At 42.2% G+C, this 72,089-nt stretch overlaps 2 protein-coding genes across 2 annotated transcripts; one reads left to right on the forward strand and one right to left on the reverse strand.

Moving 5' to 3' along the window:
* The first annotated feature begins 20,994 nt into the window (after nt 1-20,994).
* On the forward strand, nt 20,995-25,277 carry LOC145167041 (protein LONGIFOLIA 1-like). Its single transcript, XM_079086127.1, has 5 exons — nt 20,995-21,405; nt 22,189-22,229; nt 22,320-23,570; nt 23,690-23,819; nt 24,502-25,277. The coding sequence occupies exons 1-5, from the start codon at nt 21,276-21,278 to the stop codon at nt 25,206-25,208; spliced, it is 2,259 nt and encodes a 752-aa protein (XP_078942253.1). The 5' UTR covers nt 20,995-21,275; the 3' UTR covers nt 25,209-25,277.
* A 27,297-nt stretch (nt 25,278-52,574) lies between these two features.
* On the reverse strand, nt 52,575-53,324 carry LOC145164451 (uncharacterized). Its single transcript, XM_079083168.1, has one exon. It carries the CDS (start codon nt 53,322-53,324, stop codon nt 52,575-52,577), a length of 750 nt encoding a protein of 249 aa, XP_078939294.1.
* Nucleotides 53,325-72,089: the final 18,765 nt, after the last annotated feature.

Below are 72,089 nucleotides of genomic sequence, written 5' to 3' on the forward strand. Positions count from 1 at the left end.
GCGAACCGAGACTTGTGGGCCTCATCCATCAATACCTGCCGTACTCCGCCCCGGTACGGTACCCAGACTCTCCCGTGCAGGGTCAACAGTCCTCGGCTATCATAATCAAAAGAAGCCACCCGACCCACGATCCTCTCACACTTCTACCTCTCCTCCTTCAGGCCCTCAACCTGTGCCTCTCTAATCTGCTCCAGCAATGGAGTCATCACTGTCATCCTCAAACAGATGTCTCATATGAGGGTTGCCGCCACCTTGTGGCTCAGAGCATCGGCCACTACGTTGGCCTTGCCCGCGTGGTAAAGGATCTCACAATCGTAATCCTTAACTACATCTAACCATCGACGCTGCTTCATGTTCAGATTTGGCTGATCCATGAGGTACCTCAGACTTTTGTGATCCGTATAAATAGTACATAGGACCCCATAGAGGTAATGCCGCCAAATTTTGAGGGCGAACACAACAGCCCCCAACTCTAAATCATGCGTCGGATAGTTAGCCTCGTGAGGCTTCAACTGTCTCGAGGCATAAGCTATCACATGGCCTCGTTGCATCAACACTGCTCCCATACCTGTGATCGAAGCGTCACAGTAGACTACAAAGTCATCTACTCCCTCTAGCAGGGTGAGGATCGGTGCCTCGCAGAATCGCTGCCTGAGCGTCTCGAAGGCTGCTTGCTGCTCAGGACCCCAACGATACACAACCGACTTCTTGGTCAGTCGAGTGAGCGGTACTGCTATCTTGGAGAAATCCTGGATGAATCTCCTGTAGTACCCTGCCAAGCACAGGAAGCTCCGAATCTCAGATGGAGACTTCGGGACCTCCCACTGCATCACGGCCTCTATCTTGGCCGGATCAACTAATATACGCTTCTGGTTGACGAGATGTCCCAGAAACTGTACCTCGCGCAACCAGAACTCACACTTGGAGAACTTTGCGAAAAGTCTCTCCCTCCTAAGTGTCTCTACCACCTCCCTCAAGTGCTCCTCGTGCTGCTCCTGAGTCTTAGAGTAAACCAATATGTCGTCAATAAACACTATCACAGACCGATCCAACATCGGCCTGCATACGCGGTTCATGAGATCCATGAACGCGGCTGTAGAATTGGTAAGCCCAAACGGCATCACCACAAACTCATAGTGACCATAGCGGGTCCTAAATGCGGTCTTCTGCACATCATCATCTCTGACCCGCATCTGGTGGTATCCGGACCGTAGGTCAATCTTGGAGAACGAAGATGCTCCCTGAAGCGGGTCGAACAAATCATCTATCCTCGAGAGTGGGTAACGGTTCCTCACCGTCACCTTATTCAGCTCCCGGTAGTCTATGCACAAACGGTGCGACCCGTCCTTCTTCTTCACAAACAGGATCGGGGCTCCCCATGGTGAACTGCTCGGCCTGATAAAACCCTTGTCTAACAACTCTTGCAACTACATAGACAACTCCTGCATCTCGGGAGGAGCCAACCGATATGGTGCCTTGGCTATCGGAGCCGCACCGGGGACCAGGTCAATCCGAAACTCAACCTGTCTCTCCGGAGGTATCCCAGGCAAATCCTCTGGGAATACGTCTGGGTACTCTCGTACTACTGGCACATCGTCGACTGTCGTCTTACCCTTATCCCGGGTATCCATGACATAAGCAACATATCCCGCACAACCATGCTGAATATAGCGTCTCACCCTCGCTGCTGAACAAAGAACTGGTCCGCGGTGTGGCCTCTCGCGCTGAATCACTAACTCTCCCCCACTAGGAGTGCGAACCCTCACTGACTGTAGCTCACAATCAATCACTGCTCCATTGGAACTCAGCCAATCCATACCCACTATAACCTTATTCCCTAGCAGGGGAATAGGAACCAAATCTACTGGGAACTGCTCATCAAATAACCGCAGCGTACATCCTCTATGAACTCTCGCGGACCTGACGGTCCTATCATCTGCTATCTCAACGTCGAGTGGACAATCCAGCTCCCCCGGAGCTCTGCTAAATCGCTTGCTAAGCGCAAGCGACACAAACGATCGGCTAGCCCCCGAATCAAATAATACCATGGCTGATATGTCGTTTACTAGGAACGACCCTATAAACAACACATAAACATGAGTAATAATCAAGAGTAATAGAGAGAAAATGGAGAAAATACGTACCAGCAACCACATCAGGAGTCGTTCGTGCCTCCTCTGCTGTCAACTGGAAAGCTCTACTCTTCGCCACTGGCGCCTCAGCACGACCCTGCCGGCCGTCTGTAATCCTCAGTGTGGTAGGAGCGGGTACCACCACCTGTCCTATAGGTGCTAAACTCGGACACTGGGACTTCTTGTGTCCCCTCTGATTGCAATGGAAGCAAATCAGATCAGATGCTGTGGTGGTACTGGTAGTAGTTGTACAATCCTTACTCATATGCCCAGCCCGACCGCACTTGAAGCAGCCGGAACTCCCCGCCTTGCACACCCCATCGTGCGACCTACCACACTTGCCACACCGACCGTGGCTTTGCTGTCCCCTAGACCTGTGATCGGACACCTTGGGCTTTTTGTCTGAACCTGCTGCGCCAGACGTCACCTCTGGCTTCCTCTTCCTCTCCATCTCTAGATCAATCTCCCTCTCACGAGCCCTCGCAATCATGTCCTCCAACGTCTTGCAGCTGGAGCGGCTCACAAACTGGCGGATATCACTCCGCAACATCTCATGATATCGGGCCTTCTTCATCTCCTCGTCCGCCACATACTGTGAAACGAGGAGGGCCCTCTCCCTGAACTTGGCGGTAATCTCCGCCACAGTCTCTGTCGTCTGCTGGAGGTCCTGAAACTCCCTAGCAAGCTATTGCACCTCAATAACAGGTGCGAACGCGGCTCTGAACCTGGTCGTGAAATCACTCCAGGTCATAGCATCCAACACAGAGTCATCTCCAATAGCTCTCCCGACCTCCTCCCACCAATCTCGAGCCCTGTCCTTCAGAAGACAGGATGCTAATCTGACCTTGTCCCCCTCGGGACATCTGCTGGTGCGGAACGCGTTGGCGACATCCGCCAACCACCTGGTACTCGCAATGGGTTCCCGAGTCCCATGATAATCGGGAGCGCCACATGCTCTGAACTCCCTGAAGGTGAGTGTGTACGACCCCATCATGGCCGCCACCTCAGTGCGAAAGGCGCTCAACTTCTCGTCCAGAAGCTCTAGAATACCCTCCTTGACTGTACCGAAGTTCACAGGAGTCTGCTCGAGTATAACGCGAGTAACCTCTGAGGAGAGGAACTCCCAACTCTGCTCATCTAGCTGCCCGGCTCCAGAGTCCGAGCCTGATCCCTCCCCGGCTCCTGAACTGCCGACTGCTGGTCTGGGTTGTAAAACCACCATTCTGAAAATACATCATAATGACAATCGTCAGAAACACTGATATAACTAGAGGGATCACTTCTACCACAAGTTTCCTGGTTTTATCTCAGCCTTCCTCGATTCGTGTACGGATCCTCTGCTTTCAGTAGTACGGGCCCATACTACCTTCCACATCTATTCGTACTTTCCTCAAGAACTGCCTCGACTCCACCAAGTCCCTTCTACTACTACTGCTCTTTGTCATTCTCATCCTAGGCTTGCCCTAGGGAAATCACCAACCCACTCTCCGCTCTCAGCTGCATAAGAAGTCCCTGCTACCTTCCCCTGACTAGCTCGTGAATACCGATACATATCGCTAAGACTAGATAATTCTTCGAATGAGAGATCCTACCCTATAACGGTTGGACTCAAACAAGTGCTGCGCAATAGAGCTAGACCTAACCTTCTAAAATTATTTAATCCTCGCAATATGTAACATAACATATTCATTTAGTAGTTAGTAAAAGATAACTAAGACTCCTAAAAGCACAAAGCAAGCAGCATTCGAGCATTGAGTACACATAATCAAGCATATACTACTCCGACTATTATACTGACAATTCTCTACTAGAATGCAGTTCTCATAGAGCTGAAACACATATAACAGGCACATAAGGCATCCTTTCTAGACCCTTAGTCCTAATCTAGCATGCTGTTCTAATAAAGCTGATGATCATAACATAGCATAAACTTGTATGGGTAATTTGGGAGTACTTACTTGAGCTCCGCTGATTGCATGCACCACACCCTTTTCCCTTTTCAAAGTTCTTTTCTTTCTAAAAATTCTTTTTGCTTTTTCTAAAACTCTTTTCTTTTGCAAAAATTGAGTTTCCTTCTGAAATTTTTTATACCAATTCCTTAGTTTGAGTTCAGACAGACCAGAAAGCGTACCCGAATCCCTCAAACCAAGGCTCTGATACCAACTTGAAACATCCCGAAAATACAAGCCAAAAATTTCGTTTGGAAAACATTACTAAAACCATAAGATCCAAATATTATATAAGAAACCATAAGTTGTGTGTCTCAAAATGTCATAAAATACGTCTCATAACAAAACTGATGTCAAGATCATATCAAAATATCAGAGTCTAACTCCCAGGCTAAAAGTGTGGCGTGTGCCATGCCATCATCCCGAGCCCTTCCCCTTGCTAGCTGAAGTACCTGAAACCAAAACTGAAACTGTAAGCACGAAGCTTAGTGAGCTCCCCCAAACTACCACATACCATACAATAACACAAATAACACATACTGGGCCTTGCCCACTGCGTCGGGCCTCACCCGATCGGACCAAAGTCCGGCATAATCTGGGCCCCACCCACTGCATCGGGCCCCGCCCGGCATCGGACCGAAGTCCAGAATAACTTGGGCCCCGCCCACTGCATCGAGCCCCGCCCGGCATCAGACCGAAGTCCGGAATGAACTGAACATAACATAGCATGAACATACAGCATAATTACATAAACTGCATCGGGCTTTCCCGGAATCGAACCGAAGTCCGGATCATATAACACATATCATGAACATGCATGAATCACGAAGACATCAAGCATACATACTACTGCATCGGGCCCCGCCCGGCATCAGACCGAAGTTCGGAACTGCAATCATCTAAACGGGTCGGCATTGTGGCCGTAGACCCGTTCCTACTTGAAGGAAACTCACCTCGAAGAACTGACTGCTGAAAATCCGAGTGAAGGATCCCTGACTGCTGTCCTGGCTGCTCTCCGGCTATCATGACTAATAAAACACTTAATCAAAACGAGGATCCTTCTATGGGTGAAATGACTATTTCACCCCTGCTATGGTGTGGGTCATAACCAAGGCCCAAACCCTTTACTTCTTTCAAAGTCCAGCGATGGCCCACTAAAGGCCCACTAGTGGCCCAATTTTCTAAATTGGGCCTAACTCCTCCTATGGCCCTACTTAATCCCAAAAACGCCCTTGGCCCATACTCTGACCCCTGCTGGCCCACTAAGGCCCAAAGTCCAAAATACAGCCCACACCGAGGCCCAAATACTCAAGGTCCAAACTGACTGCGTTACGCGGGGCGTACTCCAAAGTACGCTTAGCGTAAGTGCTTGATGGCGAGTACGTTGGGCCTACTCCCATTTACGCTCAGCGTACTACCCTGTTAAGTTCTTTCTCTATTAAGTGCTTAATATTCCGAGTCAGAAGCTACAAACTTAGATCCAAGTCTTATTCCATGCCTTAAACCATAAAGTTGCTTACTTGATGGCTTACATGAATCACATAAGCTCAAATTCTAAAAACAATAATCTATTTACATGGAAATGGCTAGATCTCATGCATGGATTTATGAAAGCCTCAAAGATTGAAACTTTATTGCTAAGAAATTGTTTTGAGCCTCAAGGATGGCAACCCCAAGCTCAAAAACGGATTCACAAGATCAAGGTCCAACCTTTGGACCTAAAGAGGTCCAAAACTCCCATAACCCTAGATCTAGAATATGAGGAAGAAAGTTAAGTGCTTTATACCTTCTTTTGTGATAAAAGGGTGAGCTTAGTCCAGATCCTTGAGCTCAATCTTCTTCTCCAACCTTTCCTTTCGTTCTTCACAACTTTCTTTCACTAAAAGCACTCACAAAAAGCAATTTCACACAATGAAGAGGGTAAGAACGTATTAGGGTTTTCTTGTGGGTGAGGAGGCTGATAAGAAACCAGGGGGAAGGCTATAATGGGGTTTATATAGATCTTAAACCCTGAAATTTGGGTTTAATTTCTGATCGCGTACGCTGGGCGTACCTTATGGTACGCTGCGCGTACGCCTCTCATGTCTCGCGCATCCAATAACACTACGCCCCGCGTACGCCGGGTAACGCCCCGCGTACGGCTTATGGGCAGCCTACATCTCGGCCCAAGAGTCTTAAGGTCCAATCCAAAGTGTCAAGTCCAACCATAGTCCAATATCTTTTAAGTTGCATAATTAATTAATTAATACCTCGAGAGACGGATGTTACAGTTACTCACTCATGGCTTCCTACTTTTTGGTTCTCTGGACCTCACAAGGTCCAGATCTAAAGAGTAATTCAAGAAAGGGTTTGGATGCACCCAAAACCCCATCAAAAGGTGATGCAAGCCCTAATTTAACAGCCAAAGGAAAAATCTAACCAAACACAAGGAAGGCAAGAGCTTATACCAGATCTGAAGCTTGAAATGAGGATGAAACTGATCCCCCAACTCTCCTCTGAGATTCTTGCAACACCCTTGATCCTATCCTCTAAGAAATGACCTCAAATTAGCCTCTTTCCTCTCTAGCTCACAAAAGATTCTAGGGTTTCTCTCAAGGGACGAAGACACTGATGGGAAAGGGCCAAGGAGGCTATAAGTGCCTTTAAATAGGCCAAGCCTGGGAAAATTAGGCTTTCTGCCTCCAGCGCTGACTCGTCGAGTCCACTCATTTTCCACGTCACCAAGTCACGATCCTACTCGACGAGTTGAGGCGCCAACTCGTCGAGCCACTCCTCATTTCTCAAAATAAATACTCAATTTATCGTACCTGGAAATTCCGGATGTTACAATTCTCCCTCACTAGGATTAGACTTCGCCCCCGAAGTCATGCTTCTCAAATAGCTCTGGATTTTGCTCTCGCATCTCGGACTCCGGCTCCCAAGTCATCTCGGACCCTTTCCGATGTTGCCACTGAACCTGAACCAGGGGCACTTCTTTATTTCTCAAAACCTTCACCTTTCGATCCATAATCGCGATTGGTCTCTCGATATAATTCAGGCTCGCATCCACCTGAATGTCCTCCAGTGGTACCACTGACGTCTCATCAGCCACACACTTCCTCAACTGGGATACATGGAAGGTGTTATGGATCTAACTCAACTCCGCAGGTAGCTCTAAGCGGTATGCTACCTTACCCACTCTAGCGGTCACCCTGAAAGGACCGATGTATCGGGGCCCCAGCTTGCCCCTCTTCCTAAACCGTATTACCCCTTTCCATGGGGATGCCTTCAGGAGAACGAGATCTCCAACCTGAAACTCAAGTTTGGATCGTCGCCTATCCGCATAACTCTTCTGGCGACTCTGAGCCGTCAGTAACCTCTGTCTGACCTGCTGAATCTGCTCAGTCATCTTAAGCACTATCTCAGTGCCACCCATCACTCGTTGCCCTACCTCTCCCCAACAGATGGGGGTCCGACACCTCCTCCCATAAAGAAGCTCAAACGGAGGCATGCCGATACTGGAATGGTGGCTGTTGTTGTAAGAAAATTCCGCCAAGGGTAGGTACGTGTCCCAACGTCCACCGAAGTCCATAACACATGCTCGAAGCATGTCCTCGAGCGTCTGAATCGTCCGCTCACTCTGTCCGTCTGTCTGGGGGTGGTAGGCTGTGTTGAAATGCAATCGCGTTCCCAATTCCTCATGAAACTTCTTCCAGAACCTGGAAGTAAAACGCACATCCCGATCGGACACTATATATGTCGGCACCCCATGCCGAGCTACCACCTCTCTCACATATATCTGTACCAACCTCTCAGCAGAAGAACTCTCACTAATAGCAAGAAAGTGAGCGCTCTTCATCAACCGGTCCACAATCACCCAAATCGCGTCGACACCCCGCGTGGTCCTCGACAATTTGGTGATAAAATCCATAGAAATTTGTTCCCATTTCCACTGGGGAACCTCCAGTGGCTGTAACTTGCCATGAGGACGCTGGTGCTCGGCCTTAACCCGACAACAGGTCAAACACCTCTCGACTACCCACGCAATATCTCTCTTCATGCAGGGCCACCAATAATCCCTCTTCAGGTCCAAATACATCTTAGTGGCCTCGGGGTGGATAGAGAATCTCGATCTATGCGCCTCCTCCATCAGTGTACGCCGCGCTCCGCCCGTATAGGGCACCCAAATCCTTCCTTGGAAGGTCAAAAGTCCTCTGATGTCCGCCACAAACTCAGACACCTGCCCAATCACCCGCTCCCTCTTGCGGTTCTCTGGTCTCACGGCCTCCACCTGGGCCTCTCGAATGATGTCTAAGACTGGAGTCATCACTGTCATCCTCATACACACGTCTCGGATCGGGGTACTATCTGCTCTACGGCTCAGGGCGTCGGCTACCACATTAGCATTGCCCGGATGATACAGGATCTCGCAGTCGTAGTCCTTCACCACATCCAACCATCTCCTCTGTCGCATGTTAAGGTTGGGCTGATCCATCAGATACTTCAAACTCTTGTGGTCCGTGTATATGGTACACCGAACCCCGTACAAATAGTGACGCCAAATCTTGAGGGCAAACACCACTGCCCCCAGCTCCAGATCGTGGGTGGGATATCTCGTCTCATGAGGCTTCAATTGCCTCGAAGCGTAAGCTATCACGTGCCCTCTCTGCATCAGTACCGCACCCATGCCCGTAATAGATGCATCGCAGTAAACCACAAAATCCTCCATTCCCTCCGGGAGGGTCAACACGGGAGCCTCGCACAATCTCTGGAGAAGGGTCTTAAATGAGGTCTGCTGCTCGGGACCCCAAGTAAACGCAATGCCCTTCCGGGTCAAACTGGTGAGAGGTACGGCAATCTTGGAGAAATCTCGGATAAATCTCCGATAGTATCCGGCCAGTCCCAGAAAACTCCTGATCTCGGTGGGGAATCTCGGCACTTCCCAATTCATAACTGCCTCAATCTTGGCCGGATCGACCAAAATACCATTCTGGTTAACGAGGTGTCCCAGGAACTGGACCTCTCGTAACCAGAAATCACACTTGGAGAACTTGGCATAGAGCCTCTCCAATCTCAATACACCCAGAATCTCTCTCAGGTGCTCCTCATGCTGCTCTCTGGACCTCGAATACACCAAAATATCGTCGATAACACAATCACCGAGCGATCCAACATAGGCCTACACACCCGGTTCATGAGATCCATGAACGCTGCCGGTGCGTTGGTGAGCCCGAAAGGCATCACCACAAACTCATAGTGCCCATAACGTGTCCTGAAGGCCGTCTTCTGGACATCCTCCTCGCGGACCCTCATCTGATGATACCCGGACCTCAGATCGATCTTGGAAAACCAAGACGCCCCCTGCAACTGATCAAATAAGTCGTCGATCCTCGAAAGTGGGTAATGGTTCTTGACCGTCAACTTGTTCAACTCCCGGTAATCAATGCACATCCGGTGTGAACCATCATTTTTCTTGACAAAAAGGATCGGGGCTCCCTACGGTGAGCTACTCGGCCTGATAAACCCCTTCCCCAGCAGCTCCTGCAGCTGTGAGGATAACTCCTACATCTCTGGAGGCGCAAGGCGATAAGGTGCCTTGGCAATAGGCGCCGCTCCTGGCACCAAATCGATCCGAAACTCTACCTGCCTCACGGGAGGCACTCCCGGCAACTCCTCGGGAAAAACGTCTGGAAACTCGCACACTATCGGAACCTCGGAGATAGAACTCGATCTCTCTACAGTAGCCCGTGTGTCCATCACATACGCCAAAAATCCCATACATCCCTGCTGTAGACTCTGTCTCGCTCTGGCGGCCGAACAAAATGCCGACCCAGATCGGGTACCCTCGCCATATACTGTAAGCACTCCCTCACTAGGGTCTCGATTGGTCACCAACTGACGCTCACAGTCGATCATAGCTCCAAATTGACTCAACCAGTCTATGCCCACGATGACACAGACATCTCTCATCGCGATCGGTACCAGATCTATCGGGAACTCCACTCCGAATATCTCAAGCACACATCCACGAATCACTTCTGTCGCAAATACTGCATGCTCATTGGCTATGGAGACTCTCAGAGGTCGACTCAACGCCTCTCGCCGGATGCTGATGTGACGACTAAATGCTAAAGATACAAAGGATCGACTCGCACCCGAGTCAAATAACACTAAGGCAGGCACAAAACTCACAAGAAAAGTACCTATACACAATCACAATATAAGTAAAATAAATATCTCAAAAGGGGTATAATAAGAACACGTACCAGCCACCACATCATGTGCTGCGCGGACCTCCTCCGCTGTCAGCTGAAAGGCTCTCCCACGAACCCTCGGTGTCTCGGCCTTCACTGGCCGGCTCTCAGCAGCACGCGTAGAAGTAGGTGCAGATCCCTGGGCTGATCCCTGCATGAGCTGGGGGCACTCGGCCTTCCGGTGGCCGATCTGGTTGCAATGGAAGCAAACCGAGAATCCCTTAGGGCAATCCTTGGCCATGTGCCCCTCCTTGCCACATTTGTAGCAAATCCCCAAACGGCAAGAACCCTCGTGACTCTTGCCGCACTTGCTACAAGTGCGGCCCTTCTGGCCCCCAACTCTGGTATCAGCGGGCTTGGCCCGCTTCGTCGCCTGCTGCGACTGCACTGGTCTCCGGTCCTTACCCCGGGACTCGTCCTCATCCTCCCTGGTCTGCAACTCAAGCTCAATCTCCCTCCTCCTGGCATTGGCCTGAAGCTCGGCCAATGTCTTATACGACGAGTTTGCCACGAACTCTCGTATATCCCTCCTTAGTATGCTCGATATCGACTCACACGTGCCTGTTCAGTGGACACGTGCTCAGGACAAAACATTGCCCTCTCGTGGAACATCCTTGAAATCTCAGTCACTGATTCTGTCTTCTGCTTGAGAGACAGAAACTCCTGTGCCAAACGTTCCCTCTCCACCGGGGGAACATACTCGTCTCGGAACATCTGTATGAACATCTCCCATGTTACTGCAGCATGATCTGCGGGGGCAAAACCAGCTGTCACAAACTTCCACCAGTCCTTCGCTCCCAAGCGAAGCTGGTTCAGAGCAAACCGAACTCTCAACTGGCCGGGACACGAACACGTGTAAAAACACCCCTCAATATCAGAGATCCACCTCATCATAGCAATCGGATCCTGCATCCCATCAAACTCTGGTGGCTTCGTGTTGATGAACTCTCGGAACAGCAATGAGTCACCTCCGTGAGGCTTAGCAGCGGCGACAACTGCAGTGGCCGCGACAGCCGCAACTTCAGTGATAGCAGCGTATCGCTCATCAAACGTCTGTATCAAGGTGGTCTTGATAGACCCAAACATCTCAGGAATCTCTGCTCAGATAGCTGCATCCACCTCCTTGTGGATCATCCTCCGTATCTCCTCATCACTACTCCCACTACTCCCAGGGTTGTGGCGCGTACTCACCATGATGTCTCTGAAACACAACACAAAAATCATCAGAGACTCGCTCGAGCATACTCACACTCGATCACCCGCCCCTACTTGTTCCTTGGCATCCTAAGGATTCTTACTTGGACCGCTCACTGATCCGGTGCTTTCAGTAGTACGGGCCCAATACTACCTTCCACACCGCATCAGTGTTCACCCCAAGTCATCCTCCTCGGATTCCAATAACAGTACTCTATGCCTCACAAGCTACTCTCACAGAATCCTCTCATTGGCTCGCTCCTGCTAGGTACTCATACTCAAACGAAACACTAAAAGCAGAAATCCCTAGGCTAAGGCATCACAAATCAGGCCACCCTAGTCCTAATATATGAATCTCCTAGCCTATTCTCTAACATGCATTGCATCACATAAAATATCTCATGACACAAAATGAGGGTATTTTGGGAAATCACCGCTCGGGCTCTGGCTTATTGTACACACTGCTCCGGTTCGTATTTTCTTGAACTCTTCCTCATTTTTAGAAAATTTTTATCTCCTTTGAAAATCTTTCTCAAGTCCTCAGTTTGAGTCCAAACACACACGAGGGCGCATCTGAATCCCTCAAACCAAGGCTTTGATACCAACTTGAAACACCGTAAATTTCCAAACGGATTTTTCATTTTTAACATAATTAAAAACTCATTTCATAATTCACCAAATCACATATGTCTCAAATGTCAACAAGTAAAACACAATCCCAGAATCATAATAAAACAATCTCCCGCCAGTGTGTACAATCATGTCGGTGCCTTGCCGCGATCCTGAGAACTACCTGAAACACATAACACATAACACGGTAAGCATAAAGCTTAGTGAGTTCCCTAAAATACCACACACACACATCAGCCACTCGAGGCTATGCTCAAAAGACCCTCTAGTCAATGTGTCTCAGTGGGACCCTCCGGCCCCACGACTCTGATGGACCCTCTGGTCCCTCAACTCAGCATCTCGATATAATACATAGTAAGCATATCACAAACAAATAGTAGGAACTCTCAATACACAGCACATGCACATAAGACCCACTGGTCACACATAATTTACCACTCAAGGTAGGTATAGTGAGAACACTCACCTGGTAAGATAGCTAGTAAAAATCTGGTGCCCGAACTTCTCGATCTAGCCTCCGACTATTACAAGGATAAAATTTCTAATTAATACACTCCTTACATTCTCATTCCTAGAAAATGGATAGAAGACCATTCCACCCTTTCCTGACCTCTCTTAATCAGTTTGACCAAACCCTAAGGTCAACTGAAGTCAACTCCAGTCAACAGTCCAATATTGACCAGACTCGCCGAGTGCACTCGTGTGACTCGACGAGTTCAAGCGTATCCTCTGAATCCCTCTAAGGCCTCACATGACTCGTCGAGTTAACCTCCGAACTCGACGGGTTATCACTGGGTCACGAATCGCGGGGCAAATCCGATCTGACTCGTCGAGTCATCTCATAGACTCGGCGAGTCGTCTCCATTGCATCACTCATATGGCCTTCTAAAGTCAGATCTGGAACTCTATCCGATAGATCTGGCCTTCTAGCATCCAAAAGTCATGTAAAGGTCTGAACTTGGGGATCATGCATGGTGTATATTGCTCTATATACCATTATGACTCCATTAAAGCTTCATAGCTTCAAAGCTCCAAGGTTACTCACTCATGGCTTCCTACTTTCTGGTTCTCTGGACCTCACAAGGTCCAGATCTATAGAGTAACCCGAGAAAGGGTTTGGATGCACCTAAAACCCCATCAAAAGGTGATGCAAGCCCTAATTTAACAACCAAAGGAAAAATCTAACCAAACACAAGGAAGGCAAGAGCTTATACCAGATCTGAAGCTTGAAATGAAGATGAAACTGATCCCCCAACTCTCCTCTGAGATTCTTGCAACACCCTTGATCCTCTTCTCAAAGAAATGACCTCAAATTAGCTTCTTTCCTCTCTAGCCCACAAAAGATTCTAGGTTTTCTCTCAAGGGACGAAGACACTGATGGGAAGGGGCCAAGGAGGCCATAAGTGCCTTTAAATAGGCCAACCCCGGTAAAATTAGGGTTTCTGCCTCCAGCGCTGACTCGTCGAGTCGGCTCTCCGACTCGTCGAGTCCACTCATTTTCCATGTCATCAAGTCGCGATCCTACTCGACGAGTTGAGGCGCCAACTCGTCGAGCCACTCCTCATTTCTCAAAATAAATACTCAATTTATCGTACTTGGAAATTACGGATGTTACATTAGATCTGCAATTTGGAGCTTTAGGGTAGCTTAAAAACGTTTGTATGAGAAATGGACTGAAGGGACTCGATTGGTTTCATGGTCAACTCGACGAGTTGGATGAAGATTGGCCGTTGTGGGTTTCTGCATGGACTCAGCGAGTCAGTAAGACGACTCGACGAGTCAGTTAGGGTTTTCCCGACTTTTGGGCACACATGGAGTCGACAAGTTATCTACAAACTCGGTGAGTCAACTAGGGTATTCACGAGTTCTCAAGTTCTGGGAGGACTCGACGAGTCAGTGAGCTGCACTCGACGAGTTAGGTCAACATGGACTGTTGACCTTGACCGTTGACTTTGACTTTGACCAAGGGTTGACCAGTTTGACTTCTAGGGGTATTTTAGTAAATTGGGAATTTATGGAAGTGGTCTTATGGTGAATATAGGTGGTGGAGTTTGTGGCTGTGATTCGAGAGTTTGATCTTATCACTATAGTTCGACAATTGTGAGGTGAGTTTTCCTCACTATACTCAAGGGTCTAAGGCACCAAGGCTGGCCCTTTTTGGATTGTTATCCTGATATGTTATGCTAGTATGATCTATTAGATCAGTATCCTGGTAGTTAGGATGGTATTATGTTGTTATGATTTGTTAGATCGGTATCCTGGTAGATAGGATGATGCTATACTAGTATGATCTGTTAGATCGGTATCCTGGTAGATAGGATGTTATTATGATGTTATGATATGTTAGATCGGTTTTCCTGTCTATAGACTGTTATGTGATTATCTAATATATGTGCACATGTTTGATTGGTGGTTGAGGCTTATCTGCTTTGTGCGAGAGCCAACAGACCTGGGCATTCTAACCCGATGGTTGTGGGCCGTGAGTATTCCATCCCGAGAATGATTGGACTCGTAGTATGTGGGCATTCCAACCCGATGGTTGTGGGCCGAGGGTATTCCATCTCGAGGATGAGTGGACCCATAGTATGTTGGCATTCCAACCCGATGGTTGAGGGTCTGGGGTATTCCAACCCGATGGTTGATTGGACCCATAGTATGCTGTTTGTGATTATGTGTATATTGTTGTGTGTATGGATATTTTGGGGGAACTCACTAAGCTTCGGGCTTACAGTTACAGTTTTGGTTTCAGGTACTTCAGATGATCGCGGGAAGGCGAATGTGTGATCGTACAACTCCTCATATTTTATGTTTTTGATTTCTAGGATACTCTGATATGAAACTACTTTGAAAACACTTGTAATAATTAATGGTTTTTAATTGGTTGAAAAAATTTTAAATTAGCTTGAATTTTATGGATGTTACAGAGTGACTGAAGTATTGGTGGTCGGAGATGATGTGGCGGTGGATGAATTATGTATATTTATAAAGACAATGAGTGGGGGTGGATGGGAATCGTTATTCAATTTAATATTATTAAATATTATAAAAGAATAAAATAAAATAAAGAAAAGATTTAAGAAAGGGAACAAATAGTTTTTCTATATGGAAACATGGATACATTCTATCAATTTTTTCAATTGATTACCAAAACTGCGAATGCGACTAAACCATATGAACAAAAACTATAATTTTGTTTTATTTTATTACTTTATCTTTTAGATTCTTTATTTATTTTGCTTGGATTTACAAAAAGAATATTAATAATTTTCTTAGACAAAAATTCACAATTGGTATTTGTAGGTTCCAAAAGGTATCACGTTAACGTATGTAAAAGACCAAAATTTGAATGCTATTATATGTGTAATATTTTTCATCCCTTAATCAATAATAGATTATGATGTTGTCATAGATCACGACATCCCCTTTGCCACATGTTGTAATAAATTTGATCCATGGAAACAATGACGTCGCGGTTATGGATATGTTTTTGTGTGGTGTCTATTCTCCAACTAAAAGAAAAATAGGAGTGAGAGAGGAACATGAACAAAGAAGGGGTGTAGGGTTCATGTGAGAGAGAAGCAACGACAGTATGTGGTATCAGTTTTAGTACATAAAGAGAATCACGACGATGACATTCGTCGGTGTGATGGAGAGATGGCGATGATTAGGTTTCCTACGATGACTGTGATTTAGGATTCCGACGATTGAGGAGGAATACCAATGATGGTTTTAGGCTTCCGCTGGTGGAGGAGGGTGGCACATCTATTTGTTTATGAGCTTAATTAAGAGAGAAAGAGGGAAATGATGGAGGGATGAAGCATAGTGACAAAGTGATGGGTGGGAGTTAGTAATAGTTTTTTTTTTTTTTTTTTTTTTTTTTTTTTTTTTTTTTAGGTCATTTTTAGTCACTTAACTTTTCAGGATGTTTTATTTTGATCATTATACTTTGTTTAAACTATTATATGTCCTTAAACTTGTTTATTTTGTTGATTTTGGTCATTCTAACCGGGGATAGTAGGTATACGAAATCGAACGACATTGTTAAGGTTATAATTAGTCATTGAACTTTTCTGGATGTTTAATTTTAGTCATTATACGTTCAAGTTACCATTGGTCACTAATTTTTTTTTTTTTTTTTATATTTTAGTCACTTTACTTTTTTTTTATTATCATTTATAATTTTTTTTTAAATTGCTATTTTTTTTCTCCACAACCCAACTTGTTACATCAATTATTTAGAGTAAATTATATGAATAATCCTTGTGATTTACGGTAGGATGAACATTTAGTCATTAACTTTTTTAACTCGAACGCTCCCGATGACTTTAAAAGAAGACTATTGTGATTTACGGTCGGATGCACATTTAGTCACAAGGATTATTGATATAATTTACTCTAAAATAATTGATGTAACAAGTTTAGTTGTGGAGAAATGGAAAAAAAAATTGTAGTTTTTTTTAATTTTTTTATAAATGATAATAAAAAATAGAGTGACTAAAATGAAAAAAATAAAAAAAATCAAGTGACCAATGGTAGCTTAAACAAAGTATAATGACTAAAATAAAATACCAAAAAAAGTTCAATGACTAATTATAACATTGACAATGTTATATATCGGCTATCACCGGTTAGAGTGGCCAAAATGATTAAAAATAAACAAGTTCAATGGCCAATGATAGTTTAAACAAAATATAATGACCAAAATAAAACATTCAGAAAAATTGAATGACTAAAAATGACCTAAACTCTTTTTTTTAAATAAAATTGGTTAAAACAAATATAAAAGAAAATAATAAAGATATAAAAGTCGATTTACATGTATCATCAATGACCAACAACATGAGAAATTAAAACCTTAAGGACTATTGTGTAGCGTTTCTGATAGTTATCATTAATATGAAATCTTTTTACAAACCATATAGACCGATCATAAAAAAAATTATTATTATTATATTTTTTTTATCATAGACTCCTACAATATAACCTTAATAATCAAGACCGGTATTTTGCTGTAAAAAAAAGACATAACCCGTATGGGTTTCCAAATTATAACTCACTTGACCCCCAAAAGATCACAAAACAAACTCAACAATCCATAACGGAAAGCCTAATCTTTCCGTATTAATTTCAGTGTGAATTGGGATCTGAGCAAACAAGGCATGTGCAATTTAGATGACTTTTGATAACTACATCAACTGGCAATTTTGAAATTTGATAATCGACATATTGGGATTGACTTTTCGAAATGAAATTTCCAAGGAAGATATGCACAAAGTCTAAAAAGATAAAAGAATTAATGGAAATCATGAAAGACCCAATAGGGATGTTTCTTGGGTGAAGGGTTATTTCTTACCATGTTCATGAATCTTAAAAAAAGGCAATTAACCATATAATAAAAAAAAAAATCGGTGTCTTTGTTACCAAGTTTAGATCTAGACAGCTTTTATGCTAAATCATGTGATGAAAAGGGTATGTGAAGGAATCTTGACCTACAAACCACATTTATTTAATTAATACTTGTAACATGGTTTCTAAACCATTTTTTATATGTTCAAACAATCTCTAAACCCCTATTTATAACACTAAAATAATATGGAGACAATTGCCTCTCAATTAGATATAAGTTGCTATCCCTTTTAATTGAAGTAAATCCAAGAAAACCATCAAAGTCAATATCTTTTTCCATCTTAAAAAAATTATCACAAGATAAGACTATAATCCCTCACATGTTTTGCATTAATAACACAATATAAGTACAATAAATTGATGGGCTAGACCTCCTAACTCAGATTATATATATACCAATTTCTATGATAAATACCAATTTCAAACATCAATTATAAACTTTTAAACACATGTAATATTAAATTATGGGCATGATCTATCTCTTAAATATTATAGTAGATAAGAATATATCAAGAATGTGTTGATGCACATGGTGATTTAGTGGGGGATAAGCTTATAGAGAAAAGAGGTCCTCATGTGCCCTATAGTGGTATACAAAGGGGTTCTACCTTCTTGGAACATAGTATACGAATTTGCAATGATAGATGATTGAAAGTGATGGATACTAATAATTGGCACTGCTATATGAAACTAAGGTAGGCAGCCCTCATGTGACTTATCCCCTTAAACCACGTGATCATGCACCGATGGCCCTACCATCAAATTCAACTATCACCCTATACCCCACCCCTATAAAAGTTTGGAGGTCATATTTTATATAATGCTAGATAAATTACAATGAATAAAATGAGATATGAGTCATTGTAACATGAAATTCAAGGTTTCTTAAAAAGTTTAGGGTTAAAGATAAGATATAGTAATGTATTTATCATGACATATTTTATTTATTTATGTCTATTAAAGTGTTTTGTTTCCAATTTTTTTTCTTATCACAACATTATATTTCGAAAAAAGTTGGAATAATCTGAATAAACATCCACATTTTTAAAGTAAATAATGAGGTTAAACCTTAAAGTCATCATCTAATTATATAATTATATAGATTTTTAAAAATATAATATCGAAAAAAAGTTAAAACTAAAATATTGTAATAGAAAGAAATGGCGGGATAACAAACAAAGTAACTAAAGTAAGATTCTATAATAAACTATAAAAAAGGTTAAATAAAAAAATAACAACAAACTTTTATTTGTTTGTTTGTTTATTCTATAGCACCAATGACATAGCAAAAATAAGCCACAAAATCTTGATTTCACATCTATGTCATCAAAGTCAAAACTAAGGACATCGGTGAAACTTGAAAGCTTAAAATTATCAAATTTAATACCTTTACATTAAAAAAAAAATTAAAAGCATATTGCTATAATAGAAAAAATAAAAAGATTATATAATAAACAAATAAATAAAAGTAGATTGTAAATTTTTATATTTAACCATATGAAACTAGGCTTTCAAAGTAAGGTCTCATGATTGGGGCCATGTTAAATACATGTCCTAAAACATCACTTTAATGTGAATACTGCTAGCATTAGATACAGGGAATGTAAATAATGCTTCAGACATGCACTGTGTAAGTATGGTCGTCTTAAATACGTATAGATAACTATTAATCAAAGTTTATCCAAAATAATTAAACAAAATAAAATGGAATAAAAAAATAATAATTGGGGGTAATGACAAGTTGAGAGCCTAAGAACATGGCAATAAAAGAAAAAGTTATATGTAAAGAATAAGCAAGAGGTGTGGGGAACCGGCCATTAATGATTTGTACCTTGTGCATTGAAACTTGTACTTCTTTTCACAATAGAATGTAGTCTAAAGATAAAACATAGAGTGTACATTCAATCAGTAATAAATAATAATAGATAGATATTATCATAGTTGTACTATTAGAATATTTTCATTTACCTATTCGTTTCGGTGGTTTGAGTTTGTACTCGGCCTACGAGGTTTTCTCCTACGCATTTGTAGCCTCGAGGGCCCAATCTTGGGCATTACAAGACCACATCTTACATGACAGTATCATATGTGGTATGGACTCGGATTACCTATGTGCTATGACTCGTCTTCGCGATACGATTCCGGGATTTGACTGTAGCGGTTTCACTAATAAGGACACCCCCCTAAATCTCAAAAAGCTTTGGCGTGTGCCCTTTTTAGCAAAATCGTCCAAGATATGGAAGTCGACTTCGACATGACTGTCAGACAGAAAGCAGTCTTTGAGTGTCTGCGGGCGCCTCATGCTCAGGATTTTCTGCTAATTATCCCTATTGATGGTCTTGGCCAGCATATGTCTCCTGTGGAGTACCGAACTATCCTTCGTTACCGCCTCATGATTCCCATATTCCCAATTGACGAGATATGCCCAGTTTGTCGCAAGGCATGTTTGGATACCTTTGGGGAACACGCGGTTCATTGTAGAGAGCTCCCTGGTTTCAAGTATAGACATGATGTGGTTCGGGATGTTCTCTTTGATGCTTGTCGGCGTGCTGATATTTCTGTGAAGAAAGAAGCGCCAGTGAACTTTTTGACGGACCCGCAGGATGGCAGGTCCACACTTAGACCGGCTGACATTTTGGTCTTTGGATGGATAGGAGGGAAGCATGCGTGCGTGGATCTTACTGGGGTCTCTCCTCTCATTGGTTTGAGGAGCGGGGGTTTCACAGCTGGGCATGCCGCTTTGAAAGTCGCTGCGTGCAAAGTGGTAAAGCACGAGAATGCATGTATAGAAAATCAATATGTGTTTTTTCCTTTTGCATTCGATACATTTGGTTTTCTCGCACCAGAGGCGGTGGAGCTCCTTAATAGAGTCCAACGGGTCATGCATTCTAATATTATATCTCCTAGATCCACAAATGTTGTTTTCAAAAGAATTGGTTTTGCCATCCAGAAAGGGCTAGCGGCGCAGCTTGTTGCCCGTTTGCCTTCAATCGATATGTATTGAACTATATATATATATATATATATATATATATATATATATATATATATATATATATATATATGTTCGTATTTTAGTGTGGCCCAGTAACAACTAACAACTTACAAGGGGTAGTTTGGTAAAATTAGGAAGAAAAACCAACAAGATCTCCTTAAAATCGAAAATTTCGTTATGATCTATGAGAGATACATATTTTCTTTTTAACATTATCAATAGGTAAATACATGAACTTTTTTATATAACTTGTATCACCTGACAATCTTCACATGAAGAAACCAGACTCTAGACCCCACCTACATTATTTTGTCCACATGGAAGTGGAAGGCCAGTGCACATATGACCCACCCCCTACCCCTCACCTCCACCCCCACCCTACCCTACCCTACCCACTCTCATAGTTATGATGTATATATATAATGCCAATCCTTGATTCTTGAGTCCTAAAATATGCCACCAATCCAAAATCCCACATCGAATTATTGCATCGAATCCCAATTCTACATCTTTTGAGCCCAAAAACAGTAGCATTCAATCCTTCCATTCATACGAGAGAGAGAGAGAGAGAGAGATCAAATATATAATAAATAAGTTCGTTCTGCAAATCCTCTGTACATCTTCAGAAAAGCAGGAGAAAATGGTAAATGGCAGGTTGTAAATTTCGGTGTATTTAATCAAAGAAAACAAGACATTTTTGTTGAGGTTTTTTGTATTTCCAAAAGTGGTGGTGAAAATGTCTGCGAAAGGTATGTATACGTTAAGAGAAGATAAACAAGAGTTAACGAAGCAATTAGGATGCATGAATGGGATTTTTCAGCTTTTTGATCGACGTTATCTACTTGGCCAAAAGAAGCTACCTCAAGGTAAACATATTACACCAACATATGTGTGTTTTTGTATGTTTTTATTGTAGTTGGTATATCAACAAATATCATTCCACAAGATAGTAGTTTGCATATGAACAATATCATTTCACGATTTGGCTAAATTAAAGGAAAACCACTATATCGTTAACAATTTTGTAGTTTAACCATTTGTTTTAATGTTTTATAAATATAACCTTAAAACTCTGTTGTCCACCATATAATGGTTTTTTTTTTGTAATTTAGCCAAATCGTGAAATGATATATTTGTTTATATACTAATTACTATTTTGATACAAGAATAAAAATATCATTCCACAATTTAACTAAATTATGGAAATCCATGATATCATGGACACTTTTGTAGTTTAACCATTTATTTTAATATTTTTTTCAAATATAGCTAAAAAAGTTTCTGATATCTTTTTTTTTTCAATTTTAATTATTTTGATATGACATAACAGTATAACACGTCATAATGGTTAATTTCGAAAAGTATAACACGGTCATAATGGTTAATTTTAAAAAATTACTTGTAAAACCTCATATAAGAAAATTATCGGTGAAAGCTTTTATAACATATCAAATGGTTAATTTATAAAAAAATTATCGGTAATTTCTATAGTTTAATTAGAGAAAACAAAATATTAGTGTTTAAACCACAAAACAGCTCAAAATATCATGGTTTTTTTTTTTTTTTTTTTTTTTTTAACTTTTTGACATATAATCACATAATGGACATTAAGATTTTGGTATCTAAAATCTTTATAAATTATTCTTTAGGTGGAAAAAAGGAGATCAACAATGCATCAGAGAAACCAAAGGTAAGACCAAGATTTTGATTCATAGATTCATAGTTTATACAAAAAGGAAAATATTTTAAACATAAAACTAAGTTTTGATAACTTTTACAGGAGAAAATGGCAAATGAGAAACATAGAGCATCTACTGAATCATCAAGAAACTCGGTTTCTTCTTCTAGTTCATCATTAGATTGTAGTAAAAGACTTCAAACAGAACCCTCTTCAATTTGTCCAAGCATCATTTCCGAACCCTTGCCTCCAACTGTCACAAAAGATGATATCAAGAATGTAGTCAAGGATTCAATGACTCGAAAGCCTCGAGTAGTGTCAGTAAAAACTGTCGCGAAAGATGAACGAAAAGGTCCCATAATGACACATATTGATTCCCCAAGGCCTGTTTTATACGAAAGAAAAGATCAAAATCTTGATAAGCTTAAAGAAATTTCAAGGGGTGTTAAGGAGATTTCAAGGTTTTCATGTGATGGAAGGGAATCGATTTACAAGCTAAAATCCGTTGCTAATATTAAAGAGATTCCGAGGTTATCTTTAGATAGCAAACAAAGTTCTATCAAGAATTACAAGAATACCCACGAGGTATTAGTAACAAACAAGCGACCATCTTCAAGTGTTGTCGCAAGGTTGATGGGTTTAGAAGCTTTGAATGACGTCATCAATGGAGGTGAGAGTTTAAAGACAAAACCATGTTTAGATGACACTAACACATCGGTTTCTCATTCAAGATTATCAAGCAACAAAATGGCAATGACGTCACCTCGAATTCAACTAGAACCAGCTCCATGGGGTACTCAGAAACAAGTCGCTCATAAGAAAGCTTCTAGGGTTGACCATGGCTGCCATTCGGTTTATGGTCAAATCCAAAAAAGAATGAATGAAGTTGAGTTTAAAAGTTCGGGAAAAGATCTGAGAGCTCTAAAGCAGATTCTTGAAGCGATACAGAGGACAAATATGAAGTTGGAGAAGACGGAAGACAAGAAAATAGTTCCACAAGATTCAATGGTGATTACAAGTCTTCAAAAAGTCAAGAAAGTCAACCGTATAGATAATAGGCGATGTGTGAAAAACTTAACTCCAATTGAAACAAAAGCTAAAAAACCGGTGTCACCTTCAAGAAGCTCGGGAAATGTAAGGCCGAGATTGCAGAGATCAAAGAATGGAATCGAAAAGCAACCGGTTCGTGGGAATAGAAAGCAATCGAAAGGGCAATTGAGTAATTTTAGCAGTCATGTAAGCAGTTTAAGTCAACAAAGTGACACCGTTTCATTCCCTTCGGAAAGTGATACAAGTGTAGCTTCACAGAATGAGTCAGAGGTTACAAGCAACGATTCAAGTCAAGGGAACAAGGTTAGTTTAGTGCACTTAAAATCTATTGAATAAAATGAAAATATATTGAAGTTTACATAAATGATGTTATTGAGTTTATTATATAACTTGCTAATATGTTTTATATTTTTTGTTTTTAGAATAAATTTGGGGAAAGATTGATCGAGTATAAGACAATGGCTGAACAACCGAGTCCTGTTTCGGTTCTTGATGCATTTTACACAGAAGAAACAATGTCTCCAATGAAAAAGAAATCGTATAGATTTAAAGGTACATCTATTGTTTGTTGTAGCATCATATTTTTTTTCCCATTACAACATTGTACTTTGAAAAATCTACCCAATCATAGAAATACCATATATATACAAAACAATTTTAACTGCTATAATTCGGTAGATTTTTAAAAGTGTAATATCTGAACAATAAAAAAAAAACAAAAAGTGCGATTCTCTAATTAGATAGATTTTTTAAAATACAATGCCTTAAAATAAGAATGAACTGAACATAGTATATTGAAATAGAAAGAAATGAAAATAAGATGCTATAATACACAAATAAATAAAATTACATTACTATTTCTTCAATTTAGACCTATTTTTTTTGGAAACAAAAGAATACATTCCTTTTCGACATAGCCTACCCTGAAATTACATTACTATTTCTTGAATTTAGACTTATTAGTAAAGAGTGAATATGTTGAGTTACAAATACAAGAAAAAACATTATACTTTCATTAATTTGTTTATTATAGGATCATACTTTCATTTTTTTTTTCCTATTTACAACATTGTACTTTGAAAAATCTAATTGGGTAGTTTTTACATAGTATTATGCTTTAGTAAGAAGAAAAAAAGTGTAATGAAAATAAAATAAAAATAAGATGCTATATATAATGCATAAATAAATGAAAGAGCATTGTTATTTCTTACTGATAAACATTTTCTCTTCTTAGATGATGAGGATTTGCACTTTGATGAACAAGAATGGAGTCAAGTGGGGATAGATAACTTGGTAGAACTAAATCAGTCCCCTTCAGGGGTAAAAATGGAAAACATAAATCATCTTGTTCGTCAAATTGAACTATTAAACTCCACAAGTGATGAAGTCACCATGAATCCACATGAAAATGGAGATAAAAAATACATCAAGGAAATTTTATTAGCCTCTGGTTTTTTCAAAAATCTTGATTGTGCTACAACAATCGTTCACCTTTATCCAACAGGCAACTTGATCAACCCTGAGTTGTTCAACATTTTGGAAAAAACCAGAAATACCCATGAGTCCAAATCATCAAAATTCGAGAAAATGAGGAGAAATATGATATTTGATAGCGTTAATGACGTTCTTGTGCAAATATTAAGGAAAAAGAAAGGAAGGATTCCAAATGGAGAGAAGATACTGATGGAATTGTGGTCAGAAATAAATAATCTCCAAAGTAACAAAAGGAGTGAACAATATGATGAAGTATTAAACATCATAGCTATGGATGTGAATAACAAGTCAGAAGATTGGGATGATAACTGTAACGAGGTTCCAAATTTGGCTTTAGATATAGAACGTCTTATTTTTAAAGATTTGATTAGTGAGATTGTGAACTTTGAGGTAGCTGGTCTACAAGATGGGCCTGGGAAGCATTGTAGGAAATTATTTATTATGTAGACATTGACTCTTGTAATCGGGAAAATGGTGGTATAATTATAATGATATAGGTTGTTAAATATTTGTATATTTGTTGTTGTTTATGTTGTTTGGGTATCATTTTTGAGGAATGGTCATGGTTATATGAAAAGGGTGGGAGGTTAAATTATGTTTCACCTTGGAAAGATTCAAAAGATTGATAAATGATGTGTGTTTTCTGTTAGTGTTCACATATTTGTATTATTTCTGCTTTGTATTCGGTCCATGTATTAGGTCAAGCCCATGATTTTGTATGTGATTTTAGTATATATTCACATTAACGAGAAAAGATAATTATCTTCCCCGACACTGTTTCCATCTCTAATAAAACGTTTTTCCATGACAATAAAGATGATAAAGTCATTCAACTTGACAAAGAAACTCAAAATATCATTATTGGCGATAGTACGGTCACAAATGCGTTGTACCTAAATTAAGACAATTTTTGACATTCTTGATAATATTGATGGTGCGGTCTCATAAAAGAATTTCGTAACATACACTATCAATAACTTATCTATAACATTCGATTACATACTATGACATCCCCATTTTTCACGGTTAGAAAAGATCTTTTTATTTATGCTTATTTTAAAGCAGAGTATTCTTTATATTGCAAAATTTGTACCATAAAAAGTATTTCCGAAGAAATGTTTTTATTTTTTATGAAAAACTTGGGATGTCATTACTGATACGAAAAATATAAGCATTAACGTGATCATTACATGCCTTACAACATCTTTTATAACATAACCTATATTTCCGCGAATATTTCATCAGATCCAAACATCATTATCTTTGTACTACTTCTTGCGATACAAAGAAACTGAGTGGGTCAGGTTGGGAAACCTGGTGAGTACACAGAGTTTTCAACCCACAATAATATGGTTAATATGTTTAATTATCAAACAATTCACATGGTTACTCATCCTTGTTTTCTTATATATTCATTCCTAAATACCTATCCTAAGGATCATCATAATCATCGTTGTTGACAGTACTGTTTTAGGGATTTCTCCGCAATACATGTCAGTAGGTTTTCTTTGATATTCATCTCTAAGGATCTATCATAAGGATCATCATAATCATTGTTGTTGATAGTACTGTTTCAGGGATTTCTCCCCAATACATATCACGAGGAAGTAGAGTACATGAAATGGACATATAGTCCATCACCTACAGGTTATGAACCTGCCTGTGTTCCACGCGACTGCCTTGAATAGTCTATGGTCGTCACCTATACTCTGTTAGATGACTAAATCGTTAGTACACTAGTACTATTTCTACATCGTTAATACACTAGTACTATTTCTACATCCTTAGCACACTAATACTATTTAAATTTGTGGATTATTATCATTGTCTTCAGCTCTCATCATCCATCGCCCTCATCATTTTATTCACCCCTTAACACCCATCACTGCCCAAAATATTATAGGTATGTAAATATATATATGGTAAATTATATAAAAATCATCTTATATTATTTCATCTAACACATAACATTTTGATCACAAATAATAAGCACATATAACATTTATTTATCTAAATACTTCATATCTATGTGTAAGATGAAAGTAATTATGCACTCAGTTGTTAAAAGTGGATGACTGGTGAATTCGGCAACGCTTCGCCTAAAACATTGGCTTTTCCTTTCATGTGACCTAGGTACAAATGTCACTAAGTCTTAGTTTTATATTCCTTGTGACTACTGATAATATAGATTCCTCACTAATCCCAATTTTTATATCAATATCTGTCAAGTAAGGAGAAATCAAGTAAGATCATATCAGAGGTAGGGTCCATTTGGTATACAAAGCATACTGTTTGGAAATCCCACTTTAAACACCTCACTAAATCTAGCCTAGACACCACCCCCATAAGTAGATCAATTAGTATAATGATTTGGAATCACTAATAAATCTTATTTATATGTTCATAACAACGACTATGAATATAAATATAAGTTACACTTGAAATAAAATAAGTGTATCTCAACTTACTGAGATTTTAGCGAAAACCAGGAAACTACGCAGGCAGAACTTCGACACATATACTTCTTTTCGTCGGGTTCCTAGATATGTTGGAGCCCCGTTAAAATACTCAGAAACCCCGAAAAATCAGACTCAAGGAAAGAAAAATGTTTGAGAGAGAATGTTTGAATAGTTGTGAGGAAAAGAATGAAAATCGAAGGCTATATATAGATCCAGCAGGCATGCGCCTCACATAGACAGGAGGCGCGCCGCACCCAAGGGGTGTGCTGGCTCTTCTTCCCTTTTGTCATGTGTCACGGTAAGATTTTCAGACCTCATTCTTCTAGAAGATGACCACGTGTCCTCATCTTCGTGGTACCACATGGCCCACTCTCATGGTGCCACGTCAGCTGGTCTCTTGGAGAGGGCGGGTACCCGACTATGACATCCCCATTTTCACGGCCAGAAAAGACCGATTTGTTTATGCTTGATTTGAAAATCAGAGTATCCTTTTATGGAAATATGTTGAGGAATTTGTTCCCAAAAATATAATAAAGAATTTATCAAAGCATTTCCGAAGAAATGTATTTTCATTATATTAAAAACCTCGGGATGTCATTGTCAATACAGATCAAAAACATAAACAGAAACAACATAGGCCTTACAACATCTATTTATTCTAGTGGCCTATAATCCATTGATCTCTCATCAGATCATCACTTATGTGCTCTCTTGCCACTACCAGTATACAAGAAACTAAGTGGGTCATGCTTGGGAGCCTGGTGAGCACATAGTGTTTTCAACCCACAATAATTAAGTTTATTAATTTCATCAAATCAATTAACCCGATTACTCATTCCCGTTATCCTCACTTTCTGTCCCTAAAGCATCTAAATTAAGGGACCTAGCCTAAGGATCTTCATACGGATGACAACACTGCTTAGGGGATTCCTCAGCAATATATGTCAAATAAGGCAACCATGAGGGGGATGGAGCACACCTGGTGAACACTTAGTTCAAAAACACCTACAGGTTGCGATCTGTCACACCCCCAAACCAAGGATGGCGGAAACGTCCGGGGGTGGAGGACTTCATGTATAGTATCATAACAGCAATTGTAATAGTAATTCAAGCAAACACAACCAACATATATATAATTAAAAAAAATTACATCATTGTATGAATTACATGTTTACGAATCAATTACAATATGTTGATAAAATATGAAATAGTAGACGCCTTAGCGTCCCATCCTCAAAAGCACTTGATTACCTGTTTAATGATTTCCTGAGAATACAAGTTGTTTGAAAAAGTGTCAACACAAAGGTTGGTGAGTTCATAAGCTTTTCGTTTGTAAAAGTAGTATTTGTGTTAGAAAAATCCAATATTTTCCTTAATGTGTAAATGTAGTCTTAAAACCCAAAGACCGAAATGTACAAGTAATTTATCATATTTATAGTAAAACAATGCAAGTTTAAATCGACATAAACTCGTTAAATTTTAATGAAGTCCCCGTAAATTCCAATGTTTGTTAATACTTTATGTGAGTTTATTATAACCATACTATGACCAAGGTTGCCTAAAACGACGTTCTTCAGGCGTCGGAAATGTTATGACATTTGTCACCCCAGACCTATCGGTCTAACTGTTGCATGCAGTTTAGGTGTGGGTTTGTCAAACCCAATATAGATCTATACACAAGTATCACGCTCTCCCTTAAGGAGACTCTGGTTACAATACAGGACTTAATGGTAATTTGAAGTAAATGTCTCACAAAGTCATTAACGGAATTACGTGTTATGAAAACTTGGTACCGTATGGTCGTACCTTGCTTAATGAAAATATCCTTTGTATAAATGTACCCTTTTTAAATGTATGTGTTATGTAATGTATCATAAACTATACCTATTATAGTTTATCAACCAAGGGTAGTACGTGGTAATGTATGCAAACTATATTCAAAATAGTTTATTTTATGTTTGAATGTATCGATTGTACTTTGATTATAATCACTTGTTATTCTTTATATTTTATATGACCAAATCCAGTTGTAAACTGATGTGTGTCTAAATATTAAGATAAAATGTCATATATTGCAGTAACATATAGTCACATAAAGATATACACCTTGCTCAACATGTTACAAGGTGAAATGAAATTAACAGCAACTTTTCGTTAAAAACAGTTTCTGTTACCGTTCTTAGAAAATTTATAGAAAAATCATCACAGATCTAAATCCAAATCCGCAAATTTTGAGAGTTTGTAATATGAGTCTAGTTTGTTCGTAAATTTTATCATGATTTTTAGTGATCTCTAACAGAGGTGAAAATGTTCATAATCACAGACTGGTCCGGGTTTGCCTCTGAAATGACAGGCAGTTTTGTAAAAATCACCATTAATTGTAGAAAAATCATTTGGAGATGTGCAAGTAGTCATTTTAAAGCTAAGAGTTTGAACTACTTGCACCTGAAACAGCTTTGAAAACTAAAATATTTAAGTTGACCAAAACAGTCCGTGATTAACGTCCATCTTTTCTGATGCAATCTGTTAGAAAAAGTTTAATTGTGTTCTTGATGATTTTACTTGTATTCCCTCCTTAAAACTTAAGAAAAACATGTAAATGTATGGGTATGAACTCACCTTATGTGGTTTCAGTAGATGAAAGTGAGAGAAAGGAAGTGTTCAACTCAAGAACACTAAGAAGATGTCTTGATGATTCGAAAATCTAACACCGAATAAGATGGAACTTGTGTAAGATATCAATAATTTGAGTAGAATGGAGTTTAATAATTATGTGAATGATGAAGATACTTACTAATTGAAGAAAGAAATCCCTGGAGAAAGCCTTGAAGTTCTTGAAGTTAAGAGAAAAGATGAGAGAATTTTGGAGAGTGTTCTTGGTTGCTAAGTGTAGAATGAAAGAGTTTTTATGGAGAATGAGGAGAGAGGATCAATCAACCAGCTCTTAGAACGTGGGAAGAGCTGGAGATTGGCTGTAAAGGTCCACTAAGGAGACAAGGGGTAGTGGGAAAGAGTGGCTGATCATAGAGTGAGGTGGTAGTGGGTTGCTTTTGCCATAAATTAAGGAAAAGCAAATATTCCCTCAATAATTAGATCAATCACCAATTCTTTTAATATATTTTATAAAAACCCTGGAGATTTATATATTTTGGGGCCTTAGTTTATAAAATAAAGTTTTGGGTGAAAATCCCACGTTAAAATAATGAAAAACGGAGTTAAAACGAAGTCGTAGTCGAAAAACCGGTAAAAAGGGCCTGTCTGCGAGGCTTCGCTTCGGACCTTCGGACTTCGGACACGGCTTCGGACTTCGGACACGACTTCGGACACGGCTTCGGACCTTCGGACTTCGGACACGGCTTCGGACTTCGGACACGACTTCGGACACGGCTTCGGACGGACGGGACTTCGGACACTGGTCCTTCGGACCTCGGACCTCGGACTTCGGACCCGGTTAAGGGTCGAGATGACCCAAATGATTTTGGACCCGGTTAAGGGTCGAGATGACCCAAATGATTACAAAAAGTTAAAGTAACTTTTGAGAGAGATTTGGGAGAGATTTGGGAGAGATTTCAATTAGAAAGAGATAGAGTGAAAACGATTTAGAGAGGTTTCGTTTGTGATTAATTTGAGTGTCCGGCTTCACAACGCAAGGTTCGTAAACCCCATTAAACCGTGTTTTAGTGTCGTACACAATCCCGATGATTGTGCAATAGTGTTTTATCGCTTTGGTTCGTTGTTTAGCACTGTTAAGGCTAAGGAAAATCAAACACATGAACTTTCCAAATGATGATTTCTCATTAAAATAGCGAATTGTATAGTGATTACATAACGTAAACCCTAGCATACAAGGGTTATTGGAGTTGACCGGTTTGACTTGTTGACTTTGAATTTACCGAAATTTGACGGTTGTCACATCATCCCCCCGTTAGAAGGAATTTCGTCCCGAAATTTTCATTTTGACTGGGATTTCAAGAGTTTGGAAAGAGATGTGGATACTTTTGTTTCATCTGATCCTCGCGTTCCCAGGTGAATTCGGGTCCTCGTTTAGCGTTCCAACGTACCTTCACGATGGGAATACGACTTTGTTTCGTTCGTTTGATTTCCCGATCCATGATTTCGACTGGTTCCTCCACGAAGTGGAGATTTTCGTTAACTTTGATTTCGTCGAGTGGTATTACGAGTGTCTCATCAGACAAACACTTCTTTAGGTTAGACACGTGAAACGTGGGATGTACTTTGTCAAGTTCTTGAGGTAATCGAAGCTTGTATGCTACTGGCCCAATCCTAGCAAGGATTTCAAATGGCCCGATGTACCTTGGATTTAGTTTCCCGCGTTTGCCGAATCGTATCATTCCTTTCCAAGGGGAAACTTTTAGTAGTACTCGATCACCCACCTGGAATTCCAAGGGTTTGCGTCGTTTGTCTGCGTAACTCTTTTGCCGATCGCGAGACGCTTTCAGTCTCTCTCGAATTTGAACGATCTTTTCTGTGGTTTCCCTTATGATTTCAGGGCCAGTGAGGGTGCTATTAGAGACTTGCCCTCTAGCTAGCTGTGTATCCCCCACCTCAGCCCAACACAGGGGTGATCTGCATTTGCGACCGTAAAGAGCTTCGAATGGAGCGACTTTGATGCTAGTATGATAGCTGTTATTGTAGGAGAATTCAATAAGCGGTAGATGGGTATCCCATGCTTTACCGAAGTCTACCACACAAGCTCTTAACATGTCTTCCAACGTTTGAATGGTTCGCTCGCTCTGTCCGTCGGTTTGTGGGTGGTAGGCCGTACTCATGTCAAGCCTAGTTCCCAATGATTTTTGTAGAGACTGCCAAAACCGTGAGGTAAATCTACTATCTCTATCGGAGATAATGGATATCGGCACACCATGGAGTCGTACAATCTCTCTGATGTACGTTCTAGTCAGCTTCTCCATCTTGTCGGTTTCTTTTATTGGTAGAAAGTGTGCTGATTTGGTCAATCTGTCTACAATTACCCATATTGTGTCAAGACCGCCCGATGTCTTAGGCAGCTTGGTTATGAAGTCCATTGTTATTCGTTCCCACTTCCACTCAGGTATATCCGGCTGTTGTAATAGCCCGGATGGTTTCTGGTATTCGGTTTTGACCTTAGCGCAAGTCAGGCACTTGCTCACATAGGTAGCAATCTCAGCTTTCATGTTCGGCCACCAGTATAATTTCTTGAGGTCCAGATACATTTTACCCGACCCGGGATGGATGGAGTATCGAGTCTTGTGTGCTTCATTCATGACGACATCTCGGAGTCCACCGAACTTCGGTGTCCAAATCCGGTTCATGATATAACGTGCTCCATCATCCTTGACTTCTAAGTTTTTATCTATTCCCCTTAATGTCTCTCCTGCCACCTTTTCTGGTTTCAAAGCTTCCAGTTGAGCTTCCTTGATTTGTATGGTCAGGTGGGAATGGATTGTCATTGTTAAGGATTTTACTCGGCGGCCCGAGTACTCCTTCATGCTTAGAGCATCGGCCACTACATTGGCCTTGCCTGGATGATAACGAATTTCGCACTCGTAGTCATTCAGCAACTCCACCCATCTCCTCTGTCGCATGTTGAGCTCTTTCTGATTGAGGATATGTTGAAGACTTTTGTGATCAGTGAAGATAGTGCATTTCGTGCCGTAGAGGTAGTGTCTCCAGATCTTCAAAGCGAATACCACTGCTCCTAATTCCAGGTCGTGCGTAGTATAATTAACCTCGTGCGTCTTAAGCTGTCTTGATGCATACGCGATAACCTTCCCTCTCTGCATGAGCACACATCCGAGGCCTTGATTCGAAGCATCACAGTACACTATGAAGTCCTCGGTTCCCTCTGGGAGAGACAAGATCGGTGCGCTGCATAGGGCTTGTTTTAACGTTTGGAAAGCAGTTTCTTGTTTATTTTCCCACTTGAATATCACACCTTTCTGCGTCAAGGTGGTGAGTGGTTTCGCAATCTTGGAGAAGTTTTGTATAAATCTTCGGTAGTAGCCAGCAAGCCCAAGGAATTGTCGAATTTCGGTTGGCGTCTTGGGTGCTGACCAATTCTCGATTGCCTTGATCTTGGAGGGGTCCACATGTATGCCTTTCTCACTTACCACATGTCCAAGGAAATCCACTTCTCTAATCCAGAATTCACACTTAGAGAACTTAGCATAAAGCTTCTCCTCTCTTAGCGTCTCTAGCACTTGGCGTAGATGTAGGCGATGCTCTTCTTCGCTTCGCGAGTAGATCAAGATATCGTCGATGAATACGATTACAAACTTGTCTAGGTAGGGTCGACACACTCTATTCATTAGGTCCATGAATACCGCAGGTGCGTTTGTTAAACCGAAGGACATCACCACAAACTCGTAGTGCCCATAGCGAGTTCTGAATGCAGTTTTGGGAATATCTTCTTCTTGAACTCGTAGCTGATGGTAGCCTGACCTTAGGTCGATCTTTGAGAAGAAATTTGCTCCTTGGAGTTGGTCGAAAAGGTCGTCGATTCGGGGCAGAGGATATCGGTTTTTGATGGTGAGCTTGTTTAGTTCCCGATAGTCGATGCACATGCGAAAGGATCCGTCCTTCTTCTTTACAAAAAGGACTGGTGCTCCCCAAGGTGAGAAGCTTGGTCTGATGAACCCTTTGTTCAAAAGCTCGGTCAACTGACTGGACAACTCCTGCATTTCTGATGGTGCGAGGCGGTATGGAGCTCTGGCTACGGGGGTAGCTCCGGGTATTAAGTCAATTCTGAAATCGACTTGTCGTGCGAGTGGTACACCAGGAAGATCCTCTGGGAACACATCCGGGAAGTTACACACTTCGGGGATGTCCTTGATGTCTTTCACGTCTTGTTTCTTGTCTACTACATGGGCTAAGAAGGCGTGGTACTCCTTCCGGAGATACTTTTGGGCTTTGATGCATGAGATGATTTGTAAATTCGCACTAGGTTTGTCACCATAGATAAGAAGGGTTTCGTCATTTGGTAGATTGAGGCGAACGGCCCTTTCGTAACATAGAATGTCGGCACGGTGAGGAACTAACCAATCCATCCCGATGATTACGTCGAAACTTTTTATGGTGACTGGCATCAGGTCAATTTTAAATGTATGGTTGTCTAGAGTGAGAGTACATTCTGAGTATATATCGCTAGTGCGTTCTACTTTCCCATTTGCCATTTCTACTACATAAGTATCCTTTAGTGATTGGGGATTTTGTTCAAGTAAATGTTTATATTGGTGGCTCACGAAACTCCTCTCCGCTCCACTATCGAATAGTACGCATGCATAAGAGTTATTGAGGAGAAACGTACCGGTAACCACCGTGGGATCCTCGACTGCTTCCCCATGTCCTATTGCCAGGACTCTTCCTACTCCACCAGCATTAGGGGCTTGTGCTTTGGGGCAGTCTCTTTTGAAGTGACCTGCGTCTCCACAGTTGTAGCAGGTCCGGGTTGCCCCCGTACTGGCGACTTGGTTGATTGGTTGAGCCGGTGCTTTACAGAAACGAGCAGTGTGCCCCTTCCTGTCGCAGTTGTTACAGTGCATCTCCCTACAAGCACCATTGTGGTGAAAGTTGCACTTGTTGCACTTAGGTAGTTTTCCCGCATATGGCTTCGGTGGTGCTGGAGTGGTAGCAGTAGTGGCAGCATTAGTGGCAGCATGGACAACAACAATTTGTTACTTCTTAGCGGGGTCCTGTGCTGGTTGGCTCTTCTTTTCGTTCCAGAACTTCCTTTTGTTGTTTCCCCCTTTTGATTTATCAGTGGTGGTGGTTGTAGTATTATGACCGGCTCGGTGGTCAACAAGTTGTTGTGCCAGCTCCCTGGCACTGTCAAAAGTAGTTGGCCTTGAAGCCAGGACACTACTTTGCACGTGGAGAGACAGTCCCCAAAGGTATCGCTCCACCTTTTTCTCCTCCGGAGTAACCATTGTTGGGCAGAGGAGAGCCAATTCATTGAATCGGGTGGTGTAGGTTTCAAGGTCAGAGCCCGTCATCCTGAGGTTCCAGAGTTCTTGTTCCAGCTTTTGAATTTCACCTCTCGGGCAGTACTCCTTCATCATCAACGTTTTTAGTTCTGCCCAGGTTATGGAGCTAGCCACTTCGAGAGTAAGTGACTTAACCCGGCAGTTCCACCAAGTAAGGGCCCGGCCGGTGAAGGTTAAGGTTGCGAACTTAACTTTGCTCGCTTCGGGGCAGGAGCACACCTGAAAGACTACTTCGGTCTTTTCAAACCATTGCATCAACGTGATGACTCCCCCGCTTCCATTGAAGTTGTCGGGTTTGCCATTTGTGAAGTCTTTGTATAAACACTCTTTTGCACGCCACGTACTGTCTCCGTGGTTAGAGTGTGTAGCTCCCGATCCCGAACCACCAGCTCCGTTGGTCCCTATCTGCGACATTGCGGCCGCTACGGCTGCTGTTACTGCAGCCTGGAACATCGCGAGATCAAACTGTGGAGGCGGCGGCGGAGGAGGTGTTGCTGTGTTGCTGGAAGGTCTTGGTCTTCTTCTTGGCGGCATGATTCTGTCATAAGTCGTAAACCAATGTACTTTTAGTAAAAGTGTATTTATAGGGAGAGAAATCTTTTATACATAAAGTATATTATTACGTTGTTTTCCGGTATGTTTACGATACATACGATTTTATACTTTTTATTGACCCAATACATTGGGTTATGAGGTAAAATGAAAGTATAAAATATTTTTATTATAGTAACACAAAATACTCCTATAGTATTTGTAAATGTTTAGTTTTGAGTTCTTAAAGCATTTAGTTACTTTATAATATTCATCATACTTTTAATGAGAATTTATAAGTCCTTGTCTTACCCGTTCGGCTAACGACCCTCCACCGATCAAGGAAGCGGTGGGTGAGAGTGGACAACCATTAAGTTGTCATTTTATAGGCAACAACCTTATACCCCCCTTATAGACCGGCTTCGTGAATGAGGCGTACTAGCGGTAAGACGATTTTGTTAGATTTGTTGTCCATCCTGACCATCCCCCGGTATATGCAAGTCAATTCCCGGACAGATATAGTTGATCAGGCTATATCCTTCCCAGACTTGATTTACATATACCAAGGCATACCCATAATGTACAACTCCTCTTCTTTTATTTTATGTTCTTCTAGTTATGACACTATGTGAGCATGTATGCATGTATTTATACTTTTTAATAAAAAGAATCATTTATTTTCTAAAAGTATATTTATTTGAAAAATGCACAAATCAGAGACTATTAGTCCCAATTGTGTTTATAGTTTGTATATCTTATGTGGTTTGATATACTTAATTCACTATAAACTGCGCTCTGATACCAATCTGTCACACCCCCAAACCAAGGATGGCGGAAACGTCCGGGGGTGGAGGACTTCATGTATAGTATCATAACAGCAATTGTAATAGTAATTCAAGCAAACACAACCAACATATATATAATTAAAAAAAATTACATCATTGTATGAATTACATGTTTACGAATCAATTACAATATGTTGATAAAATATGAAATAGTAGACGCCTTAGCGTCCCATCCTCAAAAGCACTTGATTACCTGTTTAATGATTTCCTGAGAATACAAGTTGTTTGAAAAAGTGTCAACACAAAGGTTGGTGAGTTCATAAGCTTTTCGTTTGTAAAAGTAGTATTTGTGTTAGAAAAATCCAATATTTTCCTTGATGTGTAAATGTAGTCTTAAAACCCAAAGACCGAAATGTACAAGTAATTTATCATATTTATAGTAAAACAATGCAAGTTTAAATCGACATAAACTCGTTAAATTTTAATGAAGTCCCCGTAAATTCCAATGTTTGTTAATACTTTATGTGAGTTTATTATAACCATACTATGACCAAGGTTGCCTAAAACGACGTTCTTCAGGCGTCGGAAATGTTATGACATTTGTCACCCCAGACCTATCGGTCTAACTGTTGCATGCAGTTTAGGTGTGGGTTTGTCAAACCCAATATAGATCTATACACAAGTATCACGCTCTCCCTTAAGGAGACTCTGGTTACAATACAGGACTTAATGGTAATTTGAAGTAAATGTCTCACAAAGTCATTAACGGAATTACGTGTTATGAAAACTTGGTACCGTATGGTCGTACCTTGCTTAATGAAAATATCCTTTGTATAAATGTACCCTTTTTAAATGTATGTGTTATGTAATGTATCATAAACTATACCTATTATAGTTTATCAACCAAGGGTAGTACGTGGTAATGTATGCAAACTATATTCAAAATAGTTTATTTTATGTTTGAATGTATCGATTGTACTTTGATTATAATCACTTGTTATTCTTTATATTTTATATGACCAAATCCAGTTGTAAACTGATGTGTGTCTAAATATTAAGATAAAATATCATATATTGCAGTAACATATAGTCACATAAAGATATACACCTTGCTCAACATGTTACAAGGTGAAATGAAATTAACAGCAACTTTTCGTTAAAAACAGTTTCTGTTACCGTTCTTAGAAAATTTATAGAAAAATCATCACAGCTCTAAATCCAAATCCGAAAATTTTGAGAGTTTGGAATATGAGTCTAGTTTGTTCGTAAATTTTATCATGATTTTTAGTGATCTCTAACAGAGGTGAAAATGTTCATAATCACAGACTGGTCCGGGTTTGCCTCTGAAATGACAGGCAGTTTTGTAAAAATCACCATTAATTGTAGAAAAATCATTTGGAGATGTGCAAGTAGTCATTTTAAAGCTAAGAGTTTGAACTACTTGCACCTGAAACAGCTTTGAAAACTAAAATATTTAAGTTGACCAAAACAGTCCGTGATTAACGTCCATCTTTTCTGATGCAATCTGTTAGAAAAAGTTTAATTGTGTTCTTGATGATTTTACTTGTATTCCCTCCTTAAAACTTAAGAAAAACATGTAAATGTATGGGTATGAACTCACCTTATGTGGTTTCAGTAGATGAAAGTGAGAGAAAGGAAGTGTTCAACTCAAGAACACTAAGAAGATGTCTTGATGATTCGAAAATCTAACACCGAATAAGATGGAACTTGTGTAAGATATCAATAATTTGAGTAGAATGGAGTTTAATAATTATGTGAATGATGAAGATACTTACTAATTGAAGAAAGAAATCCCTGGAGAAAGCCTTGAAGTTCTTGAAGTTAAGAGAAAAGATGAGAGAATTTTGGAGAGTGTTCTTGGTTGCTAAGTGTAGAATGAAAGAGTTTTTATGGAGAATGAGGAGAGAGGATCAATCAACCAGCTCTTAGAACGTGGGAAGAGCTGGAGATTGGCTGTAAAGGTCCACTAAGGAGACAAGGGGTAGTGGGAAAGAGTGGCTGATCATAGAGTGAGGTGGTAGTGGGTTGCTTTTGCCATAAATTAAGGAAAAGCAAATATTCCCTCAATAATTAGATCAATCACCAATTCTTTTAATATATTTTATAAAAACCCTGGAGATTTATATATTTTGGGGCCTTAGTTTATAAAATAAAGTTTTGGGTGAAAATCCCACGTTAAAATAATGAAAAACGGAGTTAAAACGAAGTCGTAGTCGAAAAACCGGTAAAAAGGGCCTGTCTGCGAGGCTTCGCTTCGGACCTTCGGACTTCGGACACGGCTTCGGACTTCGGACACGACTTCGGACACGGCTTCGGACCTTCGGACTTCGGACCTCGGACCTCGGACTTCGGACCTCGGACCTCGGACACAGCTTCGGACCAGAAGCTTTGGTTTCGGATCCTTAAAGCTATTTTACTCGTTTTTATCCTGTTTCAAGCGATTTTGGACCCGGTTAAGGGTCGAGATGACCCAAATGATTACAAAAAGTTAAAGTAACTTTTGAGAGAGATTTGGGAGAGATTTGGGAGAGATTTCAATTAGAAAGAGATAGAGTGAAAACGATTTAGAGAGGTTTCGTTTGTGATTAATTTGAGTGTCCGGCTTCACAACGCAAGGTTCGTAAACCCCATTAAACCGTGTTTTAGTGTCGTACACAATCCCGATGATTGTGCAATAGTGTTTTATCGCTTTGGTTCATTGTTTAGCACTGTTAAGGCTAAGGAAAATCAAACACATGAACTTTCTAAATGATGATTTCTCATTAAAATAGCGAATTGTATAGTGATTACATAACGTAAACCCTAGCATACAAGGGTTATTGGAGTTGACCGGTTTGACTTGTTGACTTTGAATTTACCGAAATTTGACGGTTGTCACACGATCCTACCAACCTTCCACTAGACTGTCTAGAATAGTCCGTGGTCGTCATCTATACTCCGTTAGATGAATGGATCATCTTAAACAGCGAGGCCTCTCATCATTTATTTCATCATCTATATCATCTATCCATCTTTACCCATCATAATTATAGGTATAAAATACATATACAGTTTAAATCAAATAAAACATGTATATTTTGTTCATCCAGCATAAATATCAAGTACACAGACAATATGCACACATAGCACGTAACTATATTAAATACTTCATATCTATATGTATGATGAAAGTAACCATGCACTCACTTGTTAAAGTGATGATTCCAAACTCGAGCAACGCTTCACTTCTAACAATTCTATATTCCTTCGACAAAACCTAGTATCATTATCGCTAGATTTTAGTCTAATATTTGCGACTATTTACAAGCGATATTGTTTTATAAGTGTTAAACAATATTTTTCAACCACTATGTACAGACAGGGGCCAGACATGAAACACCGGAGGGTAGGACCATTTTGGCATTATAGCTGTTCTGAAATCCAACAACCCTATACGACCCTTCAAACCAGATTCCCCGTACCGCGAGTAGTTAAAAGATATTATAATAACACCTTTTTAATACTTATATTGTTTATAGGTTCATAATAAGGATAATAAACTTAAACATAAGCTATACTTAAAGTAGGGTAAGCATAACTCACTTACCAGGAGGTTTGGCTAGGAACCGGGCTCTGCGGGGGCAGAACTTCCGAGTCAAAAGCTCTTCTTCTCGGAGCCTTCTGGCACTCCGAGACTCGCTTCTAGCACTTAGGAAGTACTAGGGAAGTGGAGGGATAGTTTTAAAGTATTGAGAGAGAAAGCAAGGGTCAAAATTGGGCCACGTCACCCTCCTCGCATCAGCATATTCCCGACTTCTAAATTCCGTAACTTTCGCATACAAGCTCCGTTTTTGACGTTCTTTATATCCACGCGTAGGTGGCGACGTACTCTACAACTTTCATTTAGACTCTGTTGGCTAATTTTGATTATATTTTTAAAGTTATATTTTAACAGGCTTAGACATGTAAAGTCCATTAAAAATTCATAACTTTGTCATCCGACGTCCGTTTTTGTGTGTCTTTATATCGTTGGGTTCCTATTAACGAGATCTTCCATTCTTAATTAGGTTGTGTCGGCTAAAAATTGGTCGATCTAAAATTCGAATTCCGGGCTGTGTACTGCTATACTAAATCTTAGAAAAACCATAACTTCCTCATACGAAGTCAGATTTGAACGTTCTTTTTATGCACGCTCTCGGTTTAACGTATACTACGAATTTCGTTTAGATCTCTAAGGCTAAAAAGTATTTTATCGTAAACTCACTTTTTACGATTCCCGGTGTCGTGCCGGTTTTGTCGCAAAACTTCGACAGATCATAACTTCTTCGTTATAAGTCGGATTTCGTCGTTCCTTATATCCCCGAAATCCTTATTACGACTACTTCAACTTTCTTCAAAGATATTGGGTCTATCTAGTATTTTATTTTTTATTATTATTTTATTACATCGTTAATAGCAGGTATAATGCACATAAAATCACATAATTCACATAATACTCAAATAATTCCACTTCATTACTTCAAAATGGGTTACAATCGTTGAACCTAACTATTACATCATTATAATAATGATTAGCCTATAAATATGGGCGTTACACCGACCATGCCACGTGGTGCCACTAGAGGCTGCCATGTCATCGGTTTAAATAAATTCTTGCGGATCTTCGGATGGCCATAAATTTCGCATATGAGCTCCATTTTAGGTGTTCTTTATATCCTCAGAATCCTCTCAACAAGATCTATAACATTCATTAAGGTCTCGATAGTTAATTCTCTGTCTAACTAAAATTCATATTGAGATCAGTTTAGAAAATTAAAGTCCGTGTGAAATTCATAACTCCTTCATACGAACTCCGTTCTCGACTGTCTTTGTATTGATGGGCTCCTAATCACGAGATCTTCAACTCTCCTAATCACCGATTTGAATTTCAATTTCTGTGTTCGTACTGTTGCGCTGAAACTTCAAAAAATCATAACTTTCTCATATGAAGTCATATTTGGACGTTCTCTATATGTACGCTCTCAGTTTTACGATTACTACAACTTTATTTTAGATTAATTAGGCTAATAAGCAATCTATTTAAAACTCACTTTTTATGATACGCATAGTCGTGTCAGTTCAATCGCTAAACTTCGAAGAAGCATAACTTCTCATACAAAGTCGGATTTCAGAGTTCTTTATACGTACGGAATCCTTCGAAGAAGCATAACTTCTTCATACTTTGGCTAAGATTATTTATTCTAAATAACCTTCTATCAAAATGCTGTTTTATCCCTTATTGATAAATTCCCAAAAAGCCTTATAATATGTAGTCTGCAACGTGCAAGACTAGAAATCTACCTCTACGAGGGTTCAAATTATAATAATTATCGCTTATTATATCTTTTAGCTCGGAGTTGCGAGCATTACACATACCAAACATTTTGTCATCTCTTGTTTCTTCCATCATTTACGAAGACAAGATATATGATATTGCTCGGCCAACGATGAATGAATTAAGTGCAGAGTGAAATTATTCAAGTAAATCATACAGATCACCCATCATCTTATATAATTCTTGCCACTTCACATTCAGAAAAACAATTGTCATGTAGAATTCACCATGGTGGTTGGAGCGACGGCAGAAGCAATCATCAAGGAAGGAGTTATGATCATAGAGGACGAGGTAGTGCTATTGGACAACGTCAAACAATATGAAAAACAGAGTGTATGTATGACTGGTACCTTTGGTCCTACTCCCACCCTTTGGACTTCGCCTATTTTCGTCTGTGACACATCAATTGCACCCCCTGCCTACTCCACCAATGCATGTACCTTCTAGTGGGCCTTAACATTAGGTACGCCAACCCAATAATAGTTGGCCCAAGTCTCTACAACAACCTTTTCGACAATAACTAACCCACATCTCCACATTAGGCCCATCCATGAATGCCTACTATGCAACTCAACCCAACATCCTAACTCTGTTGAATTGGTTTGGTGCCTATACTCAAAACTTATTCGATCAATAAACATCATTACCTTAAATGTTTAGCGTGCTCTCGTTAAATGATTCGAGCAACAATGACTGGTACATGGATTCAGTTTCGACATCTCATCTCGACTATAACAAAGTATATTAAAATTAGTTAGTGATAAATGTTATTATTCTAATATAAAATAATGGACCAAAGCTTCCTATAAGTATCAGTGTTCATACCATCCTTCCCAAAATCAATCAAGACTATTAAGGGTGGAAGTTCTCGACACGACATGAAACCAACACGAAAATAAACGGGTTTGAGTTAAGATTTTTTGACCCGCCAACCCGTTAACTCACCAAATAAACGGGTCGTGTTTAGGTTAGTAATTGGGTTCGGAGGTCAACCCGCCATGTAACACTTGGAAAATTTGTAAGTTTAATATTTAATCCATAATTGAAAAAGTTTGCAAGAATGGTCCTTAAGGCTAGTACGCGGGCGTATAGGGTCGTACGCTTAACATGCTATCCTGATGGTTGATCGCGCCTTCAGACACGTAAGTCGGGAGGATGCTTGTGTACGTGGGATGTACGTGTGGATAAAAGAAACCCTAATTTTAGGGTGTTGCACCCTATATAATCCATCTAATAGCCTCTTTTGGTCATGTTTAAGCAACCTCCTTACTCTTGAAAACCCTAATTCATCCATTTGCTTTGTGAGGTCCTCTTGAGCCTTAGTTTTGATATTTGGTGGGTTTTGTGCTCTTTAAAGTGATAAAAGAAGAAGGTTGAAGACTCATTCCTTGGTGGGAGCTTAGAGATCTAGATTTAGCTCCATGTTTTGATGACTTTTGAGGTATAAAGTCTGTACCTTGTGTAATCTTTACTTTGATCTACTCTTTAGCTTATTATGGTCCTTTTTGGTCCCTTTTGGTTGGTCTTGATGAGTTAAGGCCGTTTTAGAAGCTAAACCTTGTACATATGGACATTTTGAGGGTTCCTTTGGCATAAAAATGAAAACTTTATTGTATTGGTGGTCTCAAGCATACATTAAATCACTTGTTAAGCTCTTTTGAGCTCTAAGAGCCTCATTAAGCCATGCATGCACGTAAAGTTGGTAACTTTACGTGATAAACCACCTTAAGAAAGTCAGATATAAGTGTTGGAGTGAAGTCTTAACCGTTTAAGAGATGAATGATAAAGTTGGCCAAACACGGGGAGTACACTGGGCGTACAAGCTGGTACGCCGCACGTACAAGTCCTAAAGCGAGTACGTTTAGCGTACAAGCTGAGTACGCCCCACGTACTCAACAGTGGGCTTCGGAAGTTGGGCTTTTCAGTATTAGGCCCATTTTGAACCTTAGGAGTCTAAGGCTTTATTTTGTGCCCTCAAAATATTGTTTTGGGCTAAGAATATTTTTTGGACCTTGGTTTAAGGCCCATGAAGGGGTTGGGCCCAATTTGGAAAATTGGGCCATAGTGGGCCTTGGGTGATTATTTTAGAATTTGCCCTTGGCCAAATATAGAGAACGGTAAAAAGGTCTTTTACCCTAGTTTGGACTCTTAGGGTGAGTCAGGATCCCATTTATTAATTGGATGATGTTTTGTGATTATAGCGCATGGATTTTTAGCAAGCCAGTAGCTGTTAGGGCCAGGATCCCGGAATTGCATTCAGGATCCTCAAAGCTTAGAATCCGTAAACAGACTTCAAGATCTTGACTATTTTCATTTATTTTCCTAACATATATAAAAGTTATATGCTTCTTTATTTTTCTCACATGTGTAGAAATAGTCAGCTAAAGACTTATTCTTGACGAAGAATCATCTTGACCATGCAAGAGACCCAGAACACCTAGTCAAATAACGTCTATAAGCTGATCTCGGAGGATCCCAAAACTAGCGGACTTCTTGTTATTTGCTTTAGAATATAAATAGCACTTGTCTTACACAAAAAACAAGGACGATTAGCTCATCCACGATACTTGTACTTGTTTTTCACACATTCATTTATGTAATTGACATTTTCAATCATGAAAATTATCAAGGCAGGTGATCATTATCACCTCCCAAGGGTTTGTGCCGGTGATCCTAGAAATGATCAAGGGCTTTCCTTGTAAACCACTTGTGTCACTTTGATCATCATTCTATACTTGCTTTATTCTGAACATCACAACCTCTCATACAATTTGGTTGATTCTTGCTTGTTCATTTTTTGATCAAAACAATTTGGCGCCCACCGTGGGGCCGTGGTGTTTAAAATCCCTCAAAAATCATGTCTACACAATCGACCCTGTCCTCTTCCTCAGTTCCTCCCATTTCCTCCAAAAAACCTTCCACCACCTCCAGCGGTAGCTCCCAAGAAAGCCTCAGAAGCACTGAAGAAAAATGCTATCCGGTCGTTTCCCCAGGACTCCAGGATCCTCCTGTGCTGATTTCCAACTATGAAATCTTCGCTATGAGGAAGAGACTAGAACGACAAGTTACCCAAAAGCAGGAGGGTAACAGGACAATTCTCAAGGAAGTGGAGAGAATGAGGACAAAAATCCGCAAGCCTCAGGAAGTAGCACCCTCGATCTTGTAACACAAGATCCTGAACTTTGGTAACACGGGATCCTCAACGATCCGTCGCGAGATAGGATCCTCAATACTGGCCTCTGTTCTTGCTTGGGGTGCGACTCCAAGAGAGCAAGCCCATACGACCCAGGATCCCAACGAAACCTTTGTTACTCCCAATAACAAGGATCATGGTAACCCCGTTAATAATAATATATTTACTACTAACTCAATAGATCTTGATACAAGTTTAAGCCCGATCATGGCTAAGGAGCTTCAACAACTAAGAAAAATGATCTCGAGTGTGCCTGGAGTAGTTCAACCTCTACCAGAAGTATCCCATACAAGCCACAAAATAAAGCCTTATGACGGGACTACAGATTCTGAGGAGCACGTGGCACAATACAGAGAAAGGATGGAGATCATTCCCATCCCCACTCACTTTAAAGAAGCTTGCCTATGAAAGGGTTTTGGTTCAACCCTCATAGGATTAGCTTTAAAATGGCTTCTTAACATTCCTCTTTACTCTATTCCATTTTTTTCTCATTTAATTAATTTGTTTAACAATAAATTTTCTTGTAGCAGAACATTCGAAAAGATCACAAGTGATCTCTATCGAGTGGTCCAGGATCCTGAGGAATCCCTTAGGACTTTTGTGAACAGGTTTGGCAGGGAAGCTCTAAGTATCCCTAAGATCGACAAGGAGACTGAATTTGAAGCCTTTAAAATGGTCTTAAAGAAGGATCATCCTTTCTATGAAGACCTTGTGATGACTCCATGTAAGAGGATGGGCGAAGTCAGAAGGAGAGCGCTAAGGTTTATAAGGATCGAAGAAGACTAGGAGATCCAAAAGAGGAGCAACCCACCAAGCTCTTACGATCACCCCAATAGAAAGGTCTACTCCTCGGCCCAAAAATCCAATAATTCAAAACCATATTCCAAACCTGACCATCATAGGGTTAATGCCCTTGAAGATGAGGGAAAGGAAGAAGATTTTCCTAAAATTACTGACTACTGTTTTTCTATGGATATTTCAGGTGTAATATTTGCTATACAGAATCTTGGAGACAAAGCAAGATGGCCAAGAAAAGGAGAAAAATCCAGCGCTTGGAAAGACAAGTCCAAATGGTGTGTATACCATGAAGACTTTGGTTATATCACAGAGGATTGCATAGCTCTCAGGATGGAGATCAGCTACCTCTTAGGAAAAGGACACCTCAAAGAAATCCTTGGAAGAAGAAAGGAGAGATCTAAAGAGAAAGATCAGGATCCTCAGAAGATCCTCGACAGACAAGGACCCCCTGGTGACGCCAAGGTAATCTATGTGTTCTTTGGAGGATCTGACATTTGTGGTACCTCTTATTCTGTGGCGAAGAGGAACGCCAAGGTATCAGAAACGGAGAAAGAAAAAGGACCATATAAGAACACGTCAATCACAAATGAGAAGGAGATCACCTTCGACGAAGTAGATAGACAAGACATCTAGGATCCTCACTATGATAGATTGGTGATCACTCTCTACATCGCCAACCATTTTGTCAGAAGGATCCTCATCGATGGAGGATCCTCAGTCAATATTATACTCCTAGACGCAGTAAAAAGAATGAACATCCCGAAGTATGAAATAGTTAAAAGATCCTCAATGTTGATTGGATTCAGCTGCGAAACCAAACACACCGTCGGTGAGATAAAGCTACTTATCTATGTAGAGGGGGTAAACTCTATACAACGTTTTTGTGTAATTAATACATTATCCTCTTATAATGTTATAATAGGTAGACCATGGATCCATGAAATGAAATCGTTCCATCGGCATATCATCAATGCGTGAAGATGCCTACCCCATGGGGGACAGTGAAGATCATAGGAGATCAACAAGAATCCAAAGAATGCTACAAGACTTTGATGAAAGCATCGACGATACCATGGCAAGTATAGCAATTAAAGAGGGGGATACAAGACGTAGTGGAAACAAGAGAACATGGTATAAAATAAGTTCCCCTGAACCTTGAGGATTTTGAAGCCAAAGTTCTCATAGGATCCTCAATGCCTGAACAAATCGAACATGCCAAAGTTCCCCATGCCATTTGGTCTTAAAAATGCAGTTGAAACATACTAAAGGCTAGTCAAAAAGATGTTCAAAGAGGAACTGGGGGACACCATGGAAGTATACATCGATGACATGGTGGTCAAGTCCAAGAAAGCTGAAGATCACCTCAAGGATCTTGAAGAAGCCTTCGACATACTGGACGAATATAACATGAAGCTAAAGCCCTCCAAGTGCCAATTTGGGATAAGATCAGGCAAGTTCCTTGGATACATGGTCACCAAAAGAGGAACTGAAGCAAGCCGGAGCAGATCTAGGCCATCCTCGATAAAGATATCCAAAGACTAACAGGAAGAGTGGCAACCCTAAATAGGTTCATGTCAAGATCCTCAAGATCCTTAGAAAGATGAAAGCTTTTCTACGACATTTTAAAGAAGAACAAAAGATTCGAGTGGACCAAAGAACATGAAGATGCTTTCCAGGAACTTAAAAAATATTTAAGTTCAACACCCCTATTGGTAAAACCATTAGATGGGGAACCACTTCTTCTCTACATCTCAGAATCCTCAAACGCGGTGAGTGCAGTATTGGCTAAGGATCTTAATGGGGACCAACATCCCATCTACTATGTAAGTAAAAGTCTCCTGGATATTGAGACCGGGTACTCCCACCTTGAAAAACTTATACTTGCACTAGTAACTGTTTTTACTAAATTAAGACACTATTTTGAAATATACCCTATAACTGTAAGAACCAATTACACCATTAAGAATGTTATGAGAAAACCAAAAATGTCAGGAAGGATGGCAAAGTGATCTGTGAAATTAAACACATATGAAATAAAGTATGAGCCAAGATCTGCTATAAAGTATCAACCATTGGCAGACTTTGTGGCTAACTTTAGTGATGATCTACGAGTTGAAGTAGAAATAGAAGCCAAACAACTTCTAGAAGAAGAGAACATGGGAAGGTGGACACTATTCATAGATGGAGCATCAAACCTATTTTGGTCAAAAAATGAACAAGCAAGAATCAACCAAAGTGTATAAGAGGCTGGGATGTTCAGAATAATGCAAGTATAAAATGTTGATCAAAGTGACACAAGTTGTTTATAAGGAAAGCCCTTGATCCTTGCTAGGATATCCGACATAAAACCTTGGGAGGTGATAATGATCACCTGCCTTGATGATTTTATTGATTGAAAATGTCGATTATAGAAAAAATGTAAAGAGTACAAGAACAAGTGATGTCATTATGCTAAGTCTTGTGTGTAGTGTGACGAATACAAGTGATTCTTATAGTCTAAAGCCAATAAAAAGAACTCCGAGAATTTTGGGATCCTCCGAAATCAACTTATAGACATTACTTGACTTGGTCTTCCGGGTCTTTCTACACATGTGAGAGAGATAACAGAGTATATAATCGTTATAAATATTTGGAAAATAATAGTCAGGGTCCTGAAGTATGTTTGGGATCCTGGGGTTTGAGGATCCTGAGGTTTGAGGATCCTGATTGTAGTCCTGAGATCCTAGCCCTAACAATTGCCCCCCAAATTATTCCTGTAAAATATTTTGGAGTTAGTTTTCCAAATTTAAAAGGATAATTTAAAAATAAAAAGAAACAAATATGATAAGGGGTTTTGAATTTTAAACCCTAACAGATAGAATTTATCCATTCAAGAACAATCATAACCGGTCAAATCGACCTTTCTCTTTCTTCGGCCATCAACATAAATATAGGCAATCAATTAGGGTTATTCTTCCCCTTGTCATTTAGCTTTCATCTACGAGTTTACCAATCGACTTTGAAGGTACACTTCTCACTTTTTCTCCTTAGTTTTCTTTTCACTAACAATGGGCAAGAAAATGATTGTATCTCGTAAATACGTTCTTGGTCTTCCTGAAGATGACTTCATTGATCAAAAGATCTTGTCTTATGACGATACATGCTCTTTTGACGATGGAGACATCCAGTCTCTAAAAGCTGGTGGAGCTGTTCCCCATGACACTGTGTTTAGGCCATATGACCCTCTGATCAACAAAATTTCATTTCCTCTTCATAGGTGTGCTTTCCAGAGTAGACTTTTTTTTAGGCCTAAAATTCCCCTTCTCTGGTGTCATTTATGAATTTTTTGAGGTTACGAAGCTCCCTTACATCCAAGTGATGCCTATCATTTGGAGGATCCTGTATTGGGTCGAGCATCTGAATCGAACTCATGATCTTGACATGGGTTTGGCTGAACTGTCCCATGTCTATGATCTTTCGACTTTCTTCAGTTCTCGTTTCCTTTTCAAAGTCAAATTAAACAAGTCTCTTCTTATGTTGAAAACAAAACATAATGATGGGGCTTGGAAGGAGAGATACTTCTTCGTCAGACATGACTCCATTCCCGACGGGGATCTTTTACCCAAAGAATGGATTAAGAAGGGTAGGATTTCAAGATTTTCTTTAAAGATCCTGAAATTTACTTTCTTATATTGTTTGGTTTGTTATAGGTTTCAAGCTTGGAGAAGTTGTTTCTGATGTTGAGGATACTGAGGGTAAGATTATCAACTTTCTTGCTCTCCCTGTGGAGGATAGATCCTATAAGCCTAACCAATCCAGTCTTCAAGAGGGTTCCTCCAGCACCGCTTCCATGGCTACATGTATAATCCTTTGTCTCGTCTTCATGTTTGTTTTATGATCTATAATATTATAAGGATCTTTACATTTGTGTAGGCTCCAAGACCACTCGATCCAGTGCTCATTTTGCTTTGGTAGACCTTGAAGATGATATTACCAGTAGTTTGATCACGATCAAGCAGGAAAATGTCTCTTCTCTCCCTCCTTCGGAAAAGACTTAGCTGGATCTGACTATGAAGACTTCAGGATCTTGAAAGAGAAAGACCTCTGAGGCTACGAATGTGGCTCTTGAGAATTTCAGCATTGAGGATTCTCTTGGAATATTGACTTCCTTTTCTTAGGCTGTAAGTTTATATAGTTTTCTTTTTACCTGTTTTTCCCCTTACCTTTACTGATGTTGTGCCTCTTTCAGGTCTTCGCTCATGTCTCTCAGTTCACCACTGATCTTAGGATCTGTGCTGAAAGAGATGAACATGCTCTAAAGGAGAAAGAGAAGATCTGGAAGACAACCAACGAGGATATTCTTCAGAGGGTGGAGTTGCTGAGCAAACAGAAGGCGGAGAAGGAGGAGGAGTACACCATGGAAATCTTTCAGTAAGTAACAAACCATCTTCAATAAGTAACCTTTTAAAGTCAACTTAAAGTTTGGAGGTTTGATAACCAAATAATATTTGTCTGGGATCTTGAAAAGTTTGGGATCTTCAGACTTTACTTAGAAATTTTTTTAAAGTTTTTCCAAAATAATGATAGATAGAACCTGGTGATCTTTTGACTTAGGAAAAAATTGAAGTTATGACTTCCTTATCTTCGTATGATCCTGATGCTATTATGAGGAAATATCTTTGCTTTAGAAGTTCGTTGGGAAGGGTCCTTTTTTGACTTCATCTTAGCAAACTTCAGGAAGGATCCCTTATTGAAACTATCTTCAACGTGAGGAAAGTCTTTGTATGATGATGCTATAAATCTTGCTTACTTTCTGGGGAGGATCCCATTTTCAGATAACATGCTAGTGTCATGACTTTATAGCAAGTCTCTGGGAAAATTCCAATTCAAGGTAAGACATTCATGTTACAAACCTTAGTGAATTATTAGGGAGGATCTCAACTTGAGATAGGATGTCAATGTTATAAACCATAGGAATTATCTGGGGAGGATCCCAAACCGTATGATAACATGAAAATGTTATAAACCTTATGTATTTTTTGGGGAAGATCCGAACATAAGATAACATGTAAATGTTATTAACCTTAGATTCAAGCTTTAGGATCTCAACTTATGTTCAGAAATGAGAGGGTTTCCAAACCACTAAAGCGTGAAATGATCCCCTCATTCACATCCTATAGTTGGATATCGTGCGTCCAAGTGAGGTGTATAAACCTTAACTTGTGTGAAAGAGGTAATTAACTCTTTAAACTTTAGAGGGGGTTAAGTACCTTATTTGTAGGATAGATGACCACTCTCTATTCTTAGGAAATTCATATTGTGAATCGTCGGATGTTTGTAGCCATGGAGCTCTTTTATGCCAGTGGTCTTTTGAACGTCAAGATCCTCGAATATTCATCTATCAAGATCCTTATAGGTCATGATTCTTAAGTGTCAGGATCCTTCAGTATTCAACTGTCAAGATCCTCATAGGTCAGGATCCTTATGTCCCTACGTGCATCAAACATTACCTAGGGGTGGGCGTCAACCTAGACAACGCCCCTCCTATGCTTAAGTTAGTAATGGTATTTGAAGAGAATAAATAGTAATAAAAATAAAGGGTAAAATGTAAATAGTATGCGTACCTTAAGAGTGTTGGGAAATGACTAACCTTACATAAAATAGGCTTTGAGACGTATAGCATTCCAGGATCTTGGCAAGATGTTTCAATCTAGGGTGGCCAACCAATATGCCCCATTTCCTACTTCGAAATCTATGAGATATGGCTCCTCCCATTTAGGTGCCAGTTTACCTGCACTCGGATCCTTAGTATTTTGGAATGTTTTCCTTAGCACCAAGTCTCCTATTTTCAATCTTCTGGCTTTTATATTTTTATTGTATGCCTTGGTGATCCTCTGTTGATGATCAACAATATGGATCTTGGCAAGATCCCTAAGTTCATCTATAGTGTCAAGATCGTAGGCGAGGATCCTGTTGTTGTCCTCTTGGTTTTGAAGTAGGTATCTTGGTGTTGGGATCACCACTTCAGTAGGAATCATTTCTTCCGTTCCAAACACTAATGAGTATGGGGTTTGGCTCGTAGCTACCTTGGAAGTGGTCCTATCCGCCCATAATACGAAAGGAAGTTCTTCTACCCATCTTCCTTTCTTCTCATCCAGCCTTTTCTTCAAGTTGTTGACTACAACTTTATTGTTGGATTCTGCTTGGCCGTTGGCTTGAGGGTGGATAGGAGTAGGCATTACCATATTGATTCCCCAACTTGTGAAAAAGTCCCTTGTCCTATTTGTTATGAATTGGGATCCATTGTTGCATATAATTTCGGTAGGGATCCCAAATCTGGTCAATATGTTACGTTTGATGAAGGAAGCTACCTCTTTGTCTCTTACTTGGACGAAGGTTCAGCTTCTATCCATTTTGAGAAGTATTCAGTCACCACAAGCATGAAGACCTTTCCTACATGGACTAGTAGTAATTTACCCATTATATCAATTCCCCATTTCATGAATGGCGAAGGGGAGATGATAGGATGTAGAGGTTCTGCTGGTTGATGCAGGATGTGGCTATGTATTTGACAAGCATCACATTTCTGGGCATGAAGGAAGGAATCTTTCTTCATGGTTGGCCAATAGTATCCCGTCCTCAACACTTTGGAGCATAAGGATGTGCCCCTAGTGTGGTGGCCGCAATATCCTTCATGTATATCCTTTAGGACCTATGCGGCTTCATGATCTTCTAGGCACCTAATGTATGGACCTGCTATAGATTTTTTGTATAACTTAACTTGGATTATAAAAAACCTTGATATCCTTGTTCTGAATGCCCTTTTGCTTTTCTCTTCCTTAGGGATTGTGCCATTCTGGAGGTATTCCATAATGGGTTGGATCCAGGATCCTGAGGTTGGAGAAGGATCCTTGATACTGGGATCCTGATGCTGAATCGTCGAATCGAGATCTTTGATTGTGGCAACGCCAGTAGTTTCCATGTGATTGACGGGATCCTTCAGTCTCTTGGCAGGATCCTCAATTGCCGGGATCAATACGTGGGTTATAGGGATCCTGGTTTCTGGCGGGATCCTTAGGGAAGATGCTAAATTATCCAAAGCATCTGCTTTATTGTCTCCTCTAGGAACTTGGTTTAGGCTAAATGTTTCGAATTCTGAGGCCAGGTTTTTGAGGATCTGGAGATAAAGTGCTAGCTTATCTCCTTTTACTGCATATGATCCATTAAAATGGTTAGTTAACAATAAAGAATCAATAAATACATGAAGATCCTTGATTTGAAGATCTTTGGCTAGCTGTAGTCCCATGATTAGTGCCTCGTATTCTGCTTCGTTGTTGGTTGCATTGAACTCAAAACTGATTGCTTGGGGTAGGATGTCCCCCTGTGGCGATTTTAGTATGATCCCCAATCCAGTTGCTCTTTGGTTTGATGCTCCATCTGTGAATAGTGTCCATCTTCCCATGTTCTCTTCTTCTAGAAGTTGTTTGGCTTCTATTTCGACTTTGGTTCTTAGATCATTACTAAAGTCAACCACAAAATCTGCCAATGCTTGGGACTTTATAGCGGATATTGGTTCGTATTTTATGTCATGTGTGCTTAACTTTCACGGACCAGTTTGCCATCGTTCCTGACATTTGTGGTTTTCTCATAACATTCTTAATGGAATAGTTAGTTCTTACATGTATAGGATGTGTTTCAAAATAATGTCTTAATTTAGTAGAAGCTATTACTAATGCAAGTATAAGTTTTTCAAGGTGGGAATACCTGGTCTCCGGATCCATGAGACTTTTACTTACATAGTAGATGGGATGTTGGTCCTTTTTTTGACCTTAGCTAATACTGAACTTACCGCATTCAAGGATACTGAGAGGTAAAGAAGGAGTGGTTCCCCGTCTAATGGTTTTACCAATAGGGGTGGTGAACTCAAATATCTTTTAAGTTCCTGGAAAGCATCTTCGTAATCCAGGGTCCATTCAAATCTTTTTTTTCTTCTTCAAGATTTCGTAAAAAGGCTTGCATCTTTCTGAGGATCTTGAGATGAACCTATTTAGGGCTACCACTGTTTCTGTTAGTATCTGAATATCTTTGTCGAGGATGGTGATCTTAGATCAAGGATGGCCTTGATATGCTCCGGGCTTGCTTCGATTCCTCTTTTGGTTACCATGTATCCCATGAATTTACCCGATCTCATCCCAAATTGGCACTTAGAGGGATTCAGCTTCATGTTATACTCGTCCAGGATGTCGAAGGATTCTTCAAGCTCCTTGAGGTGATCCTCATCTTTTTTGGACTTGACCACCATGTCATCGATGTTGACTTCCATGGTGTCCCCCAGTTTCTCTTTGAACATTTGAGATATCGGTTGGAGTTATAAACATATGTCCTCTTGGTTAGAGGGTTCTATCTGGATCTGTTGGAATCCTGCTGATGCATCCATGAATGTTAGTAATTCATGACCTGCTGTTGCGTCTATCATGGAGTCTATGTGTGGTAGAGGGAAGGGATCCTTGGGATAAGCCTTGTTAAGATCCGTGCAATCTACACACACTCTCCATTTACCGTTCTTATTTTGTAGCACGACCACAATAGCTAACCATCTTGGGATATTCACCTACTTGATCATGCCAGTTTTGAGAAGTTTTTGTACTTTTTCTTGTATAACTTGGTTTCTTTCTGGGGAAAATTTCCTTCTCTTTTAGTGTATCGGCTTGAAAGACGAATCAATGTTAATGATGTGACCTTGCTCTTTTTCTTGCTAGACTTCGGCAACAGTTCTTGGGCTGCTCCTACAAGGTCACAGAGAAAGAAGGTCGTCAGCCGTTCCCCGGGAGGAGGCTCCCGAAAAGACGCTCCGACGGTCAAGTTAGTAGGGTTCTGTGGGAGTGTACGAGTGTAGCTTGGGAAAACGACTTACCTGCCGGGGTCGTGAGCGTTTCCTTTTATACTCAGCGATCCCGCTCGTCCGTACGAGACAGGATCGCCTGGACCTACAGGATCCGGGGCGCTTATTGGAGTATCGTGCTCTTCTATCTGTCAGAGCGCTGCCATTGGTCCTGTCGGTAATGCTCTGATCCCTTGCTTTGTTGCTTGACCGCATCATTTGTCTTGGAGCTGAGGGCACCCTTGGCGGGCGCGAGCCTCTCGCAAGGGCGCCTTTAGCGGGCACTTATCTTTTTCCAGAGGGCCCTGCTCTTAGGAGTGCTGGCCGGCGCTAAGCCCGTTGGGTCTGGCCTGCCCGACGCGCCAGCCTTCTGAGCTGGGCACGACTCTTCCGTGCTGGCTAAGGCATGTTATCAAGTCCCTCAGTCCGGTAGACGTAGCGTTGCTGCGCTAGCTACGGTGTTCTGGACTTAATTGCTCTATACGTGTCGGTTTCTTGTTCTCCTTCCGTTCCAGTTTTAATGGTGATGTGACCGCTCATCATGGCTAGCGGTTACGTCATTCTGTCAGGGATTTTGAATATCCCACCTTTTCCTTTCTTACATAAGAACGCTTATTATCGCTCTTTCCTTTTTCTTCACGCTTCCTCTCCTCTGTTCTTCTCTCTTCTAGGGTTCGTTTTCCTCTTGTTTTCCATGGCTAGTTACCCTGGAACCCTTCCTACTCAAGCTGAATACAAGCTTCTTGGGGAGACGTATGACCTTTCTTCAGTGGATGGAGTCGAGTTCCCGGTACCTGGTTCGTATATTATTTCTCCTCCTCCTAGCAAAGTGGGGGTTTATCTGAAGACCCTTGATGCCGGACTACGCCTCCCCTTACCGATTTCCAGGAGGAGGTATTGCAGAAGGACGGTTGTAGCATCCAGATGCTGACTCCCAACACCGTAAACAAGGTAGTGGCGTTTGAGATGATCTGCCGTGCCAATGGCCTTCTCCCCGACTACTTCGTGTTCAAGTACTTCTTTAGGTTCTGGTGCACTGGTGAATAGTGCACGTTTTCCTTTCGGCGAGAGGGGCACACCCTGGTTCCCAATGGACGGACCCCTAAGAACTGGCAAGATAAGTGGCTGTGGGTGAATCACGGCTTGGCGAGTAGTGGACGATATCGTGCTAACTCCTTCGTCGACGTTACTCCCAAACTGTTTCCGCACAACCAAAGTGTCGCCGACCTTCTAAAGAACATCCAGGTCAGCCCTGAGGACTACTCTGAGGCACTATTGGCCGGCGTGGGAATGAGCCTCTCCTGGAGGCGGCGGGGGAAAATGGCGGTCTTCTTCTCCATTGCCGATGGTAAGTGCTCGTGTTATCTGTCCTCGCTCTTCCTTTCTTACCCCCCTTCTTCCTCCTATTAGGGTTAGGTTTTTAGACTGCTTGATCTTCACGCTTGGTTATGCGTTTTCCTAGTGTCTCATTGTTTGCAGGTGTTGAGTCTTCCCTGTCCATGGACGAGGTGCTACGGAAACGTTACCGGGGGAAACTGGAATACCGAGAGGTGGATTTGGTCGATCGTCTTCCTCCCCCGCGATGTCTTAACCAGCTTGCCCTGAGCACTGCCGCTTCTATTCCTCCTGTGGTTGGTGGGACGTCGACACCAGTTGGGAGAACCGCTTTGGCCGCTCGTCCTATTTCGACCGTGGTACCCCTGGCTGGCGCTTGCCCCAGTTCTACTGAGGTGGATGAGGACAGTAAAGATGGTATAATCTCCGATGTCCTCCGTATGCAGGCCAAGAGGAAAGCCGTCTTCGCCATGGGTGAAACGGCTACCGGTGCGTCTAACGTTGCTAAATGAGTTCAGACGAGGTGTGGCTTCGCCCACCTCCTGAACTCAATATGTTCAACACCCACGACGATTGTTGTGATCCCCGATGACGACATTTAACAGTTCGAAGGGATCTAAGGGGCGTCCGAGAAACCCAACATTCCTGTTCAAGCTATTTCTCCAGTTCCTCCTAACTCTTCTCCACTCAAAGGTTCCAGTAGTGTGGAGCGGGCCCCAACTCCTCCTAGTGGGGGCACTGGCGGGGGTTCTTCTGGACGTTCTACTTTTGTTCCTGCCTGGAGTCTCAACAATGAATCTCGCCTTTTTGTGCGTACCAACGCAGTGGAATTTGCCCGACATGCATTTCCTCCCGATGCAGTTGCTGATATGGAGGCCATGGGCAGCCCCGCTCTTTCCCATAGCATGTATTATGCCACTGCACATGCTATGTTTTACCTTGTTGCAAGTGCTCGGCGTATTCAGCTGCTCAGCGAAATGGAGAATGTTCATGCAGGGTGTGATTCTCGCGAAGCTGGGTTAAAGCGCCAAGTGTATGAGCTTGGGGGTGAAATTCAGGGTTTGGAGCAGAAGTGTCAGTTACTTGCTGCTGAGAAGGCTACTGCGGAGGAAATCAGGTACGCCCTGGAGGTCAAGGTGGATTCACTTACTCAAGTGAATGAAGGGTTGATGATTCAGGTTGAAAGTCTGGAGCGCGATGTTGTTGACCGTGATAGATTGATTGCCGCCGTTCAAGCAGGTTTTGAAGCTACCCAACGTGATTTGGACTGGCTGATGCGCGTGGGTCTTGTGCGGATTGTGGATAGGCTGATTGAACATCCAGACTTTACAAGTTCTGTGAGTCTCATTCGCCATTCAGCTTTCGTTGCTGGAGCGGAATCCAATCGCAGTGCCTTGGTTTTTGGAGCAGGTTCTGAGTCTGTTAATTTTGGTGTTGGCGTCCCCCATCCTAGCCCCGATGTGAGCGTGAATGAGGCACTGCTTGCGTTTGCTAGTATGGACCATGCATCTTTACTGGGGCTAGGGAATTTGGATATCCAAGGGGTCCGGGAGCTTTACGCTTTCACAAGTTCTGAATCTACTCCTAAGGATATGGCGGTTGATGCTGTAGATGATCTTGGTGTCGGAGGTAGCACTGATGATTTGGTTGGTCATGATGATGTAGGTGCTAGCGGTGGTGAGTATGCTAATGGTGGTGGTTATGGGGACGTTAGTAATGTTGATAAGGGGGTTGGCGATGATGTTGGCAGCGAGGATGTTGACAGCGGTGGCGGTGGTGGTGGTGGACCTGTTGGTGGGCTTGAGGAGGATGTTATTGGGGTTGCTGGTGAAGGTGCTCATGCACTGTGTGCTACCCCTGCTGGGGTGTGAAAATCTTTTATTGCTTGTCTTTTGTCTTTCGAACAAACAGTTCGTAGATTTGGCTTTGTTGGCCTTTTTTTTTGTATTGCTGTTGTGGCCCTTAGGCCGTGTTGCACTGGGTATGGTTGTTTAATATATATTGGGCCTTATTGGTTTTTGTTTTTGCATTTCTCTAAACACTCTTTATTTAGTATGCCAATTTTATGGATGGGTATCCCTCTAGTGCTCTATATGCTGAATCGAGGTTAGTACACTAAGTACATGAGTTTCGCGCTCGATACACTGAGTATGAGAGTTTTCGCGCTTAATACACTAAGTATTTAACATCAATACACTGAGTATGAGAGTTTTCGTGCTTAATACACTAAGTATTTAACATCAATACACTGAGTATGAGGGTTTTTGCGCTCAATACACTAAGTATTTAACATCAATACACTGAGTATGAGGGTTTTTGGGCTTAATACACTAAGTATTTAAAATTGATATACTGAGTGTGTGCTTAGTACACTGAGTATTTAAGCATAGGAAGTCTGCTCTTTAATACCCTTAGTATTACATCGAGCGTTACAATTGTGTTATCTGCCCTTGACACGTTCGGTAGTGGAATTTGACCTTGCCGACTTAAGCGCTAAACTAAGCTGCTTGTCTAGGCGTTTTGAGCCTTTTGTAATGCTCGTCCAACTTGGTGGGGCTTGTCAGAAGTAAAATTTCCTTAAGTTCCTCGCATTCCAGGTCCTTGGGATTCCTCTCCTTTCCATTGTTTCCAGCGTGTATGCTCCGCTGCGATTTGCCTCAGTGATATTATATGGCCCTTCCCACACGGGGCCTAATTTGCCTTGTGGTTGGGCTCGACTTGACTCATTCCGCCTTAGCACATAGTCTCCTACTTTAAAGGTTTTTTTCTTAACCCTCTGGTTGTAGTATTTCTCTACAGCGTGCTTGTAGGCGGCCTGCCGTACACCCGACCGTTCTCGCCGTTCCTCGAGGAGGTCTAGGCTTAGCCTCCAATCTTGGGAGTTAGTTTCCTCCTCGGCTTGGATTGTCCTCAAGGTTCCTATTGTCAGTTCCGCCGGGAGCATCGCCTCCGCTCCGTATGTCAGGCTGAAAGGTGTTTCCTGTGTGCCTGTTCTTAGCGTCATCCGATACGACCATAGCACTGCCAGTAGTTCGTCAGCCTAGTTTCCTTTAGCTTTCCCTAGTCGCTTCTTGATTCTGTTTACGATTATCTGAATGGATACATCTATCTGCCCATACGACTGGGGGTGTGCTACGGACGTAAACCGCCGAGTGATCAGTTTGTTAGCGCACCAATCTCTGAATGGATTTTCGGCAAACTACAGCCCGTTATCAGTGATGAGCGTCTTGGGCATGTCGAACCTAGTCTTTATGTTTTTCCACACGAACTTGATCATATGCCTTCCCGATATGCACACTAATGGTTCTGCCTCGATCCACTTCGTGAAGTAGTCCACCGCGACTACCATGTATTTTAGCTTCCCTGGGGCCTCTGGGAATGGTCCCACAATATCTATCCCCCATTGATAGAATGGCCATGGGCTTGAGATGTTGGTCAGGGGAGCCGGGGGGTTTCCTTGGACTGGGGCGTACGCTTGGCATTCCGCACACTTCTTTGTTAGTTCCATCGCGTCTTGGTGCGTGGTAGGCCAATAAACTCCCATGCGGAGTACTTTTCCTGTCAGGGCGCGTGCCCCCTTGTGTGCGCCTGCCTGACCGGCGTGCGCCTCCTGGAGTGCTTCTCTTCCCCTGGTTTTGTCCACACACCTCAACTAGGGTGTTGTGAACCCTTTCCGATATAGTTCCCCGTTCAGAAGCACATATGATGGTGCCTTTATGCTTATCCTTCTGGCTTCTTCATGGTTGTCTGAAAAAATGCCGTGTTGTAGATATTCAATCAATGGGGTCATCCACGTGTGTCTTTCCGCTGCTAATGTGTTCACTTGTCGTTCGTCTATGCTTCTTTCCTTGAGTACCTCGACTAGGACCTTCTTGGACAAGTGGTCGAAGCATGTTAATGCAATCTTGCTCAGGGCGTCTGCCCTCTTGTTTTCCCTTCTTGGTATTTGTTTTATCATGAATTCTTTGAAGCATTTGGTAAGCCGTTGCACTATCCTGACGTATTTCTCCATCCTTTTGTCTTTCACCTCGAAGCTTCCATTAATTTGGTTGGCGGCCAACCTCGAATCTGTTAATGCCATTACTGCTTCCGTGCCCATTTTTTTGGCCAGCCGTAAGCCGGCGAGTAAAGCCTCGTACTCTGCCTCGTTGTTTGAGGTGTGGAAATCGAATCGGAGGGCGTACGTGACCTCCTCTCCTTCCGGGCTGGTTAGGATCAAACCCGCCCCTGAGCCTTCTCTGCTGGACGCCCCATCCGTATATAATGTCCATTTCCGGTTATCCTTCGGGGTTTTCCCTACCATGGGTACCTCTTCTTGGGTCATGCCTTCCCCTCCCCCGGGGATTTAGAGCATAAAATCCGCGAGTGCCTGGCCCTTGATGCTTGTTCGTGGGCGATAGATGATGTCGTGTTCGCCTAGCTCGATTGCCCATTTTACGAGTCGACCCAAAGTTTCCGACTTGAGCAATATTGGCTCGATCGGGCAGTTCGTTAGGACATCGATCTGATGTGCCTGAAAATAGCGCCTTAGTCATCATGCAGCATAGATAAGCGCGAGCACCAACTTTTCGAGAGCGGGGTAGTTGAGTTCAGGACCTTGTAGTGCCCGACTGACAAAATAAACTGATCTCAAGATGAATCGGCTAAGCGCGATGAGTTTTCCGTTTAGGCCTTGTGCATCTCTTAGGGTGTTCGGTGGTGGGGTCTCGATGAACTCATCTACTTTGTCCGGGCTAGGCTGTATTCCTTGCCTAGTCAGGTAATATGCTAAAAACTGCCCCTCTTCTACTCCAAAGGTACATTTGCCTGGGTTCAATTTCATAATTACTTTCTCCAGCATCTTGAAGGTTTCTTCAATGTCTTCTAGCAGTTTCGCTTCATCTGGGCTTTTGATGACCATGTCATCAACGTATACCTCGATGTTCCTTCCGATCTGCTTGGCGAATATAGAGTCGACTAGTCGCTGGTATGTATCCCCCGTATTTTTTAATCCGAATGGCATCTTAGTATAACAGAAAACACCATGATCTGTGTAGAAGGCTGTCTTCTCCTCATCCTCCTTTCTCATCATGATTTGGTGGTACCCCTTGTATGTGTCTAAGAATCATTTTAGTTTAAAACCCTGTAACGAATCCACCTTTTGGTCGATCTCTAGTAAGGGATAACAATCTTTGGGGCTTGCTTTATTCATATCAGAATAGTCGATACATATGCGCCAAGATCCATCATGCTTCTTTACCATGATGGGGTTGGCTATCCAGGTTGGGAAAACTGCCTCTCTCAAGATTCCTGCCTTCGTTAGCTTGGCTACTTCTGCATTGATCGCCATGTTGCGGTCCCCTCCTTGGACCCTCTTCTTTTGTTTAACCTCCTTTGTGCCAGTTTTGATCATCAGCTTGTGATCTATAACTTTCCTATCTACGCCGACCATATCGTTGGGAGTCCATGCGAACACATGCTTGTATTGTTTTAGTAGGCTTACCAGCGCTCTCCTGGCGCGTTCCGGGAGGTTACGGCCAATGCTGATCGGCTGATCCGGGTATTCTTTATTAATTACTTCTTTCTCGTTTGCCGTCTCAAACCTTTCCTTCTTGGTCTCCTGTGCTATCTATGCCGGCTGTATGACCTCGAAGCATTGCAATTCCTTTGGCGGTGTGGCGAGGACTGTGGTCGGTCCTTCAGTGGTACTGAACTTTACGATCCCATGCATTGTTGAAGGAATCACCCCAAGCTTAAGCAGGTCCGTCCTTCATAGTATGATGTTGTGCTCTGCGGAGTGTCGAATTAGCACAAAATCGATCAAGGCCATCTTCCTTCGTTGTTTGTCATGGCTGGTCAGCATGAGAGGCAGGTGGATTGTGCCTAAAGGCCATATGCTGTGTCCCGTGAAACCCACTAGTCTTCCTGTGGTGGGTCTGAGGTTCTCTTTCCATCTATCAGGGAGGAGGCGGAAACAATGTTCATAAGTTATGTCTGCTGAGCTGCCTGTGTCGATGTATACCCTGTGAATGGTTACATTTTTTATGGATGCTTGGATTATGAGTGGGTTATCACCTTTCCAACCTTTAGGCCTGGGGTCTTTTGCTGAGAACGTGAGCCCTTGGGTTGTTGTCGTGAGGCTTATCGGGTTGCTTTGCTCGTCCTGCCGTTCCCTTTTGACACGCACAATGAGTATTTCCTTAGGTTGGGCGTGTTCTCTTGTTGCGTCCTTGGCATTTTCGGCGTCGAATTTAGATCGGAGGCTCCATGCTATTTTGATGAGGTTTCCCTTTAACTATTTTTCCTCCATCTCCTTCTTCATGACCGAGCAATTAACGGTGCCGTGTGATTTGCTCTTGTGGTACACGCAGTACCGTCCGTTTGTTGCTTTCGCCGGCTGTGGCTTGTCTGCAACGGCATAGACGTCTGGCCGGCGAACCCGCCTGTCATCTCTAAAAAATGGCCTGAAGCGTCCCTGCAAGCGCCTTCCTCTCCCGAAGTGCCTACTTCCGCCCAACGTTTCTATGTTGGTTGGGCTATAGCGTTTCGTAGGGGATGCCATGGCATTTAAGTAGGCCTGATTCGTTGCTTCTCCTTCCTCTTGCCTCAAATATCGCTCTACTTTCTCCTTTAACTCGGCCCGTGTTTTCTGTTTCTTGCCCATGCGTTTTTGAGATAGGGGGCCTGGCAAGAGTCCCCATGTGAAGGCCCCAGCTATCAGGTCTTCGTCGGGCCCTAGGGCGTCTAGCGTGGCATTCGTGATCCTCTTGAAGTACTCTCTCACAGTTTCCCCCTCTTTCTGCTTGCAACCAATGATTGAATGGGAGTCGCCTTTATATTTTCGTAGCTGCATGAAGTTTGTGAGGAACAGGTACTTTAGTTGGCCAAAGTTTTATATGCTGCCTGGGCGGAGTGTTTTGAACCACGTGCCGACGTTTCCATCGAGGGTTGTTGGGAAGTACGTACACCAAAATCGCTCATCCAACTTGAGTGACGTCATTGTCCACTCGTAGGTGTCGATGTGGCTATCTGGGTCTGTGGTTCTATTGTAGGTTTTTAATTTGGGTAGTTTGGCAGTGTTTGGAATCTCGTAGTCTAGCAGCTCTTTAGAGAATGGTCCATGCACGTTGTATGGGTGAAACGTCTTGTACGGCTGCGCACCTGGGTTGCCGTAGAATGCCTGATAGCCTGGGTTAGGACTGTAGAACGCTTGTTGTTGTAATGGAAGTTGAAGCAAATGACTAGAGGATATGGGTTGGCTTTGGGCTTGAAGGTTGTTCATAGTGGTTTGTTAGAAATGGGTGTTTGTAGTAACAACGGGTTCGCCTGTGGTACACGGCGAAGAGAAGAAAACAGGAACTGGGTTGCCATGGCTTGAGCCAATGGTGGCAAGGAGAGTGTTGGCTGCATGCCCATCAGTTCCTAGCTTATCGGTGGTGCTTGGGGTAACGGTTGACCACCAGTGGTTTGGTTTAATGGCAATATAATCTGAGGGATTGAAAAATGGTGGCATTTGGGATATTACAGATTGTACCGATGCTGGCCGGCCTAATGGCGGCGTTCGGAGGAATGTGACCGGTGGCATCGTCATCCGAACCGACAAATCTGTTGTTGAAGTGGTGTCGACGCCGTGGTATAAGCGCTCGTCCCTGATGACATGAGCGACGACTGGGATGGGTTTGTCGAGATGATTGCCCTTGAAGCGGTTGTGAGAGGAGAATTTCCTCCAGCATTTGGTGGTTGTTGGCCACCCGGTGGTTCGACTGTTATTGCTGAACCACCTTTGTCCAGGACTTCTCTGGTTGCCGCTATGGGCGGTGGTGTTTCGTCCAACGGCGCGATTGATAGGATCGGACTGGTTGGTGTCCTGTCGGCTCCGCCGGTGCCGTCAGACGCTATATTTGTCGTTGAACTGTGTGCTTTTGGTTTCGTTCTCTGTCACACAAACGGATGCGCTAAATGATGTGACCTTGCTCTTGTTCTTGCTAGACTCTGACAACAGTTCTTGGGCTGCTCCTACAAGGTCACAGAGAAAGAAGGTCGCCAACCGTTTCCCGGGAGGAGGCTCCCGGAAAGACGCTCTGACGGTCAAGTTAGTGGGATTTTGTGGGAGTGTATGAGTGTAGCTTGGGAAAAAATGACTTACCTACTGGGGTCGTGAGCATTTCCTTTTATACTCAGCGATCTTGCTCGTCCGTACGAGACAGGGTCGCCTGGACCGACAGGATCCGAGGCGCTTTTTGGAGGATCGTGCTCCTCTATCTGTCAGAGCGCTGCCATTGGTCCTGTCGATAATGCTCTGATCCCTTGCTTTGTCTCTTGACCGTATCATTTGTTTTGGAGCTGAGGGCTCCCTTGGCGGGCGAGGGCCTCTTGCAAGGGCGCCTTTAGCGGGCGCGTATCTTTTTCCAGAGCGCCCTACCCTTAGGAGCGCTGGCGGGCGCTAAGCCCGCTGGGTCTGGCCTGCCGGACGCGCCAGCCTTCTGAGCTGGGCGCGACTCTTCCGTGCTGGCTAGGGCACGTGATCAGTTAAGTTTATGGGTTATTATGGTTTTATCAATACCTGTCATGTCCTCATGCTTCCATGCAAACGTCTTGATTCTAGCCTTAAGGAACTTTATGAGGTCATGTTCGACTTGTTTAGGCATTGAGGATCCTATGAGAACTTTGGCTTCAGGATCCTCAAGGTTCATGGGCACTTCTTTTTTATCTTTCTCTCTTCCTTCTAGCACGTCTCGTGCCCTTGCCTTAATTGTTATGCTTGTCGTGGTACTGATGAAGGTTTCATCAAAGTCTTGTAGTATTCCTTGGATATTTTTTGGTCTCCTATGATCTTTACTGTCCCCCATGGGATAGGCATCTTTACGCATTGATGATACGTTGATGGAACGGCCTTCATTTCGTGGATCCATGGTCTACCTAGTATGATATTATAAGAGGAGAATGTATCAATTACACAAAAACGTTGTACAGAGTTTACCCCGCCTATGTAGATTGGTAGCTTTATCTCGCCGATGGTGTGCTTGGTTTCGCCGCTGAATCCGATCACCACTGAGAATCTTTCAACTATCTCAGGCTCCGAGATGTTCATTCTTTTCAATGTGTCCTGGAGTATGATGGTAACCGAGGATCCTTCTAAAGAAATGGTTGACGATGTAGAGACTAATCACTAATCCCTCACGGTGAGGATCCTGGACGTCTTATCTATTCGCTTCGTCGAAGGTGATCTCCTTTTCGTTTGTGATCAATGTGTTCTTCCGCGGTCCTTTTTCCTTCTCTGTTTTGGATACCTTGGCGTGCCTCCTTGCTGCAGAGTAAGAGGTACCACAGATGTTAGATCCTCTAAAGATCACATTGATTACCTTGGCATTGGTAGGGGGGATCCTGGTCTGTTGAGGATCTTATGAGGATCCTGGTCTTTTTCTTTGGATCTCTCCTTTCTTCTTCCAAGGATTTCATATAGGTATCCTTTGCCTAGGAGATAGCTGATCTCCTTCCTGAGAGCTATGCAATCCTCAATGATGTGACCAAAGTCTTCATGATATGTGCACCATTTGGACTTGTCTTTCCAAGCGGTGGATTTTTCTCCTTTTCTTGGCCATCCTGCTTTGTGTCCAAGATCCTGCATAGCAAATATTACACCTGAAATATCCACAGAAAAACAATAGTTCGTAATCTTACGAAAATCTTCTTCCTCTCCCCCATCTTCAAGGTCATTAACCCTATGATGTTCAGGTTTGGAATAAGGTTTTGATTTATAGGATATTAGGGCTATAACATTCTGGATTTTAGGTATTTTTTGAAACCTTCCTTGTTATTTTAATAAGTTAAATTTTGGCCCCTAATATTTGGTTGAACCTAGCCCTAGGGGCAGATTGGTATTTTTTGGGAAGTTGAGTAGTACGCTGGGCATACATTGGGAACGCCACGCGTATTAAGGCACGCTCTAGTACGCTGCATGTACACTTATGTACGCCGAGCGTTCGTGTGTCCGGATAAGGCCCTAATTTTTGGGGTTTGTGGGGTATTTAAGCATCATTATGGGACATTGTGGCTCACTCTTTCAGCCTCCAAACCTACCTTAGCCGTCTTGAGAGAAAGCCTCATCGAGAGCATTTTGAGCTTATAAGTGCGTTTTATGCGCCCTAAAGGAGAAGCTTGTGCATCAAGGAGTCAAGGAGGGAAGATTGACTTGTAGATCTTGGTTCATCATCTGTTTTGGGAGCTTCAGAAGGCACAAAGTTGATAACTTTGTGTCTATCTCCTCTAGATCTCTCCTTGGTAGCTTATTTGCATTCTTTTGTCCCATAAAGTCCCATATTAATGCATGATTCGTTTTAGACGTTTTGAGTTGTCCTTTCAGACCCTAGGAAGGGTTCTAAGTGATAAAATTGAAGTCCCAATGGTTACAAATGTCCCATGCAATTGGTAGGAAGGTATTAACGGATTAAGACCATGTATTAAGGACTTTTTGGACGTCCAAAGTCTTAAATTTTGAGACTTTATAGTTCTGAGACACATTTGATCATGGGATCTTGAATTTGGGATTAAGTGCGTAAGCCATTAAGCTCTTATTGGAGTTTTGAATACAGTAAGGGTACGCCCCGCATAGTGAGCATTACACCCTGTGAACGCAGTCAACGTCCCCGTTTTCCAGTTAACGCAAGGCTCGCGTACACCCCGTGTAGGTTCGGGGTACGCCCAACGTATGCCTTCTGTTGGGCTTTTGCGATTTGGGCTTCAAATTTGGGCTATCTTTGGTCCAGTTTGGCTTGGGCCGTTGCTGTACTTTCTGAATAGAAGTGTCTTGGGCCAATTATTAAAATGGACCTTAGGATGAGGCCGAATTAAAGAGTTGGGCCCAATGTGGAAAGTTGGGCCAATTATGGGCCTTGTATATTTGGATCTTTGGATCAAGGATTTGGAGTTTGGCCTTGGCCCAAATTAGGGAAAGGATAAAATACACTATTACCCTATGTTTGGGCCCTTAGCCAAGATTAATATTCCAACTGTTGATTGGTGTTCGTTAATTGTGATAGTTCGGGATTTTAAGTGAGTCGGCAGCCGAAGGTTTTCAGTTCTGTTCGACATTGTGAGGTGAGTTTCCTCCCTATACTTAGGGGTCGAAGTCACCAAGGCCGACCCATTGGATTGATATCCTAGTAGTTACTGATATGCTGAGTACGAGTTAGATATGCATGCTAGCTTAATATGCTAGTCTGGTAGATCTGTAGGACTACCTGTGATCCTGTCTGATTATATGTATATGTATTTATCTGTTACATGTTAAAATGTTGTGTGGGTTGGGTTAGGTTGTACTGCTCCGTGTTGTAGCCAATAAACCCTGGAGTATGCCATATATGAGCTGAGGGCCAGGGAGGGCATGCCAGACTCATACTGTGGACTCATGAGCATTCCAGATATGAGCTGAGGGCCGGGGAGGGCATGGCAGACTCATACTGTGGTCTAATCTTTGTATTCCGGTCCAAGGACTGAGGGAGCAAGGCAGACATAAGTTGTGGGCCCAAGGGGCAAGCCATACTTATGCTGTAGGATCGGGAGCAATCGAGAAATGAACTGTGGGCCCGATAGGCAAGCTAGACTCTTGCTGTGGGCTCGGGGGTAATCCAGTCTATAAAGTTGTGGACCCGTTACATGTTGTTTTTATGTGTACTATTTGTTATGTATCGGTATTTTGGGGGAACTCACTAAGGTTCGGGGCTTACAGTTGTAGATTTTGTTTCAGGTACTTCGGATGATCGTGGGAAGTCGAAGGCTTGATTGTGCACGTCCTCGTTTTTCATGTTCTGATTTTTGGGAAAACTCTTATATTGGATTATTTTGAAAACAATTTGTAAACAATGGATGGTTTTGGAATGTTTGAAAAGTTTAAATTTTTCATGAATTTTATGGATGTTACAAGTTGGTATCAAAGCCTTGGTTTGAGTGAATTGGAGGAACACTCGTGTGAATCTAGTCTCAAACTAAGGAAAAGATTTTCAGAATGATTTTCAAATGTTTTTCAAATGGTTTTCAAAGTACTAAAGGAGGATGTGATGTGTACGATAAGCCGGAGCCAGTAAATAGACCCCAAAATACCATACTGTTATTTGATATTATGATATGATAGAACATCAGGCTAGTGATAGGTTAGGGATCTGCAGGAATTGCATGATAGAATTTTCTGATTATATGATGCCTGATAGCCTAGGGTTTTCCTTATATGAAATTGACATTATTACAGTAGTTGCTTAGTATATGCATCACGGTTGTATATAACTAAGATCTTATAGCCTGAGTGTGTTTGGTTTGACCTTATTTCCTGTTCTTTTCTGATTAAGGGCTTAGGGTAGGATGGATATTTGAATGTCTATAGGGTCCAGTGTTATGTATGACTAGCATACACGAGTGTTGCAGGGTTGGTGGAAGTTTCATGGATTATGTAGGGTTAGTCGGCGAGTATGAGTTATTTAGCCTTCCTCTAGGAGTGAGGATTGAGCGCTCGCCTATGCTTATGAGTTTTGTTAGGGTGTTGTGATGATCCCTGAGACAAATATGAGCAGGTGTGGAAGGTAGTATGGGCCCGTACTACTGAAAGCACATGACCCGTACGCATAGCAGAGAAGTCACAACCCTTAGGGCTTCATTGGGAGTTGGTTCCCCATTGTTTATGTAGATTATCTGACATATTTTTGGTGTATTTTCAGTATGGTGGTTACGAGGCGATTTGAGACCGAATCTGGGTCGGGATCTGGAGCTGGTAGTCACGGCGGGCCAGCATTGTCAGGGACCATTGGTCAGATGAGACCAGATAAGTTGGATGCCAGGATTCGGGAGATCCTGCATGAGGAGGTTGCTGCACTTTTCCGGACTGAGTTGTCGGAGATGTTTGGGTCTATTAAGATCGCTATGGTGGAGTATTTTGATGAGTGCTATGCAGCCATTTCTGAGACGGCTGCCGCTGCAGCCGTAGCAGCTGCAGGTGCGGGGACAGGTCGGGCCTTTCAGTATCGGGACTTCAATAATACGAAGCCCCCGACTTTTGATGGAGTTTAGGACCCGATTGTGGCCATGAGATGGATATCTGATGTGGAGGGATGCTTCTTCACTTGTTCATGCCCTGCTAACCAAAAGGTCAGATGCGCTATGAACCTCTTGAGGTCCGGAGCGAATAACTGGTGGAGACTTGTTACAGGATCATACTCCGATGAGCAGAGAGATGCAATATCTTGGGATCTGTTCATATGTTTCACACTCGCTACATTCGTCGAGTCGAGCGGGAGAGGTTGACTCAGGAGTTTCTGGATTTGAGACAGGGATCGGAGACGGTGATAGAGATCACCCGGATGTTTACCGAGAGGGCGATGTTTTGCCTGGAGTTTTCTTCAAAGCAGGCTCAAATGACTCGTTATCTGAGCATGCTTAAGAGTGACATCAGACAGTTCGTTGCTACCCAACGTTGTGATACTTTACTAGAGTTACAGGAGGCCGCTAGGCGGCATGAGCTTGAGATTGAGTTACAGTTGATAGAGCAGAGGCAGGCCCCGACGCAGTCATAGCCGGCGCCGAAGCGGTCCAAGACCACCGATTCTAGGTCTGGAGGGCAGCGCGGCCACACTTGTGGGAAGTACGGGAAGGTTCATTCTAGAGCATGTTGATCTAGTAGTGGGTGCCAAAAATTTGGCAAGGAGGGGCATTATGTGAGGGACTGCCGCCAGTCTGCCCCGATTCCAAGTATGAGGGTTTGTTACCATTGTGATCCGGTTGGCCACGTGAAGGCCAACTGTTCGTTGCTCGCTGCCATGCTGGCGCAGGCTCTCGTGCCAGCCACATTGAGGATCACTGACGGGAGTCAGGGCAGGGCAGAGCGCCATAGGGCTCGAGGTCGCGCTTTCCAGCTCACAGTCGAGGAGGCCAGGACAGCGCCAGATGTAGTGGCTGGTATGTTTTCTATCCCTTATCTCATTGATTATGTTTATTGTATGCTCATGTGTTTGTACCTACGTTAGGTACGTTCTTAGTGAATTTTTTTCCTGCTCTGGTACTGTTTGACTCGGGAGCGAGTCGGTCTTTTGTCTCTCGATCTTTTAGTAGGGAGTTTGGTTTAGCCTTAGGAGAACTAGAGTGTCCGTTGCGAGTTTCCATCGCCAACAAACACGGGGTTTCTTCTTCATCAGTTTATCGGGGTTGCGTTCTAGAGATATTCAGGGTGTCTTTTCCGATTGACTTGATTCCGATTCCCATGGGGGATGTTTGCGTTATAGTGGGTATGCACTGGATGAGTCGTTTCGGTGCCATGATCGACTGTGAGGGTCAGGATTTGGTAGTTTGAATCCCAAGTGGGGGAGAACTGGTTATCTATGGTGAGGGTACCAGGTTGGGTTCAGGGTTTCGCTCAGCCGCCAGGGCTCGACAGTATATCCAACATGGGTGTTCGGGTTATTTGGTGGATACGTGGGTTAACGATCAGATCTCAGTTCAGAGGTTCCAGTTGTTAGAGATTTCGCTGATGTGTTTCCAGAGGAGTTACCCAGAGTGCCTCCTGAGAGGCAGGTCGAGTTCAGGATCGACATTGTGGCAGGAGCGGCCCCTATTGCCAAGGCGTCATGCCAATTGGCACTTCCTAAGATGAAGTAGCTTTCATCTCAGTTGCAGGAGCTGCTAGGCAAGACGTTCATCCATCCACGGAGTTCTCCGTGGGGAGCGCCGATCCTTTTCGTCAAAGAGAAGGATGGTTCACACCGGATGTGCATTGAGTACCGGGAGCTGAACAAGTTTACGGTGAAGAACCGTTATCCCCTTCCATGGATAGATGACCTCTTCGATCAGTTACAGGGAGCATCCTGGTTTTCCAAGATAGATCTGAGATCCGGTTACCATTAGGTCAGGGTGAGGGAGGAGGACATGGAGAAGACCGCGTTTCGGACTCGCTATGGACATTACAAGTTCGTGGTGATGCCGTTTGGGCTCACCAACGCGCCGACAATATTCATGGACCTGATGAATCGGGTATGCAGGCCGATGCTCGACCAATCAGTTATTGTGTACATTGATGATATATTGGTGTATTCCAAGACAAGAGAATAGCATGAGGAGCATCTCCACAAGCTTTTGGGAGTTTTGAGGCGAGAACGGCTTTATGCCAAGTCCTCGAAATGCGAGTTTTGGTTGAGAGAGGTTCAGTTCCTTTGACATCTTGTTAGCCACGATGTGATTTTGGACGACCCGGCCAAATCGAGGTGGTGATGCGGTAGGAGGTCCCAAAATCTCCCTCAGATATCAGGAGTTTTCTAGGTTTGTGCAGGGTACTACCAGAGATTTATTTAGGATTTCTCCAAAATTGTAGTACCCCTCACTCGTCTGACGAGGAAAGGGGTGGATTTCTGGTGGGGCCCTGAGCAGTAGACAACATTTGAGACCCTCCGACAACGATTTTGCGAGGCTCCAGTTTTAACACTCCCTGCGGGAGTTGAGGATTTTGTAGTTTTCTGTGATGCGTCCATCACTGGCTTGGGAGCAGTCCTCATGTAGAGAGGACGAGTGATAGAGTACGCTTCACGGCAGCTGAAGCGACATGAGACGAGATATCCCACGCATGATATTGAGTTGGGAGCGGTAGTATTCGCCCTCATGATATGGAGACATTACCTATATGTGGTACGATGTACCATCTACACGAACCACAAGAGCTTGAGACATATCATGGATCAGGCGAACCTGGATATGAGGCAGCACAGGTTGATGGACGTAGTCAAGGATTATGACTGCGAGATCCTTTACCATCCTGGTAAAGTGAACGTTGTGGCAGATGCCCTGAGCCGCAAGTCACCTGGACCTTCTATTCTGACATCATGTATGAGGATTTCCGTGGACTCTCCACTAGTGGGATTGATTAGAGAGGCTCAGGCCGAGGGAGTGCGAGAGGGAAATTGGAAGATTGGGAGGATCTGCGGCGAGATCACCCGATTTTTTCAGGACAATCATGGGTTGTTGACCCACTGCGGTCGGGTGTTGGTTCCGGTGATGGGTGGA

The sequence above is a fragment of the Lactuca virosa genome, chromosome 3, assembly GCF_052849685.1.
Source record: "Lactuca virosa cultivar CGN04683 chromosome 3, Lactuca_virosa_CGN04683_v6, whole genome shotgun sequence".
Lineage (NCBI taxonomy): Eukaryota > Viridiplantae > Streptophyta > Magnoliopsida > Asterales > Asteraceae > Lactuca > Lactuca virosa.

Coding starts and splice junctions, on each gene's coding strand:
- LOC145164451 (XM_079083168.1), bottom strand. CDS start 53,324: ATGGGAAGATGGACACTATTCACAGATGGAGCATCAAACCAAAGAGCA.
- LOC145167041 (XM_079086127.1), top strand. CDS start 21,276: ATGTCTGCGAAAGGTATGTATACGTTAAGAGAAGATAAACAAGAGTTA. Junction 22,230..22,319: donor ATGCATCAGAGAAACCAAAG/GTAAGACCAAGA, acceptor TAACTTTTACAG/GAGAAAATGGCAAATGAGAA. Junction 23,820..24,501: donor GAAATCGTATAGATTTAAAG/GTACATCTATTG, acceptor TTCTCTTCTTAG/ATGATGAGGATTTGCACTTT.